Source organism: Typopeltis vanoorti, chromosome 25 (genome assembly GCF_054136105.1).
Source record: "Typopeltis vanoorti isolate ZY-2024b chromosome 25, IOZ_Tvanoo_1.0, whole genome shotgun sequence".
NCBI lineage: Eukaryota > Metazoa > Arthropoda > Arachnida > Uropygi > Thelyphonidae > Typopeltis > Typopeltis vanoorti.
The window spans coordinates 60,285,534-60,357,622 of record NC_143573.1 but is presented as its reverse complement, the minus strand read 5'-3'; positions in this window follow the sequence as shown (position 1 = coordinate 60,357,622).

The window sequence follows — 72,089 nt, the reverse complement described above, 5'->3', positions numbered from 1 at the left end:
ACTTTCCATAAAAATAGTATAAAAATAGTCACTGTGACATAGTGTGTTCACTGTATTTATTTAAACATTAAATACATAAAGAGTCGTAAAAATTATTAGTATTTGTACTCTTTTGCTCGTTAATGAGATAAGATGGGTGCTCATGTTATACTTAATACTAAAATTACAATATTCCTACAATAGTTTGCAATAAAATATTTATTTTTATTCTGATATTGCTATATTATAACGAATAAATTACATAATTATTACAAGAAAAAAATTAAACATGCATTATTCCTTTACTATTAATTTGCAGTACCATTCAGATATCAATTTGTCCGTTTTCGTGTGTTACTACATGCATTATAAAAAGTAAAAAACTTAAAAAGTGTAATAAAAGTTACGTTGACGAGGCACTTCTTTTGTGGTTTAAAGTGCAAAGAACCGCTGGCTTACCTATGACCGAAAAATTTACTGTTCAACTTGGTTATAGCGATTTTAAATGCAACAATGGATGGATTGATCGCTTTAAGAACAGAAACAATATTGTCTACGCAAAAGTAAGTGGCGAGGCGTTATCCATTGACAAAAACGTTGTTTCTGATTGGATCAAGAATGTATGGCCGGACATCAAACGAAGGTATGGATACAACAACATTTATAATGCCGATGAAGCAGGGGGGGTTTTATAATTTAACGCCCGATAAAACTTTTCAATTTAAAAACGAAAAGTGTATTGGCGGAAAACTTATCAAAAATAGACTCACAGTTTTAGTTTGTGCGCACATGACCGGTAGCGATAAAAGAAAGCTTCTTGGAATTGGAAAATCGGCAAAGCCTACATGATTTAAAAACATAAAGAAACTTCCCGTTGATTATACAGCGAATAAGAAGGCCTGGATGACATCTTCAATTTTCGAAAATGAAATTCGCAAGTGGGATAAAAATCTTCGTGAAAACCGGAAAATTTTGTTATTGATAAAGAACTGTCCTACCCATCCTGTAGTGGCTAATTTAACAAACATAAAACTTGTTTTTTTGCCACCGAATGTGACATCTGTCTTGCAACCACTTGATCAAGGCGTAATTAGATGTTTTAAATCCCATTTTCGTCGTCTGATAGTCTTGGAACTGATAGAACGCAGAGGAAAATCCACGGAAAATGCTTATGCTTACGACTCGAAGATCAGTGCACTTCACGCAATACATTTAATGAGTGATGCTTGGAATTTGGTGTCATCGACTATGATACAAAACTGTTTTCAGAAAGCCGGTCTTGAGGAATACGAGTGCGAATCTGAAGAGGATAACTTACCGTTATCAGCGTGGTTAAAAGCCAAAACTTGAACAATTTTGAAACGTGCGCAGAAATTGATAATTTTATAGACATTGATAATGGTGTCGCAACTTCGGGTATACCGACAGACGCTGACATCTTAAAACAAATCTCTCATACACCAGAAGAAGATAATAGTAGTAGTGACTCCGAGGAAGAAAATAGCAATGATGAGAAAATCATTACCTGGTGCAAAGCAGAAAGTGCTTTACATATTTTAACAAGATTTATGGAATCGCAATCTGTAAGTTCAGACGACACATTCAAGCATCTTAGTAGTATAAGGAACAATTTCAAACGTATGAAATATCCATCTTGTGCAAAGCAAAGCACGCTTGATGATTTTTTATCTAAAAATGTGAAGTTTTAAAAATAAATTTTTGTTCTTTATATATACAGTATATGTATGCACATATGCATTTATGTTACCCAATATACCTATGCTGATAAAAATCTGAAAACATTTTTAATTCGCTCATATTATGACCTTCTTGGATATAACGAATAACGGTTATTACGAACAAATATATGCGGTCCCGTGGAATTCGTTATAACCGAGTTCTACTGTATTTTATATCACATGACTATTATATACCGACATTTTCCTAAAAATCTGATATACATGGCTATTTTATTATACATACTTTAAAATTCGAAATATTGCGTCAGTAATATTTTATCTTAAGAAAACATATTAATGTGACAAATGCAAGACAACCTAAGATGCTCTATGTTTCAGCAGCTAGACCTCATAGCATCAGATTCGATATACAGTATTTCAAGTTGCACAAGAGCTCTTAACTGTCGGATTTAAAGGTTTATGAAACCTTACATCTGTTAGTTAGCAGTCTATATTTACCAAAATCTGTCTAGAATTGAAAAATCACTGCCTTATTTTCAATTATTTGTAATTACTTCTTACCACCGCTTCCGATTCGTCAAAACAAGCAATAAATCTCTTATGTAAGCAACAGCGTGGCTCGCTGATTTGTGTTTTCTGTGAAATGGGTCTCCTTGATTTACGTTTTACTAGATCCTAACAGATCGAATTGTCTGATAGTTGTTCATTCACCTTAATTTGCAGACAAGTTTCTCGTACATCTTAAAATAAAGAGTAGGTCTTTAAGGAGAATCTCAGAAATGAAAAAAAAAATTAATCTTCAGTCGAAACGCTCTGGTAAAGGTTAGTGATGATGTAGTTTCGTAACTAGTAATTGTGTTATTAATTTAATTGTTTGATTTTTAACTCGCCTCAAGAAATAGCATATCTGAAAATACTGGAGTTGAATGCGTTAAAAATGAAATTTGTATAAATAAATTATCATAGCTAAACAAATAATTTATCTGTTCATTAGTTGCCAAAATATAAAAGTTTACTAAGACATTTTCTCTGCATTCACATATGATGATTGATTTAATTATAGCTAAGACTGAAACATCTAATGCTATGAAGCCAGTGTATAATATTGGCCAATCTCATGTTCTTGCTGATGTCACGAGCACACTCGCGACATCACTACGGAGGTGCCATGTGAGAAAAGCTGTTAACAGTCACCGCTACTCAACATTTTTAAATGTTAATGGTATTATTTATTCTATGACCTGTAAATTAGGATAATAAGTTCTCCACTCTTTAGGAAACTGGTAAATATACACAGTGGCTTTTAATTCAATTTACATTTTGACTAAATTTATAATGTAGGTTCTAAATAACATTTATTGTTTGTGTTACACGCCAGTATAACAGAGTCATTATCTAGATGACCACTTCATATGGCATCTTCCCCTTGCTATGTTGTAAACTGTAGATAATGTGTTCTAACTCACGAGTTTCATGTCATATACGTTGCTATGCATACCGTGAATATTTTTCAGATAAAAATATTCAACAAGATGTTGTTACATGTATCATTGTTATTACATATATTATTACATCAACTGATGAAACAGGATGTATAGTCGTCAGTTAAATCTGTAACCGAGGACCGTTTGTATTGTTTCAATTTATGCTGGTTTGTAATGAAAGTTCTTGTAGTAGCATATTTCAGCGATATATTATAAAGCAGTTCCCATAACCCATATAATGTTCTTATTTGGGATTTATTTCAATAATCTCATTATTATCTCTACTATAAGAGAGTGAGTATTTAAATTGGCTTGAGGATATAATTTCCCCCGCTGACATCCAAAGATCTTTTATTCGCAGTTTCATTATATCTTCTGTAATCTGATAACTGTTTGTATAATATTCTAGACATTTCTTCACTTTTTCCCACGCCATACATAATATAGTCATACGACACGTTGTGTTCAGGATTGCCTTTTGGTTTATGTAACGGTTTGATAACATTGTTAATCGGCCATAGATATGCGTAAATGACTTTAAATAAAGCATTTATTTATTTATTAGTGTAGTCATCAATCTACACTATTCCATTTTGGAAATAAGATTTTCACGTTTACCGATAACTGTAGTAGGTTTAAACGTCTTTTTATTGGAGAAACAGCACTCTTTGAATTTTATCTTCCAGTATTAACAACAATAAAATAAAATAATACACTGCTTGGAAAGAAGTAAACGGACGCCATGATGTGAGGAACAAACAGCCATGGCGTCCACCTTAATAAGCTGTAGGACCTCCTTTTGCTGTGATAATTGCAGCAATCCTACGGGAGCATGCTTTCCACGAGCGTACAATAGCGATCAATGGGTCTGGATCATTCTTCCTGTAGGCATGTAATGAGGTCATGGACTGTTGTGGAGCGGACATCCCTTGATCTCACCCAATGCTGCAGTTCATCCGACAGATTGATCACTCCATAATACAACTTTCCAAGCTTCCGCTTCCCACGAGACACTCTCTTAGCATCATCTAAGATAACGCTGCATGTTGGTTCGGATAATGTGGAGCTTTCATATTGCGATCTTACCATAGAAACACATGTTGCGAGCCTCGGTTCTGAATGTTTTTGTGTAGAATCTTTCCAGGTGATGCCCGGAATTCAGCGTTCAACGTTCGGCTGACGAATGATGTTTATATATATATATATATATATATATATATATATATATATATATATATATATATATATATATATATATATATATATATATATATATATATATATATATATATATATATATATATATATATATATATATATATTATCCTTCGTAACACGTCAAGTTCGGTGAGTGTAGTAGTCCGCTAATGCGGTTAGCACTTGCAGTTGACTCCCTGCACTTCCATCTCAGTATGGTGTAATTGGATGACCCAATTTGTCAAAAAGGTAGTCCTGCAAAGTGGCATACGATCACCACTCCTCTCAAACTCGCGCTATAAACACGTCATTACATGGCACGATGTACCTTGCCCATGGGGATGTCCGTTGACTTGTTTCCAAGCAGTGCAGTTATGAACAATTTAAAATTCACAGAGAAACAGCAAAACGCTTCACGCACACACACACACACAGAGAGAGAGAGAGAGAGAGAGAGAGAGAAAAAAGCGCGCAACACATTGTAAACCAAATCCCCGAATTTTATTTTACTCATTTTTTGATTCATGGGAGCGTCATATCGCACTCGATCCTTCGTGTTGTCATGTTGCTGGTTTTTCAAATTCATGTTTCTTCCTAACCTTCCATAAATGGTATTTTAATTCAATAATTATAAAATCAAAATTCTCTTCCCATTATTGACAGGTTGTGGATACATCAAACAACAACCTGTTTTCTTGAAAGTAATGGAATGTCCAACAAATTATATACACTGTTCCAAATACGCAGAATCAAGAGGGCAGCTGTAGAATGCATGTTCTACTGTTTCCAATCGGTAACATGTCGCAGATTGGATCTCCGATGTTCAAGTATCTTCATTTGATGGTATTGACTGCAAGACGACCATATGCAATTCTCCAAGAAAGAACTTCTCTTTAGAGCATCGTTAACTTCAGTAAGTTATAAAACGATGTGTTGTTGTTGTACACAACCGTGGAAGTTCGTGGTGAAAGAGGTTAAAGATTTCTTTATGTCAAATTTTACTTTTTTTTTAATGAAACGAATGTCAATTCCAGAATGTTGTAGCAATCTTAGAGTTAATCAGATAATGTTGTAGTATTCAGGAACAATCTCAGCTTTTGGAATTGTATAATCATTTATTCCAAACATGGAAAGTTGTAAACCAGGTAGTACCGGAGAAGGTCTACACATGCATGATTGGACTGCAACCTTTTTATGGATTTTTATGGCTCCTTTAATAGCGGACAGTATCATTTTACCCACACTGATATGTGTTGGAGGATGTGAAACAGAAAGGGATGCTGGACATTATGAAATGCTTGAGTAAGGGCTAGTGATAGCACTGCTATTGGCTTCTTTTTCGTATTCGGAGTGGATCACATAGCAGAAACAGATTAAATTCTAGTGTTCGTCCTGGAACTCCATACACTTGTGTGCTTTTATGTATCTCATTCCTACTTTGAACCTGTTATTGATAATGTGGAAAAATATTTGTAGTCTGTAATAGAAAGAGAAATAGGTCTCCAGCTGTTGATTAAGGTGTGATTTCTATTAGGGTTTAAAATGGGGATGGTATGGCTTGCTGCAAATTCACTTGGTTTGTGTCCTGATGAGAGAAACGAATTAAAAAGTATAACTAGAAGAAGAAGAATAAAATCCCAGGCCTCGTAGTAAAGATCTATCCCTAGACCATCAAGTCTTGGGGTTTTTCTTTTCTGGTATTCTTTATAGGCTGTGGTAACTTCAGATGCTGTAATGGGGCTGTCAAGCCCATCTTGGATACGAACAGGAAAGTCATTAATGTTCAAAGAGTTATAATTTCTCACAGTACTATTATCTTCAAACAGATTTTATATAAGTATTTTTGAAAGTAGTCAAGAATGTCTTCAGTGGTGGTTGTCTTCAGGAGTTCGCTCAACCATCAACACCGGTTGAGCGAACTCCTTTCTTCGCGGCATTTAGTGAATTATAGTGATAGAACTAGAAATAATTACAAGGAGAAGTATTAATATAGTGATAGAACTAGAAATAATTACAAGGAGAAGTATTAATATAGTGATAGAACTAGAAATAATTACAAGGAGAAGTATTAATATAGTGATAGAACTAGAAATAATTACAAGGAGAAGTATTAATATAGTGATAGAACTAGAAATAATTACAAGGAGAAGTATTAATAATGTATTCTCGACGAATTATCTTTCCTTATCCTTATAAGGACTGGCTTAAAGGGGCGAAGCAAGAATGCTTTTCACATTCCCCGTTATCTGTAGTGTACAGTGTAGGGATAAGGTTATTGAGCTATTATTAAATTAAAGCTCTGATCATGGCAGGAGGGTAACAGCAATAGCCGAGCCTCAGTTAGAGCTTCCTTAGCTACAGCATTGCTATCCATTACCCTCCAAGGGTATTGGATTGAATGAATCAATCACCGCATCTCCTCTCGACGAATTAGTTCTTATAAGAACTGGGCGATGGACTGAGTCCTTGACTCTTTATCCCGTCATCTGAATGAAGTAAATCTGTGTGGATGGAGTGTTATTGAGCTAAAAAGCTCTAGTCATGGCTGGGTGACGGCAATAGCCGAGCCTCAGTTAAAACTTCATTTGCTACAGCATTGAAATTTGTTACCCTGGAAGTCCTAAAAAGGACTTTTCTCGATCACATGCCCCTCCCCTTCTCTCGACGAATTACTGAAAGGGCTGCAATTATATATATTTCACATATAAGAAATAAATTAGTGTGTCATCATATTAAAATACTCTCGAGCAAAAATAGTGTAAAAAGTAATTTGTTTCATTTAATTATGAAACACATTATAGTAAACAAGATATTATATTCTTATTTTAATTCTTTATTCAAAGAAAAGTAAAGAAATATGCGCGTGAAATATCTTCAGAACTACACTACATGTATATCGTTTCTTGTCAATTATGTGCTTTCTAACTAGGTTAAAGAACTTTTTATATTACAAGCTAATACTTAGTGATTGAAGCAGCTACCATTTAGGATATTTTACTTAGAAAAAGAAGCAATATGAATACACAAGTGTAATGGCATAGTTCTAAATTCAGTGTCATTCAGTTTTATCTGTATTTTGTCAAAATGTGATTGTCATAACTATCGAAGAATTTAAATAAAAAAAGCATTAGTAATAATATTTAAGTTAAAGGATATTACATCCCATATTGTTTCATAGCCGAATAAGAAACTCAAAGAGTTTGATGCCGAATATAGTAAATATTGAAGCCTTTGGCTCTTCATACAATTAATAATTAGTAATAATATTTTCTCTCTAATATCATATGCACGTATTCGGGATTGAATTTTATATGGAGAATTCTTGTTCACAAATGTACTAAATGTTCGCGATGTACACTCTAAGCGGAACTGTCAACCAATCGCATTGTGATAATTTATTTTGTTTATTTTATGAGGTTCATAGGTTCTCTATGAGTTCATCTTTCCGGATAGCTAAAGTACGAAAAATTGCAAGATGATGGTGCTTCTATGTGTTTTTCTTCGAGGTGGTGTCACGCACGTATGATAGGGAGGATATGCAGAGTGTTTCTCTAGGGGACAATTTCGTCAGACGTGCGTAGGAAACGAAACAACTTGCAGCAAATGGAAGAGAATAAACGAGGATATACATGAAGGGAGGAACCATCTAATAGCTAGATAAAAGTATCATTCATCCTTGTGATTAGAACACATGCGTCGGTCTCTTTCGATTTAGTCTTGTTCATTCATCTCTCAGGAAATTGCCAATGAGCATGGACTGTGACATGTCGTGAAGAATTATGTTTGGGATTCACGTAAACATTAATGATAAAGAAACGCGTAGGAATATATATACCAAGTTCTTATTAAGAATAAATGAACAAAACGAGATAAACGTGAAATAAAAATACAAACAGTTTGTCAAAAATTAAAATAAGTAGTTGAGTTACAGAAAGAGATAGACTCGAAGGATGCACATAAAAGAATTATATAGTTTTCAGACAGAGCTGCGCACTAAATGTCTTCTCCGATACTCCTCATAAAATTCCGGTACTCTCTCTCTCTCTCTCTCTCTCTCTCTCTCTCTCAAACGTATGACTTTTGTTGTGTCGATCGTATTACAACCAACCCCTATGTCGCATTTCGTAACATCTAATAAACCACTCCAATTCCATTCTCATTTATTTCGTTAAAATAAATGAGATGTTTCCTCTATTAAAAAAACGTCTTTCTTATGATTCTATCTGGACAGGTATGGTTGTTTATGGACAATAATAACTCTTTAGTTTTCTACCAACATATAGTGTAATCCATGCTGTTATTTTTAACCGTTGCAAACTTGTCGGAATAGACATTTCTACAATAACTCTTGTGTTCTCCTGCCTGCTATAAGATAGAATCGAATAACTGATGCTCTGAGTAATCATGAGATTTCAATATACATTGTTGATAGAAGATTGCAATCGTTTTATTGACATGTTGAAGAGTTTGGAAATATTTTGTCAATGAAACGTTAGTAATTGCAAAATTAACGAATTAAACAGTGTCTAGAGTCATTGGTCGTAATATTCCTTTTTCAGATAGTTGTATACAAAAATCTACAGTTGAACGGATAGGAAGTTTTCTCTTTAACTAGAAAATTCTGCATGTATTTTAAAAACGCAATTTTTGTTGACTCACTTTAAAATCTTTGCTCTTTGAGAAGCTTCCAAAATAACATTTATCAAATCGAATTTATTAATAGGATACACTGATAAATCTGTAGCGAAATACAAGTAAGATTTATTTTCATTATCCTTTTAGCCATTGTCAAGTGAACTAGAAACAATTAACGACGCGTAGAGAAGTCAGAAGCTGTTAATCGATCCAGAGGAAAACCTAAGAATGACAGTGTTCAGAGAGTGGAAATCGAAGCGATAGCTCTTCAAATCAGGCCTTGTTATCTTGGTCATATGAAGAAAAACGATTTCTTTGCGATGAAGATATTGATAAGATGTTTGTAAACCTCAGTGTGGAACATTCCGTGGGCTACAAACATTGAAGGAGTCTCATATATTATAAGACAGTGATAGTCATAGTTAATGGTCAATAATGATTGATAGTAAAGGATTTCTCTCTGAAACGATCTTTTCTTTGTATTAGACTAATTATACATCGGATAACACTAACATCTTATCCGATGAAATGCGGAGGCACTAATGGAATACTGGGGAAAAAACTTGTATGTGTTGACTTTCAAATGCTTATTATCTAATATGATATCGCCTTCATCACGTATATCTTGTTGCTATACAACCGCTGTGAAGGAGAAATTAATCAACAACAACATAAGAGCGAGGTGTTATTATAAGAGGAGTTCGAATTAGGCAAGTTTCCATTTAGTTGTAATTAGAATAACGTCTTGTCATCTAAAACCATGTTGTGAAGCAATGCGTCTCTTATATGGGTACGTTTTTCAAGCCCTCTGGTGTATTCAATAGCGAATTCTTTCTAAAACTTTACACAGACACATCAAACCAATAACTTCACTTAAAAACACAGTTGGCATATAAATCAAATTTCTTTAGAGATCAATAGATGAGTGAGTCTCTGCAGGTCTATCGCTGAAAAACTCGTTACTAATTTTGAATTAATGTAATATTGGAGAACTAACAAATGAAATACAAAACATATTTCATAAAATACACAACAAATCGAAGTTTAACTCAAAAATATCGGCGCTATTTCAAATGCGGTTTCTCAGTGTTTCAGGAAACGTGATTTCTGATAAAACAGAAAAGGAAAGGATCATTGGTGCTAACATTATTTATTACAGCGTGTCATAATACTGAATAATTTTAGTTGATATTTGAAATACAGGTGTAATTACAAACAGTTTTTAATTGCATTACCTATAAAACGTGAATTATATTTTAATATAAATTATTCCTGATTATAATCTGATAGTAAACTGATCAATAAAACTATTTCCTTTAAACATACATTCCCACGAGTAATTTTCTCTTCAGTTATTGTGACTCTACATAAATATCCCATCCTGATTAGCCGAGTGTAGCGTATCCACTTTCCAACTAATAGGTTGTGGATTCAAATCTCCCTATTTTGGATATGGATGTTTCTGAATATAAGTGAAAGTTGAATTTCATCATTCGGTGTGATAGTAAGTACTCTGCTAACTGGAGACCTGAAAAGGAATGAAAAAAAAAGCGTTCCGTTTTTTATATTCTGCCATGAAATCATGGAAATCAACTTTAATAGTCAATAACAAAGGATTCGGAGAAATCAACAATAAACATGGAATTTTCCAAGGTGATTCCTTGTAACTTTACTCGTGAACTTTTCTTCTTTGATAAGTTTGTCTATGATTTTGAAGAAAGCAAAATCTGGATATGAAATTCCTAAATATAATATTAAAATTTCCCATGTATATGGATGACTTGAAGTTATGTGGAAATCGGCACACAGCAAATAGACTCATTACTAAACGCGGTTCGCATTTTCATTCAGGATATCAAAATGGAATTTGGTTGGGATAAATGAGCAATCAATTTTATCTATTAAACGAGGAATAATTATTGACACCAGCAATATTAATTTTGATCAGGAGAGATATATGAAAGCAATTACAGCTAACGAACACTAGAAATACCTAGGAATATTAGTAGACAGACAGTGATATTCATCGCTGCAATACACAGTGATCCAACACACAGCTGACATAGTAGATTGGGCAAGAGATTTGAACAAACTGGACCACAAAACTCGAAAATTAATAACTATACATCATGTATTACAGTTGACTGGCTGCATCTACTAAGAAGAATAGGTGGATGGGTTCGCTGCAAGTGGGAGAAACTGTTGAAGAATAAATGAGTTTAAAAAAATAAATCGACAATAGCACTGAGCAGATGCTCCAAGTCATCAAATTATTGTTGGAATGATATCTTGTTTTGGCTGCGTTTCAATTGTGTGAATAAAATAATAAAATCTATAAGTATGCTAATTGTTTTGCAAAACTGGTGCAAGACTTGCCACTTATATACAATATTAAATTTGTAAATTAATATACAATATTAAAGCTTAAACGTTGCCAAGATTACAGGTGCCATACTTTTGGATGTATTCCACTAGAGTTTCACAAAAGTACGCTAGTAGGATATCCTATTCTACTAAGAACCTCCATCAACATTGACATCACTTTCTTCAACAAAGTTGAATGCGTTAGTCTCACTCTCAACCAACAGTTTAACTCTTTAAATTTTTCTTGGTTTATTCGTTAACCATATATTAATAAATGATATACACAAATTGTCAACAAGTTTCACCAGCTATTATGTCTGGCGTCTTCAGGACAAATATGACGGTACACAATAACATTTGCTAGTAAAAAAGAAGAATGGAGTAACACAGTCAAATAAATTAAAATTAAAACTGACGCGTAGCATCATAAGCATGATGCTACGCGTAGCATAGCATCATAAGCATGGAGCCTGGTGTCTCAGCCATTGTTTATTGAGCGCTTTGCATAATGTTAAGTGACAAAATACAAAACAATAATGAATAGTTTAACTCGCAGCTGAACAGTCTCTATAGAACTTTAATAGTGTTAACAACCTTTATATATAATATATATTATTATTATTATTATTATTATTATTATTATTACAGCAAAATCACAATGATATTTATTTTGCCAAAAGTTTGTTTTTCTGTTTTAAAGTTAGAATTAAAATTATATTTTAATATAATTTTAATTCTAACTTTAAAATTAAAAACATCATCATAACTTGGATGTTTTTCTTCTTTGCTTACAGGAAAGTATATTTTCCAGTCTAACGTTTACACGATACTTCAATCTATGCCCTATTTTCCCATAAAAAAAAGGATATCGTTCAACATGCTTTCATCCTTTAGTGAGAGATGTTGCACAACTAAAGTACTTCATCCCGCTGTGGGTTCTGGACCGTGTTGCTCAAAACTAAACTATTTTTATATATCAGTATGTAGAGCAAGAGAGTGGTTTACCTAATATTTATCTTGTATATTTTCGTTTTGTTTAGTCCCAAAATAGTGGCAAATCGAAAAAGTTTTCACCAACGCTCTACATATCTTTTTGAAGAGACTACTTTATGCAATAGTCTATATATCTTTGCTGCTTAAAATGAATTGGCAAATGGAAACGGATACAGTGATGGTTTCTCTGAGACCACTTTTGCTGTCTCATTGGTATTTGAAATATTTTGACTAGAAAATAAAGAGCTTTGAATAGATTGTTACACTAACAGAATTCTCCCTAAAGATAACAAGCAACGGAAATGATCGAAGATGGTCATATAATGTCGTTTATTATCCTACAAGCGAACCTATAGACGTTTTAGCTTATGTTCTGTAGAATATTTATTTATTGTAATTTTTACAGACTTGTGTGGCAACCTTTGCCACTAAAACAGTTCGACTTAAATGAAAATTGAGACCGTTTGATAAATTTTCCTAATGTTCTTGGATACTGTATTTCCATAAAAGTTCTCCAGATAGTCCGGTATTATTATATACTTATGGATTTAAAAGAAGAAATGTCAGAAACAGAAGTGTCATATGTTAACTACTTTCTTAGTGGTGATTACAATTGTAACATTGTTATTTTAAAAAATTACATATTTACTTTCGTCAGTCAAGGTTTTAATAAACAGTAGTTTGTTAGAATGTACTATCGAACTCGAATATAAATCTTGTAAGAGGAATGAATCTCTTTATTTACAAAAACAGAAGCTGTGTACGATTAACAAAGTTTAGCGATAAGTATCACCACAAAGCGAACTGGATGTGAGTTGCTTCGATCTTCCAAGAACTGATCAAAAACAACAGATTAAATGCACTCGTACTGCATCAAAGGTAACATCTACTGTGCAAGCCCACATATTTTATCTTCATGGTTTTTCATGGCAGATACTCTGATAGGAAGTAGAAGTTTTACTGACACATTCAAGGATCAATATTACTGTGAATATTTACGAAATTAGAATATCTGTACTAAATTTAAGTACAACTAGGAAACCGTGTTGTGCGGTTATAGTGCATCCAGTTCTTTCTACTAACAAAACACCAGAAGACACAAGCCAATATAATCGTATAACCAAATCATAAAGCAGAACTACTATAGAGCACATGGATCATCATCATTCCATCACCACCATCCTCACTCTATCTTTTTTCTACAACCACAAACTGAGAACTTGAATAAAAACATTGGGATCATCTATAATTAATGTCGAAACAGTTGAAGTCAACAAAGAGAAAGCAAATGAGTAAGTAAATACTGTATATCATATCTGTCAATTGTGTAGATATCAACTTCTGCTTAGTTTATCCATTTTGTAGGGAGGTATCCCACACCTTCTTTGAGAAAAGAGCTACCGAATTCTGTGTGAAACAAAGAATAGAAACCAAAGTTGAAAATAACATATCCGATCAGAACTAAGAAAAATCAAAAGAATAAACTCTTAAGTATTGGCTGAAAGTTGTTTTCGTATTGTTCAAAGATTTTGGATAACAATACTATATTATCAAAAACAAAAACTTGCGTTATATATTCCTTTTATAGCACCTTGTAATCCTAAATGTAGATCGAAAATAAAACAAATCGTTAGTTGTTGTTTTTTTTAAGTTAAAAGCCAAAAGCATTCTATGTCGCTTATGCTACCCTCGTCAGCTACAGCACCAACTAATAAAGATACATAAGACGTGACAAGATCTTAGTAGTCTGTGATTATTTACTTCGTTTTAACGTCAAACCTGAGTATGCAGCAGCTGAAGAGAAAGTGGAATATGTACGATCTGTCACCTCTACTGATATTTACAGTCGCCAAAAGTAGTAAAAGAATATTTAACAGGCCTATGGAACAGAAATAACAAATGCTGACAGACATCAGAAAAGACAGTTCGAGAAATATTGTCAGAGAACAGGGAGTATTGATTGTTCTCAAAAATAAAGAAGAAACAAGCAGTTGTTCGTAAAAAAAAATCCCTGAAAAAATATGCAGAAGTAAACTGACATCAAATTTTAACTTAATAATTCACGATAAACACAGTATAATGGTTTGAAGCATACAAAATATGAAATAATGTAAAAAACCTGTCAGTTCTAATAATTTGTTTCATCCATTTCTAAATAGACTGTCGCCTACTTGTAAAGTCGATAGAATTGACTTTACATGATTTTTAAATGTTTCCATTAAAATTCACGTTCATGCGATAATTCGTGTGCGAAGCATGATGAAGACGATTAGTAAGGTCGGACTCTTGGAAAAATCAACAAGTGAGCTAGAGAACGCTAAAGTATGTTGTTTACGTTTATTCTTTGTGGTATGTACTTCATAATGTTACAGACAGGAACGAATATTTGTGGACATTTGACAATAGCAATTAAATTTGGGTTGCAAAAATATCAGTCAGTCGGCATGCAATATTTATCTTCTAAATAACAGTAAACTAATTACTGATTTTAGGAAATTTGTTGCGTGTGAAATATAATGGACCTAATGAAGCAATAGCGTCAAAATCAACAATTTTTCTTATCTTCACAAAGTGAAAAAATAAAACTTGGAAGTAGTATCAGAGAAACATCGATTCTAATAAGGAATTTCCGTTGTCAAGTATTGATAATAAGAATCAGTGTTTTGTATTGAATTCACTACATAACGTTACTAAATTTAAAAACCGGTACTTTAAGTATCATCATTTTCTGTTATGTATTATAATTAATATTAGACAAACATTACTTTATTAGAAAATAATTTTAAAATTTCATTCAGTATTAGCTTAAATATCAATATAACAAAAGATGCAAAAAAAAAGAAAAAATAAATGGTTTGGTCCATCAAACACAGATAATCTTCACAACTATTCTCCAAAATTAAACTTTAAAGATACTTTTCGTATTATAAATAATCTTTTCATGCGTAGTAATTCGCTGTTCCCAGAAATCTGACAAAAACTTAACTTGGGAATCCTCTCCAGAGAGATCCTGTTTTTTAAGCCATCACAGATTTTAGATGAACTAAGATGTTTAAGGGGTGGGAGAACACTTTCTTAAATATAAGAGTGCTGGAAGGGTAGTGAATCGGATCTTTATGATAAAAGCTAGATCTCACAATGTGTATGAACTCAGATCGGATTGTATCGCAAGGAAGAAATTTTCAAATTAGACTACGAAAGTTGTTCTCCTATCCGTGTGACCATCCAATTCACTTCATTTGAAACCGCTTACAAATGTTTATCTCTAATGCGAAATTTGAATCCAACTCTTTCGTAACGATGGATATCTTTGCTACCGAAGCGCTATAATTAGAAAGCAATTAACAGTCAAGTAAAAATAAGCAAAATAACTATAGAGCTAGGCGGTTTTGATCGCCAATGTTTGAATTTCATTTGAAATCAGTCATCTCAAGAGGACAAGCATTCAGCAACACCTACTCCGAATCATTTAGCATGAAGTTTGAAATTTCAGAATCCGGTTGATTTGTTACTCTTGTTACATGTTCCCTCTAAAGAGAAGATCTCTTATACAGGTAATCATAATAACGCTAAAATTAACATTTCTCAAATTTCAACATCCAAACCAGTATCTAATTAACTGGCAAATAGTGTTGATTTATTGTACATTATTTTCTCTTCTCCTTTAAACGAGTGTAAAAGTATCTATAACCTCCACTCGGTGGATGACTGTATTAAATATATACTACGAAAGTACATACTACGAAAGTACACCAGAAGTTCAGTAGCGAAGAAATGTCTGATGGGAGACCCAGTAGAGACGTTATAATTCATGATTTTGTATAACGTTTATCTCTATTCCATAGGATAATTGTTTGGACAAAGAACGCTTCAGTTTAATTTGTAACAATGCATTTTGAGAGCCTCCGTAGCTCAATGGGTATAGACGAAGCCTTTTGGTCGGAAAGACCTGGGTTCGATTCCCGTCAGTGAATGTAAGGAACCTTTATCTGGTCACTTTCGACGAAAGGTGAGTTAGTCTCATACTGAGTTATGAGTTTTTCCACCTGGAAACTCGGGTTTTTCGTCCCCTAGAGCAGGCAAACAGGACCCCATGAACACGCATCTACAGGCATAGGGATAACGATCTTAAACTCGAGACGGTCGCGGTTGCTAAGTCCACAGCTACGAACTTTAATGGTTCGTGAAAGCTTAAGACAAGAAAGCTTAAGACCTTTCATTTCTGTTTGTCCCCTGTATATGTTACTTCTTTGCATAACTTTACGAACAATCAGAGAAGTGTCAAAACATCTTCAATATTTAAATATTCGTTACTCAATTGAAATATGTAATATCAAGTAAACTTATTCTTGAATTTTATCGCAGATCACATTCCGTTGATTTAGAATATTGTAAAAGAGGAATTAGAATTGGTATTAAACATTTACTTAAAAATCTACGCTTAAAATGCTTTAAAATAATCTTGTTGTGTGTGTGTGTGTGTGTGTGTGTGTGTGTGTGTGTGTGTGTGTGTGTGTGTGTGGTCAAAATTTCATTCATCCCCCATAGTTAACCTTTTGCTAGTAAACATATTCTTTACTGTATTCCCAGACACAATAGACGAAAGTGTTAAGGTCAGTAGGTCTAGTTAGCCAAGACTAAGAATGTCCTTGACAGATCTAGCTGTTGTCGATAAAGTAAAATACTGTATTGAAATCGCGGCGTGGCATACCTCAACAGTAACTCTTGCGTTGCCGTTACATACTTCATAAACGAAGTGGTCGTCTGTGTACCCTATGTTCGATAACTTTGCCAACATCTTTCAGTAAGTTCTACATACACATTTAATAATACGTATATTCAATTACATTTTTAGATATTTCCATAGCTGTTGAAATAAAGTAATTTAGGATATATTTATGTAAGATAGTTTAGGATTTCGGATAATGTTTGCATATATGTCGAATCATTTTTATAATTTTGAAAGCTTATTTAGTTTAATTAAAAATCCATGCCTTTCGGAAAAAAAATTAATCAAGATTCTAAAATGAAAACATTGCACCAAATTGTTAGTAGCTAAACTGACTTTATATGTTTATATGCTTGCACATAGATTTATGGATACTCGAGCAAAGAGATGCCTAGGGGATTAAGCTGCTTTTCCATTGTTTTTAAACGAATATTTCCGATATTCTTATCTATATCATTATTCATAATATTAACATGTTTTATTTTTAATTAATTGTATCAAAGCTCATAATAATTTTTAAAACAGTAGCAATAATAACTGGAAATATCTATGGATAAAATCTTTAATTTAGTTGTAATTGATTGATTTTTATCTCTTTGAAGCAGCTAAAAGTGGTGGGAATATACTATGTGTGGTTTATAAAGCTGATTTTCGGATCATCTAACTATTTGCTCACCGACGCTATTAAATATGTCATAGACTTATAACCTTCGTCCTAAGTACTATAAAGATAAAGAAAGAACGAATTTCAATCCGGTAAGCAATGATTAAAATAGGTCGCATAAAATTAATTTTGGATTATTCAACAACAAGTTTATGCATCGCATTGTAATAAGGAATCAGGATTGTAAATAGTGAATGCGATGTTTTCATCTACCAAAAAAAGAGTATCGAAATAATGAATAGATATGATTAAGAATTTATTGAACTTAAATTTTAGATTAAAATAACTGTCAAAGAAAAATACTTGAATATGTAATAGTCTAAAAGTTTGCGACGTAATTAAAATAGTTTGAAACCTCGCATTTCGTTTAACTCATAATAAAAAAGAAACAAAAAGCTATCAATAAATAATCAATTACTTGAATAAATAGTTGAGTACTTCCATTCTTTAACCAACACAAATAAATCAGTACACAGTAGTTTTATTAAAACATCTGAAATATATTGTACAAGCTAGTTTTTAGTAGACATCTTTTCAAACCTGGGTTTAAATAAATCATTTAAAATATGATGCTTATTCCGGACTTTTAAGATTTGATTTTAAAAATTTATATCAGTCCCCCTATTTTAATTAATGGTTTATGAGATAGGCCTGATTAATGTCCTCTGATTTCAAATTGCTTTAGTTGCAATTATGACATTAAATGCAACTAAGGCCACTATATTATACCCTTAGTTGTAATTTCTGGAATGCTTATCTGTTTTGTTGAATGAAATCCGAGTTCCATATTTTCCTATCAGAGCGGCTAACTCCTCTTGAAATGAAAATCGCTCAAGTATGTTTTCCTGTGTTCTAGACTGGATCATGTGAAGTAATCTAGTTTAGTGCACTGGATTCATGAAGTAATCCTACAAAGACACTCTCCAATTCAGAGTAAATTACTTCTACATATTATCAAGAATGAAAACTATAAGTTGATTGAAACTTCAACTCAGAAAGAATATAGAAATAATACTTACGTTGATAGTGGAAAATTCGTCAGTCACGTTATCTCCATGACTGCTTTCAAGGATTTTAGGACACACTTACCAACTAATAACTATGAAAGATAGTGAAAATGTGGATTAAAAAGTTGCCAAATATGATTACATTATTACGAAACACTATATCTTTTGCATGCCCTCTCCGTAAGTCATACAACGTACATACGCTTTCAGGTTATCAACAAAATATGGAAACAAAATGAGTTTATAAAAACAAAAAAAAAACAGAAGCGGTTTTGTCTAAACCGCATTTGTTTAAAACTGTCTAAAACTGCTTCTTCTCATACTGCATTTCCTATTCTGTTTGAAATTTCGTGTAGAAATAATTTCCAGACAAGTATATAATGACTCCAGCATGTCATACGAACTGTGACCTTTTGGAAGTTACATCTACATAGTAAACAGTTAAGACAAGAGTTCCGTATTAATTTTTAATTCGAGATAAATTCGAGGTCCCTGAACTTTTCAGGGACAGACACGGCACGCAGAAATCCACCGCAAAAAGGAAGACAAATATATTATTTTAAGGTCTCCCACTACAATAATATCGGAGAAGTCAGCAAACTGGGTTACATCTACACACACACACACACACACACACACATACGTAATTCAATTTACATCATCACTGTTTACTCTTATAGGCAAGTTCGTCTCAGAGTTTACAAAGCATTTAACAGAGTTGCGTCGGATAACTGTGAGTGAAGTAGTGGTTATTAAGTAAAAGAGACAAATTAGTACTGTAGAAAAGTAGACAATTCATATTAGAATACGAACTAATCCATTTAATTATTACATTTGTTGTTCAGCAACAGTTTCTTAATATAATGACGAATAAATATGTTAACGGTTTGTTGAAACTTATGATGACTTTCTCAAAGAGAAAAATATAAAATACAGAACCTAATGAAAATGCATTTAGGGTAAGAAGACGTGGTAGATATAATTAGCAGATTCGTGCCACTTATTTATATCCGTTAGAGAAGCTGGGCATGCTTGTCCTAAGGGTGCAAGTGAAATCTATTCGAGATTGGTTCACCTTAATGTCTCCTAAAATTTGAAAGGTATTTTGATATTTATTACTCGTAGATATTTAATGGTATATATCAGTCAAATCTTCACCGCCAATGGCGTCATTTTAATTAGATTCTCTATGCAAAGTTATAAGCTTATGTAGAAGAACACGTCCATTTCAATCTCACCATGATAGTCCACTAAGAATCCTACAGCTGGAGTTCGAAACCTCCATGAAGAAGAGAACTTCTTGATATTATTTCTCAACCGAACACTTGATTATCTTCTAAATATTTCGTGAATTAAGTGAACAATTATTCGATTCATTTACCCTGACACATATCAAATTCCGTTTTTGCCTCATCTCCTAATCTTTCACAAGTATTTTTGTGGCCCTTTTGTATAAGTTTACACTCGTCAACATACGTTAAAACTAGATTAACGGGAAATCATTATCAATCTGTAATTGAACTCCTGATTAACCCATAATAATTCCTTATCCATTTCATTTTTCGATGACGTCAGCACACTTTAAAAAAGTAATAACCATTTTCATTCTATCAAGATGAAAGACGAAAACCCCAGTACTTCGATAATAACAGGAGTTTAATAAACAAAAGATCCTCAGTTAGAAAATAATTGAAGAATATTTCTCCCTAATAATTATTGGTATGCATGAGTAACATAATCCCTGCATCACTTAAACATACACCAATGGGCTCTCGTTTCCATTAGAATTACAATCTACCCTTTATAGTGATGCACAAATTCTTGAATGTGTACAATTTTAGGAAGCACTTTACTTTCATAGCAATCAGACCGATGAACCTAAGAACTCCGTGAATTCAGGATTTGTAGGTCTAAATGTAGACTCCGTGACGTTTTGACTATTCTTATTATTCGTTTAAAATCAGGTGTTAAGGGATGCTTCATTTCTGGGTATCAAAACTATCCTAACTACTCGTTTAACTGCTCGTATATATTTTAATAAAATATTAAAATATATTTTAATATATTTTAACGTCCTTACATACTTAATTTCCTCTAAACACGTGACAAATGTACCTCAAAACATTGCTAAACAACAAAAATTCATTTCCGGTTTCACTATTTTTTTTCCTTTTTTGAAAAAGGCGTACCTGCCTCATTCATTAATTGTCATCTCCGATTGAAACGTTGGTTGATATGATTCTTCACTTTTCTTGTAAATATAAAGACATCGATGGTGATTTTGCCTATCTGTTGTTCCATGAGATTGGGCTATCGATGTCTTCCTCTTTTCTCTTATACTATTACCACAAAATTCATTTTCTTCGAGCCAATTTCATTTATTAAACATTTTTGTTTGTTCTTTCCTGGTATTTCTTATTTATCCGTCAAGGGTATACATTAATATCATTGCTCATAATGTTCAAGTGCTCAAGTACTTAAAATTTCTGAAGTTACAGGATTGAATAGTTTATCAGCAGAAGGAAAAAAAATAACTCGCAAAGTCACTCATTAATACATTAACTTTCTAGCCTATGCACATTTATGGTACTATGGGTCAGTTATCGGACACCGAAAACCGTGTTCATCGGAACTTCTAAGATACTTAAGTCCTCCAGAAGCAGGTGATGATTTTGAGCAGGGCGATGAGAGTCATCTACTTCCTCTGGTTTGGTTTCTATCAATTCTTTTGGCTCGCTACTTTGTGACAATATTTCTTGTCGAAAGAATACATTAGGTGTTAAGTTAATCGAATTGATATTTTTCTATATTAATTCTTCTTCTCGAAGCAAAATAGAATTCTAGTATTTGTTACTTTTAACTTTCTCCTTAGGCTATCATAACACAAGAAAAATACTTTCAAAGTGTTACAATAGGTGCATATCAGAATAAGTAATTTCTGTGAACATTTACAATGCATACAAGAAAATTTTCTCTAAAGGTATAGTTGACCACTGCCATATTATTCGGTTTCTTCTCGCCCAGCATTACGACCAATCAGTGTTAGCAGTTTGATTTGCTTTTAGTTACAATACTCTATAAATCATCATTCATCTATTGTTGTCACTTTAGATAATAAAAACATTAGATGCGATGCTCAACTTTACAGTTCACTTGAGTTCTTTGAAGTGGAAGTACTACTGGAGTATTCCTCTTGTAGACGGTTGTTTTCTTTTATGTTTAATAGTACACCCCCTTATATTTCCCAAGTAGTAATCACAAACTCAGTGCGACAATAGCAACATGTACAGGAACTGAATGAAATAGACGGGATTGATGAAAAGCAACTGAACTATTGAAAACCTTGCCGAATTCGCACCTGACGGAATCGCTCGCAATAAGATGACAAGCATTCGTATCATCGTCTCGCTTCCAAGTTACAGTAAACAAGACAGAGTGTGTGTGTGGGGGGGGGAATCTGGTTGCCATCGTAATATAAGAATAATAGAACAGAATAAAAATGAGAAATATCTATAGGGGAAGCAATATAAGAAGACGATGTAAGGATTGTAGTTGAGATATAAATAGGTACACGTTTTTGAAAAAAAATAGTAAAAAAGGCAGACTACAGTTGCTAACAAAATTAGGTTCTATGAATAATCTGCCTTTTTCCGTTCTCAATACCTGTGAAGGAAATATATACAAAAACTAATTAGACAATTTCAGTTGTTTGAATTTTTTTTCTGTTAATCTACTTACAAAAATGTTTAATAAAGTACGTAAACGTAATAATGCAAATGAATAAATAAACTTAAGTCAATAATATTTGAATAAATGCAGATGTATATAAAAAGTGATCAAATTATATGTGATCAAAAACACAATTGTTTTTATAATTAGATCCGATAAGCGTCGTGTAACTTTTGAATGTTATATCTATGCGCATGTTCATGATATTATAGTACTTCGAATTACTATTCAGTTATTTAAGCAAGCGCTTTATAAAAAAAAAAACATAATTCGCTATACTTCTTAAAGAGAATTAATATTTGAAAATAATTACATCGTGTAAAATAGTCGAACTTTTTAAAGGATAAGTTAAAGTAGAAAATCTTTTACAAACCAAACTTCTCACATACAATTGATATTTATGTGTGCAAAGTTTTCTTTCATACGAAAATAAAAATTTTATTAACACTTACCACGTATTCCAGATCCACAAAAGTAATCTTCTATTGCAGACAATCGTGGATCGTTCCTCTGGAAAAATAGCGCAACAGCTGAAAGTCACAGACAGAAGTGTTTGAGAGCAGTCGAACCATTGGAAGAAATGTGGTATATATAACCGGAGTAGGCCTACACGCTGTTCAACTTGGGACCTGCGCGCGCGCACGAGGGGCCCGTAAGCGCGCGCGCGCGCTCGCTTTTCGACGGACGATATTCTCCGAACGTTCACAACTTTTCAGAATTCGACGTTATTGGTTCAGGCGTTTTCACGTGCACGCACACGGGTTACAACTAAATATAGAGTAACGTAAACCCCGAGGAGTGGGTTGGTCACCACTCCTACGCTTATTCTTCTAAAAAGATGATTAAAACAACGAGAAAATTGCGTCTAAATGAACCAAAATTACTCTTTTCCGGTTGAACGATGTTCTTCTTTATATTTACATAGCAAACAGATGTGTTCTGAGTGCGATATGTCTACGGAAATATACTGTGGAATCTTTTTTTTAAGAAAAATGGCTTTTATATAGATCATATACAAATTTCGTAACTTTTTTAGTTATGTGTAATCCAACTATTGATGCTCTTATAGTGATTGTAGCATTCTCCCTCTCTCTCTCTCTCAACTATATTCACTGTCGTAATAGAGAAAAACACTCAATTGTCACACGCTGACAATGTTAACAATCCTGTGAATTAGCCAAGGTGTTAAATGCTTAAATTTACACACTTTTCAAGGACTTAATAAGTATCATAATTTAGTTTCACGTAGCTGCTTTGTTTTTCAGAGGAATGCGAACTGTTTGTTTAAAAACAAAGCTTTCCACAAACAGAATAACATCATTTTAATCACCAGAGTATATTATCATTTCTAAAGGACATGATTAATTAAAAGGTGTGACAAATATTGTGTTCCATCGGCAAGATGGTGGAAATCAATCCAGCATGTTACCAACAGCATATTACGTTACACGGAGGTTAAAGTTATCATTTATCTGCAACTATTATGGGATATTAGCCCAAACCAATTACTTATAAATCTGATTTTGATTGCAACAGAGGACACGTAGAGCAACAGCGTTATTCTCCATATTTTTGGTTCTGCATAATGCCCTCAATCAGCAGAATACAAAAGGGAGGAGTTCTCTTTAAAATCACAAAAATGACAGAAGAGACAATTGCATCAAGGACTTCGATTTTAGTAACTCAGCATGGTCGAAAATCCCTAGAGGAGGTCGAAAATCTCGACAGGAGAGTAATTCTCCTCTCGTAAGTATTTTCAATGGTGACAAACTCACAACGTTACAATGCAGAAATGAGCAAGAATTCCGCGAAATATTTACTGTTCTTGTTTCGTGATTATGTTCTCTAGTACAGCCAAGGATCGCTGGTTTTATTTTTATTTATTTTTTATGGAGAGAATGACTCTCTCTCTCTCTCTCTCTCTCTCTCTCTCTCTCTCTCTCTCTCTCTATCTATCTATCTATCTATCTATCTATCTATCTATCTCTATCTATCTATCTATCTATCTCTCGTATCTTGCAGTTTTTTGTAGTCCAGTGTATTCAAATTCAAAACATATAAGAAATAATAAAATCACATTAACAGAAATAGTAGGCAATTCAGAACTAAACATAAAGATCATAATAACCTCATCATTTACCATGAAAATTCCAGTTATCAACATTTCTGTAACTTCGATAAAAGATATCTTATTCATGCAAATCAATTATGTCAAGTGTACATTGCGTGCATAACAAAGATAAATCATCAAATTGGCAAAATTGGTTGTTATATTGTAAAATAACCATACCAAGATTTTATTGATGGCTCATTGAGGTTTCCAAACCTGACTTCCCAGAATAGAATATAAAAGTAAACATCATTTTATGTGAATGCCACTCAAAAGAGTGTAAATTTCATATTCATCATCATCATCATGCATATCAAGGATTTAGGCCTAGCATGGCCTGTTCCGGCCTTAGAAGTCATCGTTGAATCGTTTAAGAGGACGTCCTGGTTTACTTTTTCCTAATGGCTTGTACTTTAAGGCTTGTTTTGGTAATCTTTCTGTTTTCATTCTTTGAACGTGTTCCATCCATTTATGTTTATATTTTTTTATTTTTTCTATTACTGGTTCTTGGTTTAATTCTTTCAGAATTTCTTCGTTTCTTTTGTGTTCAAATAGGGTATACTTTGCAGTTTTTCTCATAAACTTCATTTTTGCTGTTATTAATCTTTGTTTGTCTTTTTGTTTTATTGTCTAGATTTCGCTTCCATACAATAAGACTGGTAGGGCTAATGTATTGTATACTTTTAGTGTGGTTTGTTTTTGAACTAGGTTTGGTTTAAATATAGAGTTAATTACACCTGCTATTTTTAATTATTTTGCAATTTTTACGTTTATATCTTTTTCATTTTCATATGTGATCATACATCCTAGGTAGTTAAATGAATTCACCTGTTCTAAGATCTTGTTATCTATTACTGTTTTAGTTCTTGCTGGATCTTGTCCTTTGAAGGCCATAGTTTTTGATTTTTCTGTTGATATTATCATACCATAACCTTTGGATATCTCATTTAGATCTAAAATAGCTTTCTGTAAGTTATCTTCAGAATTTGTAATTATTATTTGGTCGTCGGCAAAGAGGAGAGTGTTTAAGTTAACTGTAGGTGAAAGTTTAATTCCTTGATGTAAATTTTTATTCCATTTTATTATTATTTCATTTAAGTTCATTTAAGTAGATATTAAAAAGAGTTGCTGAGAGGGGAAATTCCTGTAGGACCCCTTGGTTTATCTCTCTCGTATATGATAGCTCCTGATTTAATCTTATTTTTATTTGATTATTTTCATATATACTTGTGATAGCTTTTAGGATATTATTTGATATTTGTCTTTCTTTTAATATGTTAAATAATGTTTCTTTTAACTTTGTCAAATGCTTTTTCAAAGTCAATAAATGCAATATATGTTTCTAAATTATATTCTCTTCTTTTCTCTATTATTGATTTTAGGCAAAAGTCTGGGTCTATACATGAGCGTCCTTTTCTAAATCCATTCTGTACCTCTAGAATAAAGTTTTCGGAATATTGCATTAGTTTGCTATTTAAGATTCTGCTATATATTTTGTAACAGGAATTTAGTATACTGATACCTCTATAGTTTTTAGGGTCATCTCTATTACCTTTCTTAAAGATAGGAATCACAATTACTTTTTTCCATTCTATTGGGGGGATACCAGTTGAATAAATTTTATTTATAAATAATAAGAGTCTTTCTTTGAATCTAGTTCCTGCATATTAATATAGTGTTCTGAACCTAGTTTATCTTCTCCAGGTGATTTTCCGTTTCTTGTTTCTTTTAGGCTGAATTCTAATTCTTCTTCAGTTATTTCCTTTTCATTTTCGTTAATTGTTTGCCAGTTGTCTTTTTTAAAACATTTGTCTATCTACAATTCTGTGTAGTAATTTAGAAATTCTTTTAATTTCAATTTAGTGTTTAATTTTATGTTTTCATTGGTATCTGCATTTAAGTGTTTCAAAATCTTATATACACATTGGGTCTTATTTTATATAAATCATGTTCTAAATTAGAAATAGATTTGTTCCATGATTTTCTGTGTCTTTTTCTGACTTCTCTTTTAGCTATGGCTCTTATTCTTTTATATTCTATTTATAAATATTTATTTATAAAAAGAAAATTTCATATTATTATTATTATTCCATGCTCTCCGTCTCCACCAACTACAACGAACCGCAACTAACATCATCATCTACACCAACGCCATCTACCGCCCGCCATCAAGGTGGTGGGCTGTAGATGGTGCAGTAATAGTGTTAGCATTATAAATGTTAATACTATGATTTAGGACTAAATTAGAGGTAGTAGGGCTTCAGCACTTTCTTCACATAAACGTTCATATTTATATGAAGATCTGTGTAAAAGTTTCGACTTTTCCCAATGGATTCTATGGTTTGGATTTTCAATTCCGTTTTGGGAGAGACCAGATTTCTGTGGTTTCTGTGGTTTGAAAAGATGAATGTGGTCTTGATGTTCCGAGATGCGTTTCTGAACAGATCTACCTGTCTGTCCAAAGTAAGACAATTTGCAGGAGCATGGGATCTCCTAAATCTGGCCTCACTCAACACGGAGTTGAAAATCCAAACCATAGGATCCATTGGAAGAAGTCGAAACTTTTACACAGATCTTTATATAAATATGAACGTTTATATAAAGAAAGTGCTGAAGCCCTACTACACAGACCAAATTTAAACCGCAACGACGTTCTTACTCTTCCTAAAGTATGGGAAATTGTCATACAAAATTGTATAAAATAGTCTCTTTATATATGTTATTATTTTTTTATTTTATTTTTTTATTTTATTATTTTTTTGTTCAGTTATATTTTAATTTACTTCTATAACACATTACTGCACGCATATTAAGATTCCATTGTAATTATGCGCCCTAACTGTATGTTGTTCCAAGTATTGTTTGAAAGAGGTGATAATGCAGCCGGTAATAATATTTGGATCAATTCCTTGAGTTGCTTGAAGGAACATATGCGAGAACCTTATAAGAGATTAGGAGGGGGGAGAATGGATCTTGAAATTCATAATAACATCAGAGAAATTAGTGTTCGACCATATCAATGATTGTAAACTCTTTGTCACAGCGATCACTTGACCTTGAAAGGAGAATTAATACTATGGAAAAGTGACAATTAGAGCTCGCCAAGGATAGAAGTTCAGAAAACGGCAAGTGAGTTAAGAGAATGCCAAAGAATACTGTGGAACATCTTGCGTGATTACATTTGTCCTTCAGAATAAATTTGTTAATAATCATTCAGCTATCTGATTAAATAATGATCAAGTTCTTAAAGAAATATAAGAAAATAGCTATAGAAAGCGTATTGATCTGAAGACTATTAAGTATGATATATTAGCAAAAATTAACATTATTAATTCTTAATCAAATACACTGTAATGCACAATTTGAATTACAACTATAAATGTTAAGATTAAGCCTAAAGAGGTTTTATAGATACATATAAAAGATGATAAGGAGAAATAGAAACGATAACGACAAATTAAACATAACCAGTTTACCTGGAACAGTTTTGAATGGTTATCTACGATTGCAAAAGAATTCAATAAGTATTTTGAAAGTGTGTATGTGTGAATACTAGTCAAGTAAGAAGTCTGAAGAACAAGACTTACTGATAGAGGAGAAAGAAATATTTGATATCTTAAATCACTTGACCATTGATAAGACTGGAGGTAGGCATGATATCCCTCTCTTATTAAAAAGACGTATGTCAGTGTTCTTAGTGTTATTACCGAATTAATGATAAAATTAATTCTGAACTGTGTTCAGGATACTTTTTCACAGGAATCGAATGTTGAACATGGCACATCATGGTTTCGTTATGAGGAGATCAGTTACGAAACCTGATTGTATACCTTTCATAAAAAGGTTCATCAAGGAAATACACCAGGGTAATGGATGTAATGCGACTGGATTGTAGCAAGGTTTTAATACAGCTTTAACACATAAGTCTGCTGGCTGTAATGCACTAAACAAATGATGATCATCTGATTATATGGATGGGAAACTAGTTGACAGACGACTCAAACTAGTATTCAGAGGAAAGTCTTCAATGTCAGGACTAAAATTGTCTTTTAAGATGTAAGATGAACAAATATACCTTGTTCATCTTACTGTTCTGACAGAAAATGTGGAATAGCCTTCATCAATGGGTTGTAGAAACGGTGAATTTATGTACCTAGAAGACAGAATTATAGAATTCTTATGACTCGATATCAGGTCAATTATAATTTAAGTATAATTTATTATTTAATTTGGCATAGAACATGTCGATATTGCAATAGATCAATGTACATGTACATAAATATGTGTGAGAATTATTTTAAAAAATAGAAAAGTAAAAATATATATAAATAAATAAAATCAAGGTGATAGAGTGAATGAGAAGAAGAGAATAAACTGAGTGAATTTGCACAAGCCATTCTGTCTGTCTGATCTGAAATTTCTGTTACATGTATCGGTTTGGCCACAGCGGTGATTAATTTCTTTCTCCAGTATTGAGCTAGTCGTTCTCAAACTGGGACTTTAATGTTGGTTTCCCTCCGCGTGCTCCTGTTTTCTCCTCGCAAACATAAAACCGACCTTGAATACATTTTGGTGTAAGAAAAATGTATAAATATGAATTTAGATATTTCGTGGAGCCTATCAGAAGATTTCTGATAGATAGAATTTTTTCAGGTCTCTTTACTGTTGTTATTTATCCAGCAATTAGAGTGGTGTTGGTCTCGTCCAGACAAATTCTTCTAACCGAAAGGAATTTAACATTTATTTATATCTGCCCGAGCACGTAAACACACGTTTTCCATGCAATAACTTGCATTATTGCAAGAAAACTTGTTCCAAGCAACAGCTCATGAATATCATGAGGCAAAATATTTTTCTTTACCCAACATGAATAAGTTAAAATATTTTTAGATGGCACGTTATGGCACCATAGAAACGGCAGATTCTGCTCGCGCATCAGGTATTAGTATAATGAGTAAATGTTTCATCTGTCATAAACAAAATATCATCCCGTAGTTGTTAGATTCATCACAAAGAATAAAATAAACCATATTAGCGATATTAGAATTCTAGCGAATAGAAAACCTACTCATAAGCGTATGTGTTCTGACCAACACAAACAGATACGTAAGCGATGCAGCGAAAAAGCAAGTGAATGAGATGCTTTAGGTCAACTGAAGCTTTTTATTAGAATCATAGATTCAACAACCTCTGAGATGAAAAACAAAACATTAAAATTTTGCTTTTCTATCTTTTATTTAGTCGCCTTCGGGAATGTACATGGCATTATACCACAGCTAAACAACTTACGTGTGCATCGTACTACTATAAGCTACATAATGTCGAAAATTATCTTGCGTGAAAGAGTTAATTCATTAGCAAATAAAATAAATGACAACAATCTTCATCCTCACATTGCCCAGAGCAGTATTTTTCAATGTGGTCAACGGCCCTCTAGTAGTCTACGAGAGAGAATTTTATATGCAAAGAAATAGTTTTTTAATCTTAATTTGTAAATTTTCATCTAGTGTTAAGAATTAAAATCATATTAAGCAATAAAGGCTTTTTTTAATCCTGTACGTTTAATATAATAATGTGGATAATAATTTACCACACCGTGTAAAAGTGTGTGCTGAAAAATTGTGATAATCACCATGAGAAATTGAAGTGGAACCATGTGACTTACACATTCTTCTACATATTCTCCAGGAAGTGTTATACACTTGTTACGATACTGCTGCATCATTTGCTATCCTCTGAGAAAAAAGTCTTTCCCTTGTTGCATAAACCAGTCCTCAGCTACAGATATAACTTCATTTTGTATAAGTGTATTTTTCAAATAGTGTGTATGTATAGTGGTTCCTATATCAGCCAATGTGTCGCCACCTTAGGCTCGGAAATGAGGGGTTTGCCTAGCATAACTTGCAGACCTTGAGTTATGCGAAATTATGAGAGAAATTCATATTCTGCCTCTTTGTAACATCGTGCTTGAATTTCTAACTCTCCTTTATCTGAAAAAAAAAAAGGGGGGGGGGAAACAAATCAACTATACGCGGAGCCCGATGCAAGACAAACTCAAGCTTGATCAAGGCATAAGTTTAATGGTGTCCGAAAGAAAGCAGTGGTTTTCGTGGTTTTTATATAAACGTAATTCCTCGAATGCTTGAACTTTAATGATAAATACTTGATAGGTTTCTCTCTTGTTTGGTATAATTCTTATTCTAATTTCCCTCCAACTTATTTTCGACTGAATTATATGTAGTTTGTTTATGTTATGTGAACTACTTCCCAAGTGCACATTTAGGGAAGGCATATAAAGGCACACTTGTGGTAGTAAAATACGATCTATCAGTAAAGGGTGGAGTAATGGGGCATCAGTGTACCGCTGAGTTATAAGTTTTATCCAAGAGCAAAGAGATCAGAAAAATACCACACTGCGGTAACAGTAATCTGTAGAAAACAAAATCATGAAGATCACATCAACTATTGACGCCTATGACGTAGACAAGATAACTTCAATAAAGAAAGGTCACATGACATTTTAAGACTCTAGGCTAAATACTTTAAATGCAGGTTATTTAAAGAATTAGTAGGACTAAGCTAGCTGAGAATTAGATAATCTCTAATCCTTTAGATAAAATTTCTCATAATTGTTCTTCATGATCTAAATCTATAAATAACACGCGAGAAATTTTATCGAATACACAGTACACCATATTATAAATGTCGTATGCTATGTATCTGTATATTTATAAATAGCCTTATAAATTATACGGTTAATTATTCATAGTTAATAATTAGCCTTATCGAAATGTATTTTTAAAATTTCGTAGCACAGATTCCATAAGTTTCTAGTCGACAATCTAATCAAGGAAGCGGTTTTAAAATATTATCCGTAATGATATCAAATTTCGAAGTAATGGGTAAAATTGAATTTTATTTAGACAGCCTGTCTATTTAAATATGTTGACTTTTTATTTCAAAAATATTGGAAAGAACCCCGAATATTTAATAATGATTTTATTTTGTACCAGAGCTAAGTGTAAAAATAACTATTCTATATTAAGGAACTTACTCGTTTCCATAGCAACTGTTGCCGTTAATGTTTCTGAGTTATTGAGGAGCTAACCATAATGAAAGCCATCTTTGATAAAAAAAAAACCAACGACACCTGTAAATATTGTTATTATCTCTCCAAATTGTTTTCCTTTAGTTGTCTTTGGGTGGAGACATAAAAGACAGTCATACTTCATTATAGTTATGTAGTCTCTGACGTAATGCCTATAAATTATAATATCAGTACGGGGGGGGTGTACACACACACGCATATGCATGCAGAGATAGATTGTAACACCATTTATTCCTAAAACGATAGACAGGAACATTCAGGAACAGGAACAGTAGCCCCAAAAAAGAGTAATTTTAAAAACATTAATGGAATGTTATTTTAGTTAATTTTTTACTATTGTTAAGAAGAAAGCTGATGAATAGTTTGATTGGAGTGAACTTTAGTTCTAATTAACTTCATTTACTTCTTAAATGAGTCAAATAACTTCTTCAATCAGCAAATAAATTCCCATTAATCGCACTGCAACCTTGTGAGAAAAGCGAAGCTCAGTCATAGCATCTTGGGCTTTACTTGCATCTCATCTCGCTTCCTTCCTCATATTGAATTTCGAATGTATAATGAACATGTATTTGCAACGTGGGACAGTTGAATAAGACCTCAGTAAGATAGGAATCATAATAAAAGAAAGCAAAGAGACAGTAGTAATTGTTCTGATGAGAAACTGAAAGAAAATGATGTACTCAATGTACTGTGAATACAGAAAACATTTAATAGGCAGGAAATGCAAGTAGGCGTTTATAACATGATACGGAAGTAATTTGTTACTTTTTCTTTGTTTCCTATGTCTCACGTTCCAAAGAGTAAACTGTAATTTGGAAACTACTGCCAGAAAGTCAAGAATTTTGCCTTCTCATGCAAGAAAGGTGATGATAAATGACTTATGGTTTTTATGAGCCCAAGTCTTTGAAATTAATAACTTAAAAATTAATTCAGGTCAATTTTACATGCAGACTCTTTCTGCAGCAAAAGCAACTGTAGAAGTGGTTACGTAGGATTAGATCAAGCAACGTTTTCGACCTCTCCCCTCTCTCCCCCCCCCCTCTCTCTCTCTCTCTCACACACACACACCCACACACACAAAATTTCTTATTTAATCAAGTTGAAGGACTATCTTACCACAAAGAAGGTACTCTAATATACAGGCAGTCTGTATACCCACTCGAAAGGGTAGAAATTATTTTGCACAAACTACATATGAATGTGGGAAATTCAGTTTGAATTATCAAATTCGGTAGCATTTTTGAGTTCTGTTTATGTGTTTATTAAGAATAAGAAATGCTTCTGTTATAAATATGAAATAGAATAATTGATAATATAAATAGTGATAATAGCCCAGTTTTGCTAAAACTCTATCATTTTTAACTTTTAACTTATTCAGTTATTTTCTTCGTAGGAACGCAGTAGTGTAAAACAAAATTGTTTTTCGAATCGTTTATATTCGCAAAATTCAATACATCTTTTCACTACAGACAATAATTTGAGATACCGCTCAAAAGTATATTCTCAAAATGAAAGAAAAAAGAATAGACTAGTTAAAAGGGTAGATTGTTTCATTCAGTTCTGATAAACAAACAAACACGGGAATTTGGGTTTATTTGTGTATTAATAAAGGCAGGGGATCCTAGTGAAGTTGGCGATGTTGCTGACGCATTTAACCGGCGTTTTAACTCAACATGCTTCTGACATGATATTAGAATTATGCTTCGTACACTTTACTGTTTATCAAATATTTAAAGGAGCATTCGACCGATATGCTCATGCAGTTGGGTAATTATGGCAAAAGAGCAATCTTATAAAGAAAGACGAAAGGTAAAGATAATACACCTCCGAATCAAAATATTAAAATAATCAAAGAAAATGTGTTGAATGGTTTGCAATTCTAATTTATTATATAGAAGATAATTATTATCATATATGAATGAGCATCATCTAAATCTACGTACTTTAGATTATATAACCATGTAAACACATAAAAATGTAATATGAATAAAAAGAAATCTGTTATTTGAAAACATTCACAAAATTAGAATAATTTTTAACGTGGTTCAACATATTGGAATATTCCAAATTTTTCCGATTGGTTTTGAAGAGAGCATAGAACTGGAATACAGCTGCGGAAGTGGCTCGTGTGTGAGGAATCGTTTGCGCGAGGATTTCAGTTAATCATCTGCTAAACATGGGTCGAACGAGTGACATATCGGAAGCTAGGACGTTTCGTATGGTGTCTCTACACAAAGAAGGCCAAACTCAGCAGTTTATAGCTAAGGAATTGAAATGTTATAAAGCAAGCGTGAGTACAGTATTCTAATAACAGGAGTTTTCAAATTAATCGCTGCAATAGCGGTCGAAATATCGTGAAAAAAAAAACCGCTTTCGAAATGTAAAGTATTTTCACAGGAGATGGAAAGAACTAGGTGTAAATGTGTCTAAATCGACGACGTTTCAGACGACTTCTCAAATTGGGTTTTAAATCACGTGTGCCTAAGTTGAAGCCGCTTATGACTTCCAAGTAAAAGACAGCTAGAGTGGGATGGTGTAAGCAAAGACTGTTGTGGGGTCAACAGGACTGGAAAAGGGTACTTACTTTTAGCGATGAAAGTATGTTTTGTGTGTCCCATGGGCATCAAGGGATAAGGGTTTGGTGTATTAAGCAAGAACTGCAAGAAATTATAATGTCACAAGTGTCTCTCAAGAGTCAATTCCAAAGTGTACCAAGAAATTCTTGAGCACTTTGTTAGCGGCATTGGAAGATTTATGTGATGGTGATTTCCTTTTTCGGCAAGATTCAGCTTGCCACACTTCCAAGATCCCTGCTAGATGGCTCAAGAGAAAGGCAAGTCAATGTAATTCCTTGGTGGGCGAACTCACCAGATTTAAACCCCATTGAGAATTTGTGGAAATTATAAATTAACGTCTTCAAGAAGTTGCCCCAAAGGACAACAATGAACTGTGTCTAGTCTGCAGACCATATGGACATATTTGGATAACAAAGACTGAACCGCTAGTAAATGATATCCCCAACCGTTTGCGAACGGTCATAAAAGCAAAGGAGGATGCACCAAAGTACTAATTACCATGTTGTTTCCCTTTGGCTGCAATTTGTGCATTTATTTTCACATCATTCTATTATTCTGAACCAAATTAAAAGTATTTTAATTTTGTGAATGTTTTCAAACGTTTCTTGTAATTTCTATTATATTTTTATGTGTTTACAGGGTTATTATAATCTACAAATTACGTAGATTTAGATGATACTAATTCATATTTGATAATAATTATTTTCTGTGCAATAAATTAGAATTATAAATCATTCAACGCATTTTTTTGATTTTCTAAGTTTTTATATATACTATAAAGAAAATTACATCAGTGCAAAATACAATAAGTAATTACAGCAGAAGACTATAAATACACTGTGTTATATCTGTCGATTGTTTGTTTTCTTCGGCGGTTAGCTTGCTTTGCTGATAACAAAAATCATAGTTCCCGAGGTAAAAACCTTTCTACCTTCATATGAGACTAGTTAGTTTACATTTCAATTAATTTACCATTAGGTGAAAAGTGTATCCTGTTGTACGCGTCCATCATATGTAATCTAAATAGTCAATATGAAAAGGTATAGCTTGTTTGAATCGCTCTTCAGGTCCTTCTCCTCTGTTAGTATCAAAGAGTGTTAAAAATTGCCTGAGTATGATGAATTTTCCAGACCAAGAATGATGGATCGAGAGCATTTTGCTTTTATCGCTACGACCTTCCTTCTTTCTGTCCGCATGAAACAACAGGATTCAACAAAAGCAGGATTCACTTCTTTACCAGAGGTCTGGATAAAATTTTCTTCGCTTGTGTTTCTTTGTTCACCCCTTTGTGTCAGGAAAACATAATAACTTTAATGCTTGTCTGCTGGTATACCCAATTCGAGACAATGTATCACACATTGTGTTCTAAATACACTCATCTGCAGTCGACGGCTCTACCAAGAAATCATCAGTATATAGAAGAATATATTTTCTATGCATACTATTACTATTCTCTCTCTCTCTCTCTCTCTCTCTCTCTCTCTCTCTCTCTCTGCGAAGGAAATGGTAATACAGTCATGCATTATACATCCAGGAATTTCCGTTTTGATACACACGATGTTGTTCTGGTGAAAGGCAAAGTTATCACCTCCGTGTTGCATACGAGTAGAAAGATGTTTTGTCAATATTCTCACCAATTGATATAAATTGGTGAGAATACCATGAATAAAGTAAGTAAATCATGTTTCTGAATTGCTCCAATGAAGAACTTATAACTGACAAGTTTTATTTATGGGCTAAAACATAAAACTCTTCCTATATTTTATCTCACGTACTGCACTTATCTGCTATAAGATGTTCTTGAGTATACATGAAATTACTTTTGACTGTTGAACGTTTAAAACTAGAAGATGAAGAAAACGTGAAGCGAGGTGAGATGTTGAAATATTCCACATTATAGAAGTAATGAAATTAAACGAAAAGATAACTTGGTTGGATGAATTAGAAGTTGAATTTATGGCTATCAATCGGCGGTCGCAGGTATGTTTTTAATTTAATAAGATGGCAAGGAAAGTATTAGCAAACTTTGTTATGGCTCGACAAAGCATTGCAGGTAAATTGTTTCCCCAACAGAAATGCAAATACCCACCTACTCAGAACAAGTAACACAACGTTTACGAAAGACGAACTATGCTTGTAGATTATCGTGTAGAAAGATTACAATGCTTGCAACCACGAACAAAATCAAATAGGAAAATAATAACAAATCTAAAATGTCCTTTAATATGGTGAGACAACGTGCAGAGAGTTTAGTATATTTCCAAACGTAGTGTATCACGTGCACTACACTGTGACATGATGGAAAATCATTCCCTTCTCTGAATACCAAAAATGGAATCCATCAGTCATTTGAGTTGGGAGGGAGGTTATCCTCATCTTAGAAGGCTTGTAAGTGATGTTCGCCTGCACTCAACTTAGCAACTCCCATCGGAAAGATTGCTTTGGTTCATTATCGCTGATAGGAAAGAGCTGTATAGCACTTTCCCTGTTAGTATTCAGAGAAAGAGATAAACACCATTCATATCCTCTTATTACAATTTTGATAGTATGCGGTGGTTGTCTGGATTAATATTGAAAGTGGGGTTACACTTTGGTATTACATTCCAAATAGCAATGCTCATTAGTAAATGGCAATTGTAAGATATACCTTAAAATAGCACTACTTAGAAAACACCATGCATACTTACGTACTCATTACGATACGTAGAGACTATTTGTCGTGCTAAATTCCACTTTCCCAATTCTATTCGTCATCGATCAATAATAAACTAGTGCTCGCTCTTCTTCCTAATGCAATCATATATTACATTTTTAAAGATAATACAAGAAAATATTATATTAATGATTTTTTTTAGTTATTGATATACATTCTTGTTGCTGAGTAGGATTACAAAAAAGTATTATTTCGTGTAGTAATTAGCTTATGGAAATTTCTCGAAACAAAAAGAAAGAAAGTGAATGTAAACAGGTTTCATTAAAGTAGACAGTTTGCTATAATGTTAAAGGTACGTTACTCTATCACTTTCACCTTATAGGGAAAAAACTGTAGATGGAAAATTTTAAACCGATGCTTGAAACACTTCAGCTGTTTCTATACATTAGCATGTCTGGGGAATTCCACCAAACTTAATTCCCTGAGTGATTTCATGCAGACAGAGAGAGAGAGAGAGAGAGAGAGAGAGAGAGAGAGAGAGAGAGAGAGAGAGAGTGTGTGTGTGTGTGTGTGTGTGTGCGTGCGTGCGTGATACAATACAATTACACAGATAGCATGTAATTCTATTGTTCGTTTTATTGATCTGCATCAACTTCTGCGAGAGAAACATTGGTGAAAGTTCAAATGAACATGATTCGGGTAGTATTATTTTGAAATACAAAGCACCGCTGGAAAAGATATTCAGCGAATATTAGCAGTCCGCACTATTTGCAAGAAGACCAACACCACCACACGCGTGCATCTTTTTTTTTTTTTTTTTTTGTCATTGGTTACTTTCAAATCCTGATGTGCGCACGTCCATTTTATTCATTGAGCAAGCAAATTTCACTAGGGGCCTGGTGTTCTGATATTTGTAATGATCATTTATCGGCTGTGCCAATTCACATGCAAAGATGAAATGAATATTTTCAGTAGGTTAAATTTAGGAAAAATAAATAGACCTTATTTATTTTTTTTAACTTCTTTTATTTGTTTATTGATAAGATAGTGCATGTAATGTCATCATGACGGAGTTCCACCGCATATTTCTCTCAACAAGCGATTGTAAATATTCATCAGTTAACATTCATATTAATTATTGAAAACATGTTTTGAAGAAACATGAAATTTCTCAAACATTCGCACAAAACTGTGAAATATTCAAACTGGTTAGTCCTTATAAGGACTGGCTTAAAGGGGCGAAGCAAGAATGCTTTTTATCTTCTCCGTTATCTGTAGAGGACAGTGTAGGGATAAGGTGGTATTGAGCTATTAAAGCTCTGGTCATGGCAGGAGGGTAACAGCAATAGCCGATCCTCAGTTAGAACTTCACTGGCTACAGCATTGCCATCCATTACCCTCCAAGGATATTGGATTGAATATTGAATGAATCAATCACCGCATCTCACGGCCGATTCACATTCAATCCAAATTCTCAAGCTGGTTAATACATCTTGGTTTTTATAGTAAAAGAGTTATGTTTATAATTAAAAGGTGTATTAACAAATTTCACCGATTTGTTTTTAAACTTTAAATTCTAAAAATAAAAAATAGATTTGATTTACTACTTATATATTTTATAAATATATATATGAAAATTATATTATTTTTTTCATAATAGAACAAATTAATATTTCACAGTTATACAGAATGTTAGTGATATTATTCTCATCCAAGATTCTAAATAAAACCACAGAGGCAACACATGAAAAATTTATTTTTCTTTCTATAATTAATTGCTTCTTTCGTTAACATTTTTTTCTTAATTAGACTCATACAATAAACGTGAATTAAATTCGATTATAATCAGAAGTAGTTGAGTAGAATAATAAATAAGAATTAACTTAGGGTACGCTAACCTGGAGGATTACAACCTAAAGAGCGTCCGTCTTGGAGTCCTATAGGGTCCCTCTTGGTGACGGATGGAGGGAGACCTCTGACATGGAACTTGTTTCCTGTTAGGGCTGTTCCGAATATTCTGATTAATGGGCCGCGAACCAAGTAGATCCACTGCCTTGAGGAGTATAGGGTTATAGGTGAGTCACTCTATTTCTGAAAGATATGCATACAGAGATCTGGTCTCCTAGGTGGGAGAAGAAGCAATGAGTTGAACAATCAAAGCATTTTTTTAATTTATGGATTATAAAAAAGATATGGAAAAAATGATTTGTTCTGTAAACCGAAGATTGTGTGCATCATTTTTGTATTAAAGGCAATCTTGCCTTTAATACAAAACATCATACATCCCCTTCTTGGAGATGTGTTTTGGCATTAAGGGTAAATATTAAGATTAGTGATCGGAGCTTGTTCCACCTTTGCCACGAGTTGCCCTGGTCCTGCAGTACCTGTGGGATCAGTTAGACTTGCATCAATTGCAGGCGCAAACTTGACTTTTAGTCTGTTTGCTTACATGGGAAATGGAGTAAAACCAGGTTTAAAATTGCTTGGTATCTTTAACATATTTATACCCAAGGTAAAAATACTTTCTACATATACATACATATATATATATATTTATACCCAAGGTAAAAATACTTTCTACATATATATATATATATATATATATATATATATATATATATATATATATATATATATATATATATATATATATATATATATATATATATATATATATATATATATATATATATATATATATAGGGTGTTCGGGATAAATTTGACATATTTATAATTAATTATATTTTTCCGTAAGTTACATGTATTAACACACACTTCTCTTCATTTAAAAGTTTGGACCCTTCTTCATTCATATACAAGATGTCAGAAAGGATGGATAGCTGGAACCCACCTGAATCATGGAAGAGAATAACTTGTATCATGATGATTCGTGCCCGCCATCAAAATAAGGATATTACGACTGCTGCCCAATGCTCCCTGAATACAGTAAAAACAATCAGGCATGAACTAGAGACTTGCAATGGTGACTACGAGGATGTAGCAAGAAGAAAGATCCCTAGCAGACGATCTGATTGCGTTCGTACAGCAGAATTCCTCGCAAATCTGCAGGAACAGGTGTTGAAGAACCCTGGCATTGGAATTCGGGCTTTGTTCGTGGAGTTGCTAACTGTAGTCAAGCCCTGGATAACAAGGGTAGGCAATGGTAGGCCGTATGTATGGCAGCAGGATTCGGCCCCTTGCCACACCTCTGGGAAAAGTCAAAAATGGTTGTCTGAAAATTTCTACGACTTCACCAGTCCAAATGTTTGGCCTCCAAACTCCCCAGACCTTAACCCCATGGATTATTTTGTATGGGGCGCAGTTGAAAAAGACACCAATCGCACTTCCAGTAATACAAAAGCCCAGTTAATGGATAAAATTAAAACAGTTTTTGCGGCCCTTCCCAGGGAGACTGTAGCATCAGCTTGTTCGAGGTTCCGAAGCAGAATTGAAGCTGTGATCGATGCTAATGGTGGTTATTTTGAGTAAATCTTGTTGATAGTATTGTAATTAACTCTGCCTGTAATGTTTTTTTGTCAATTCATTAAATTTAATAGATACAAAGAAGATTTTCTTTTTCCTTACGAAACTGTCAAATTTATCCCGAACACCCTGTATATATATATATATATATATATATATATATATATATACTGTATATATATATATATATAGAGAGAGAGAGAGAGAGAGAGAGAGATACACAATTTCTTGCAAGTGATAAAATTGTATTAACTACATTACAAGATGATCCCTGAACATAAAACCAATAAACTATTATATAAATAATTATAAACAAAAATGGTTAGAACATATCTAAATCGAATGGACAATGTCAGACTGCCAAAAATACTATTTGGATATAAAATAAATGAAAAAAGATGTTTTATAAGACCAAGAAAGCGATACTATTTGATCGGAAAATGTCACTTAGCATAAAATCCATGAGAGGAAGAAGTAGTGAAGAAAAAGAATTGGAACAACACTAAATTTTATATAAATTAAATTAAAACCAATTTTCAAAAGAAGGAAAATATAAAGAAATGAAACAAGAGGCAGATAAAATCTGTTGAAAGAAAGCCAACAAGACCTTAATGATACGATATGCACAAAAAGAACAAGAAAGAAAGAACAATGATTATCTTAGATAAGCCTAAAACATAACTAAACTAATTAAAGCAAATCAGCTCGGACTAGATATATGCAGAGATAGACAATGAAACAATAATAAACAAAGAATAAATTTAAAAAAAACAGATGAAGATTATATTTCGATGACAAACAATAGGAACTTTTACAACTCAAAATTGTATACCAACTGAAGATTAATATGTACAGCTACTATCAAGGCAAGAACTTGCCGATATGATACATTCATTCAGGAACAACAAATCCACAGGAATAGAAAACTTCCCGCAGAATTGCTTAAATTAGGAGGACAGAACTGAACACAAAATACACTCATTGGAAAGATTGTAACGTACACCTTACCCATGGAGGTGTCCGTTGCCATGTGATGAGTTATGTGTTGGTGGCCGGTGTAAATTGGAGGAATATGATTCTCCCAAGTTCGTGCAACTGTGTCCGGGTGAAATGGCTCTCTTTCAAACTCCATCAGAAGGGAACTGATGGAGTTTGAAAGAGACGTTGTGATATGATCCATGTTGTAGGCCCATCTCGTCGGCAAATTGTTGACAAATTAGGCCATCCCAGGGCAACAGTCAGGGATTCCATATTATACCATACTGAGATGGAAGGATTGGTCGACATTGAATGCGGAGTTCTGGAACATCGACTGGAACACAAATCTGCACAAACACATTCAGAACCGAAGCTCACAACATGAGTTTCCATGGTAGGACTGCAAATCCTCATATTACCCGAACGAAAAATGCAGAGTGGTCTTCAGTGGTGCAAAAAGCGTGGGACGTGGAAGCTTGGAAAGTTGCTAGCGGGATAACAGAGACGAATCACACTACAACCGCTACTGAGTAGATGGACGGGTGTGGCGTTATCCTAACTAAGAAATTCGGAGGTGGCGGTGTAATGGTATGATTCCTGGTTTGGCCTTGGACCTCTGTTTCAAGCAGTTCAAGAAAAAGTTGTGAAACAATCAACATTGACAGGTATGTTTTCAGCAGCATCCAAAGTAGATGATGATGGATTGCGCGCTTCTTACAACATTTCTTTACTGATTGCTAAATCGGGAAAACCGCATACTGTTGGTGAAGAACTAATCCTATCAGCTGTTAACGAGGTCAAGTTTGTTCGCTTAAAACTCGAGAACTGCTGATTCAATTTTCATACGATTTTCTTTTATCTGTATCAGGTAGAGCTGGTCAAGTCTTAGAAAGTAGTTTCCAAGGGAAGGGGCGAATAAATGTTTTTTGGAAAAGCTAAATATATTTGGGAACCACTTTTAAATAATCGAAAGTTAACATTACTACAAAAAATTAAAATTAAACTTTGAATCTCCGATTGATTTTTTTATACACTGGTTACGGGAGATAATGCAATTGGTTTATTTACACTGTTTTCTGTTGAATTTGTTTATGAGAATTCAATCCCTTCTCATATAGAGAAAGCGTTCGAAGAGGTTGAAATGCTGAAACGATTGTAATGCAGAGCGGTTGAAGTAGATGAATGGTTGGGATCTCGAATTGTTACATTTATACTGATTGCTTACCAACCTTGCAATCTCTTTGCCAGTAAACATTGTAAACATTGGAAAATTATACGATGTTTCTCAGAAATGACTTTTGAGCTCATTACTTAATTTCAAAATGCTTCCACAACAACACTATTGTGATAAATATAATTTGCAGCCAAACCGTAGTTTAAATATAATCACGAGTATTTTACGGATAACTGGAAATAAATCAGCATCAATGACAATGTAGCGAATGGACAAAATGGTATCGTAAATTTTTCTACAGTAAATCTGAAACCTCCTTCGTTTTGAATTAAATTCGACTTCGATTTCTCAGAGTGATGTAGAAATTTTCAGCGTCGTATTGCAGATGACCTCATACTAATGGGAATAAGCATTAATAAGTGAACCGTAAACTTTTCGTGAAAGAAGATTAGATGGAAAGCACTTGTTAATTATTGGAAACATTTTGCAAGAATGTTCATCTATTTAAATAGTCTGTGAGTTCAAAGCACTCTCTCACAGGCATCACATGTCATATCAAGTGAGGATAAGCATCACGATGAGATAGCTTTAAGAAAAAGACATATTTTGTAATGTTGACTAATTACTGAATAATAATAGTAATAATAATAATAATAATAGTGAACTAAAAAAAGGCCTGTTTTCCTTTTAGTATCATGTTAGAAATAAAAAAATTAAAAACATAAATAAAGAGTATAACTTTTTACCTTTTGTATGATTACATAACTTTGATTTTAAAAACATTTTAAGATTTTATTTACTGTAAGAAACAAATTATCTGGGCGTGATTCTCGACAAAAAGCTATCTTTCAACCAACATATCAAGTCTGCATGCGCAAAAGCATCTAAAGCCATAGCTCAGATCTACCCGCTAATTAATAGAAATAGCAAACTCAGCAACAGCAAAAAAAGCAGCAAACTGCAGCTATACCAGATGATGATTCGTCCTATAATCACCTATGCCTCTCCGGCCTGGAGCCACACCTCTAATACTAACATTATCAAAATACAGCGAGTGCAGAACAAGTGCTTGAGAATGATTCTGAACGCCCCGTGGTATGTTAGAAACAGCCAACTCCACAGAGACACAAATATTCCCTATATTCTCTCTTATCTACAATCCTTAGCTTCCAAGTTTTTTCTAAAGACGTCCACACATCCCAACGATTTGGTTCAACAAGCTGCAGCATACGAGCCAACGGACATATTCAAATATAGAAGACCAAAAACTATATTAGCCGCCTATAGCGATACATAATCCCCATGCCCGTTCAGGGCGAGCAAACTGCTCGTAAATTTTACCCTCACTGTAACCACAACAGATAGCGGGGAATATGAAAAGCATTTTGCTTCACCCCTAAAGACATAAATGTCAATTGTCAATTGTCATATTTACAGTAATTCACACATCTGAGCTTTGCTTGTATGTCATAGCTCTCCGTATAGATGTGCGTGTTTTTTTTTATTTGTCATGTGATTTTCATCTATGAAAGATTGATCAACTACAGTGGGTAGAGAGAAAAAGCAAACAAAATATTTTCAATCCACTTCAGTTCTTTTACCGGACAAAAATCTTCATTTTATTTAGCATGTGAGAAACACTTGTAAGGGATATTTTGCAGGTGAAAATATCCCTTCAGCTCATATACGGAGGTAGTAGTTTTTCTTCCTTGCAAGACAGGCAATCCAACAGAAAACCACATGTAATCTACTGGCATCCTAGACGCTCTTCGGTACCCAAGTTGTCTCCTCATAAAAATCCCAACTCTAATATTGCAATTACATTAATAAAAAGGAGCCAGTAAGTCATTTGGCTTCCTTGCGCTTTTTATTTGCTTGTAATCATTTATCATTTTACACATTTAGTTTTCTTTCTTAAAAATATAATCTGGACTCACTAAGATTTTGAGTTATCAAGTCTTGATAATTTGTTATTGCTAAATTAATTTATCATTTATGTTTTCGAAATATTTTGGTCAATATCATGATTTGTTGTGTGAGGTTATGATTTCTTGTCGATCTTGATGGATAAAGTTATCTGGTTTCAAATTTTGTAGGAATTAAATTACTTCTATCGTTTTTCTGGTTTATTCGCTTCGTTATTTTCAAAGAATACTTCAACGTTCGGTCTCATTTTAGTTTCCTGCTTGAAGGTGGATTAATTTTCTTCGACTGTTATTAATCCGTAAGCAATAAATCAGACACTATCAATTTCGTTCATATTGTTCACTTTTCTCTTCTGTTATTCTCTGATCTTCTTTCATTACACTTTAATTTATCTGTTCCATCTTTTGTGTATTTTCTTGCTTCGTTCAATTATCATTATGCCACTTGGTTTTCTTTTCTATAGAAATCCCACCAATGAACGGTTGAAATGCTATACTATGCTGTAAGGTAGGTGAACAAACTCTAGGCAAGAAAAAGTTACATATATTCGTTTTGCAAAAGCAATTAAAAAAAAAAAGAAAGCTAGTTGTGTGTATAAACGATTCTCATGGCCATCAAATACGGTAGAAATCAACAGGTGTAAATGTGCCTTCTCACTTTCAGGTATTCATTGTGAGTCATAAAAAAATTAAGTTAAAATATGTCATCTCTACAGTTCTTAGTAGACTTCTTTGATCAGAAAATAAATAAACATTTTAAGGGTTCAAGAAAGAGGTCAGAAAAATATGGACATAAAATATATTTAAGAGAAAATGTACACATGCTGTAAGAGATTTAAAAGTGGCAGAAGTGGATTGCTCTGTCTGCCCTCATTGAGTTGATGTAACCATGGTAGCATTTCAGAAATTATAAATTCAAAATTCTTCTTATCTGCTCTACAATGCGGACTTCGCACTAAGTGACTTTTTTGGTCTTAGAAACACAAATTGTGTGAACGAAGACCCGATACATAGCGACTGTAAGAACCGCTCAAAGCAATATTATTATTATTATTACGGGAAGCTCCAAGGAGTCCTTAGACTCATCGAGGGAAGCCTAACATCATGTCAAGAACAACTGCTCAACATTCACAAAGTATCTATCATACTTCACCTTGAACTCATTTACAAGCATGGCACCCACAACAGACTCTGGCAGCTTATTCCACTCATTTACCACTCTCCAAGTAAAAAACCTAGCTCTAACACCCTTGCTAACCACACTCTTACCAAGTTTCCATAGATGGCCCCTAGTCCTCCCACTACCAGTCCTATTCTCAAAAATATCTTCTGAATTAAACTTATCGAAACCCTTCAGTAATTTGAATGTCTCAATCATATCATCACTTTTCCGCCTATCAACCAATTTTTGCAGCCCGCAAATCTTCAACCTATTCTCATAAGGTTCATTCCATAGTCCTGCTATTATCTTGGTCACTCGTCTCTGGATCCACTCCACCTCCTCCCTCATCGAGAAGAAATCCTGGCGCCCATATCCGGACACAGTAGTCTAGATGGGGTCTATCAAGGCTCGATACAGAGGAACAATAACCTGTTTGTCTCTGCTCGTTAAAGTGTTTTTCAGCAACCAAGTGATTTGATGAGCTAATTTTGCCACTTTTGCGATGTGTCCCTTAAATTTCAACTCCCTATCCACTAACACTCCAAAATTCCTGGCCTCGTCAATCTCCTGGAGTACAGTTCCACCAATGTGATATACTGCTGCTAATCTTTTCACCCCAAAATGCAAAACCTTACATTTTTCCACATTAAATTGACATCCATTCTCCTTAGCCCAGTCCTCCAAACTGTCCAAATCATCCTGCAAAATTGTGACATCCTGAGCATTCACTATTGCTCTACCTAACTTTGCATCATCCTCAAACAGATGCACAGTTCCTCTCAGATCCTTTCCTATATCGTTAATGAACAATATGGGTAATACAGTTTGTAAAACAACTACTGTAGCTGATGACAATTCCAGGGTATTTAATAGTAATGCCATCAAGGGTGCACATCAGATTTCCATCTTAGGTCTGCCTTCAATCCATCGAAATTGGATCACCAATTTCAATAGAGTTTAATGGTGGATGATGTGTACTCCTCTTCAGATCTTCATACTAATTCAGGCATTCCTCGGATCTCTGTTATGTTACCATCTCTCTTTCTCATATATACGCTATCTTCTCTCGCTGACCTCAAACCCTATACATTGTTTTACCGATGTTAGCACCCCATTCCTCCTACCCATACGACAAGCATTGCAGTTTTCTAGGGTGATAACTACCTAGTCAGCTTCGATGCGTCCAAAACACATTTAGTTTGCAAAAAGGTAGTTCAAATTTTGTGGTAGTTCAAATTCAATAGAAGGAGAATTCAGCTAAATGAAGCCTTTTATCTCTCTGTCTCTTTCTCTCCAATCTTTATCTCAGAAACGGTCGGTTTCCGCACTGTCGTTTCCATACATATTTCCATAAGTACTTTTCAGCAGAAGTGGCATTCATCCTGCTCCCCATTTCTCTAAACCTTCAATAAACCAGCTAGAGCTCTCCAACATTCAACATCATTGAAATACTAACCTCCAGAATATGCTTAGCCCATCCTTCATTCCATCAATCTCTGTTCTGTAGAATCTAACTAGAGAAGCTCTCTTTATATGAGTAGCGCGAGAATAATTGTTTATCGTAAAGGTTGATAGTTAATCACCTTACAAATCTAATGTGGATATCACATAAATCTATATTTAATAGTATATCGTTATAATAATAAGCAACGATAGTGATACACCACACTTTGCACATACTACTGTAATATATACGAAGTGGATCCTTAGTCCTCATATGTGTGCTTCAATGATCGGACATCACTGTAACCTATGATCTGTCTGACTACGTTTCCTCCATCACGGTTTATCAGATTCAAAAAGACTAGAAGAATATCATAAGCGTGTAGCGTGATTCGTATCTCCAGAACACGGGCTTTCCAAGCTTCCACTTTACACGCTCTTCGCACCACTTAAGATGATATAGCGGATAGCACTTGCGGTTGAATTCTGGCGCTTCCATCTTAGTGTGGTATCATCACTGATTGTTGACCAGGGATGGCATAATTTGGCAACACTTTTCCGAACAGATGGGCCTGCAATGTGGCATCCTATCATAACGCCTCTTTCAAACTCCGTCAGTTCCGCAGTGCGCATTTCAATTTAAAAGGCCTAAATTTTTCTAATTATCGTTTCATTAGAGGCAGTTGCATTATTCAACACCACCTTCGGCACTTGTTCATCTTTTAAGTAATCTACGCTCCCTTTAGTATGTTCATATTATCCTTTTCCATTCCGAAATCAAACATTTTGAATTTGGATTACGTTTATGCTATAGGTTAAGGTTTTTCTATCTAGTTTCTATCTATCTTTTGATATCACCCCTTATGAAGTATGCTTGCAAAAATATCATAAGAACGGCCTCTTCCTCTTAGTAACTTACATGATAATCTCGTCCTAGTTTCCTTTCCTTAGGAAAGACTTTTAAACTAGAACATGTTCTGTCCTAACAATACTAATATTAAAAAAACATTCAGCTTACCAAAGCTGATTAGAGAAAATAAAGCAAACAAAAAAAAAAAATCTAGGCCTAACACAGCCAATACTACAGATCGCAATTGCTGCTAAAATTGTAAATAAAAAAAATGATGAATAAACCACACATCTATGAAAGGGCGAACAAAAGATTTCCCCTTAACATCTTTCTTACAAAGCTCTCGTGTGTACAGGCTCATTAAATATTTCGTGTGTGGATTTGATATTTTAAAAATGGCAGTGAGTAGTGGAGAAGCAACTTTTGCCCGTCCTCTCTCATATGCAGACGGTACTACTGTAATATCACTTAAAACTCACATCATAGCATCAACACGTGCATTTGATAAGTAAGTCTCCTTCTGCAGTGGTAAGTCAAAATCTTTTCCCACTGTACTAAGACCTATAAGTAGCTCACCACATATCTTTCGTTTTTTTTCCTGTAGAATGAATAGATTGGATACTATCAATTCCTTTGTATTTCCCCAGTTGTTCTTAAAACTTACATCGGGATTAAAACCTGTACATTATTTTCAATACTCGTTTTCAGTCTTACTGTATTAATTCCTCCTCCACTCCAAAAAAGGATCAGTCATCAGTCTATCGTTCCATAGTCCTCACTAAGAGACAACTTCGTAACTAAAGAGCTCTAAATACTCCCCCCTCCTTAGAGTATTGTTCTCACATGGGGGAGCGTATAGTGCATCAAAGCCTCTTTAAAATGTTTCTTAATACTATCCAGAGGAATTCTGCATGCGTTCAAGAACAAGTGGAAGAGATTAATGTATCCATGAGTTATGATACAAATTGATACCGTATCGACCTTCTGCTAATGCCATGCTATAAAGTCATACCTAAGATTGCACAGTAAGTTATGTAAAAACTCATTTGCTTTAACGGGAAATGACCAATTGACTCCTCCCACAGTGAGTGTCATATGCAAGTTCGTAGTTTATATGGCCGTGGGTGGGGTAACATGAAATCTAAAAGAAGAAAACATTAAATCAGCAATGTAAACATGTGATCTCTCAAAATTGCCATCATTGCTTCCATAAGTGGAAACAACACACACACACACACACACGCACGCACGCACAACATGACTCGTAACATTCCACACTGGTTGTCGGATCGAGTTCTCTCCTTAATAAGGACGCTTTGCATGTTTCATTAAATGCTAATGTCTTTTCCCTTCTATAATATTAATTTGCATGCTTACCATAATAAGCACGTTTCCTGGAATGGGAAATATCTTCGGTAGAAAATATGACTACTTTTAATTTAAAAGAACACATTTCATTATTGAAGTGATCGATATACATCGTGTAACACTGCCAGAGCCCGTATCTGATTAATAACTCGCTCAGATCACACTATAAAGTTACCTCATATGCTAGCTTAATGTATAGATTAAGTCTCGCCAATGGAGTCTCGCTAATGTAGACTTATGAAAAAATTTCATATTTTATATTAAAAAAATCTAACAATCCAAAAATGCATTCTTCATACAATTATGTAAATTACCTTCAACGTTTAAAAATTAAAAATATAATTTTTCCACCATTAGTTTTAATGAATTATTTATTACTTATTGCAATTTATATAATGTCACACGTTACTGAGTGCCATTTGCTACTGATAATTATAGTCGTTAATTAGGCAAATTAAGTAGTTAATTACATACAACCGAGCTTAATTAATCAGCTGCTTTTAAGTATCAATTATATCCGCGTTTCAGAGTAGGTGTGTGTGTGTGTGTGTGTAAAACTCTCCGAGAAATTAATATAATCTTCCTTAACGAATACGGCACATCTAAAATTATCACAGCCGTTGTATTTTCTTTGATTAGTTAGGAATTTATAATTTTCAACTAGAGTTGAAATATCTGAATTAATACCAAGAAAAGGAAATACTTTGATTTGTTATGCATAGCACTTTAATTTTTTTTAAGTATTGTTTGTTTTTTCCTAACTGATGAGAGGTAGAGAATTTACTTTATTTCATCATTTATTATTCCAGTTAAAGATATAATGGAATTTATGTAGAACGTGAATTCCATTTTCACTTTATCTTTTAGTGTAATATGTGCATTCCAGCTTTGTCCAGAAATCTTTACTTGTATTCTGATATGATTATTTTTTCTTTTGAAATTTTAATCCTGCTTTGGATACTGTTCTGGTTGCATATAGCTAATTTTTTCCTAGCTGGATCTCTTACACAGAACTGTGAGAAAGAAAGATGATATAAATGGAAGCTATGAGAGAGAAGTTGTATCTCATGTCTACTTAATCAATTAACGCAAAGGAATTTTTTTTTTAATTTTTAGTTTAATCTTCATTCATTATTAATGAGTAACAGGCCCTGTCAAATATATGTAATGGTTCTGATGAAGAAATCAATCCGTTTGGCCTCCAGAACTTAATTCTGAACTTACATAAGTTTTGACAGAACCATCTTCATTTAAATATCTTCCTTTTTCCCTTTCAAATTCGGTAAAAATGAACGCGCCAAGCTACCGGTAATTAGGATATCTCATGAAGACGTGACAGTGCGCATAGAAAGAAGATGAGGATTAAAGAGCCCTTAGGCCAAAAGCGGAGATGTCATCAATATAAATACTTCCAATCAGGAACTAGAGAGAAGAAATTTTATAAATCCTAAGCAATCTATCAAGCATTTGTATTCGTAAAATGTTTCCTAATCGGTTCTCAAGGGCTTCAATAAGAATGAGGTAGGAAATCGATATGACACGGTATGTGTTGACAGAAGTAACAGTCATAAATATATTCATAAGAAAATAAAAGCCTAATAGGCATAAATATATCTGAGGTGATATCCAAGGCAATACACGAAGTAGAATTCAACACTGTTTTATTCTGTTAGTAATGTATTTGAAAATCTCAAAAAAAAAAAAAAAAAAAAAAAAAAACACTTCGACACCATTTGAAAAGTCAGCAGTACATTATTCTTAATAGGATCGTAGAAATGTAGTTTCATAGTACAAATGTAACACCACACAAAGAGTGATTATGTGGATTCTGTAGTCAAGAGGTAGGGGGGGAGGATGCTGGGATCGTTCCCCCGAACCTGCAATTCTGCTTATCAACGAAACCACTTAGCTCAAAATAAGCTTTGTCCTTTATTAGTTTTGATTTAAAAAAAAAAAAAAAAAACTTCGATTTCGTCATCAATAATTGCGAGCTCTCGTAGCGGCAAATAAGGCGTACTTTAGCATCTCGACGTATTAATTCTTCAACTATCTCTATGCTGTAAAGTTGCAAGTTGATATGCGATATCCGTTACTGAGTTGTTCATATTCGCAACTAAGCGGAACTACGGATATTTCTGGAACTTCTCGCATATTTTCTTCGCACGCTCAGTGATTTTCATAGTTTGAACTGTGAACTGATGGGTTTTTGGTAATATAAATATTGCCAAAAACCCATCAAAAGTGTTACAAAACTTCAGACGGTGTTACAATGAAAATATGGCTGTTAATTGTGTTCTTGTGACTTGTTTGCAGGCTGAAAAACACAACTTTCCAGGAGAATAATTCCGGTCACCTCCGTATAAGACTGGCTAACTCCTGCTGTGGATAAAGGAGCAAATAGACATATTTACATAGCTCGTATTCCATTCCCTGAGAGCGTTCGCAAACTTTATTTCCTTCTTCAGGAGAATGCCCCTACACGTTTTTGCATATCACTGAGCTGGCTGCATTTCTGGAACTCTACGAACAAAGCTTTTTGTTCAGCAAGACAATCAACACAAGGCATAGTTTAGTATGGTTTCATTAGATGATGACAACTTACGTGTAATGAGGTGGTTTGCTTTGATCTACACTCAACTGACCACTTAGGAGATAGAAGGGAATGACGTATACGAAGTACGATTCGTCCCTTCTCACCAACCACTGACAATCCTGTGTGATCAATGGACGTTAATTTCGCTTTGTATTTGTTAGAAATATATGAGCAGTTCACCAAGATAAAAAGGTAACAATTTGATCTTTGTATGTATTTCTGCCGTGTTGCAATATTTTTGGCATGTTGTTGCATGTATTTTCAATGTTATTGCATGCATTGCATGTTGACTAAATATACGTTTTTATTATTCCTTGTGTAAGCTATTGTAGAGTTTTACAAACCTGTCTATTTTTAACTCGATTCTAACTTTCATCAACCGGCACTTAAACGCTCATAACCTTCCAACTACTCTTGGACTTCGCAATCGTAACTCGAGGATAAGGTGGTTAGCCCTATGCCTCCCGATGTGTCCTATGCCTGTAGATGAGTGTGTTCAACGGACCGGTTTGGCTGTTCTGGGGGGGGGGCGAAAAACCCGAGTTTCCGGGTGAGAAAATAGCCCTATCTCCGTATGTGACCGACTAACTCACCTTTCGTCAAAAGAGACCATATAAAACCTCACGTCACTGACGTGAATCGAACCCAGGTCTTTCGATTCAAAGAATTCGTCTATATCGACTGAGATAAGGAGGCTCCGATCCTAACTTTCAATAAATGCTAATTGGCTCTCAAGGTCTCTTCGAGTTAACGAATTTAAATAATAAATAACCATTATTTATTTCTTTTAATTGATCAGTATTTCAGTAGAAATTATGCTTCCTAACGTAGCAAAAAAAATCCTTTTTACCTATCAACATTTTACGATGTCAATGGATATTTATTAACCCATTTTTATTTTAGTTCTATATATGACATTTCGGCACTTATTACTTTGTTAGCACCCACCTACAATATGCTGCAAAACGTATACACACATCTGAGCATTTCACAAACTCCGATACAAAACCTGTTCACCTTGAAGGTACATTGAAGGTTCAAACAACATTCAAACATTCCTAAAGATACTTTATAAGGTTCAGATAGAGACTGGCCAGTCTATCCTTTGCATATCCATTTCTTACATAAGAAAATCACTCTGGTAAGTAAGATTTTCCGGACATCACACATATCCAAACAAATCAATTTAATTTTGTTATTTATTACTCCACAATACAACTTTCCAAAAGTCTTCTATCTCCCAAAAATTCCTGGTTGGAAAAAATCCATGGCAAGGTTCTTCATCCTACAAAACAGACAAACCGGCTATTAAACAAGTGGTTAAGTTCAGTTGGGGACCGGGCTCGGAACTTTTTTATACATCGGGTCCGGACCCGAAACATTTTTCTGTTTCGCGACTTTTCTTCCTTTAAGGTAATTATACCTACATTATTGTGTTATAATTCAACAATGTTTTGTACATTGGTTTTGAATGTGTATATAAAGACAATACCAAAAGTCGCCTGATTACGAACGCGTGATGAAAGGGACCGGGAAGTTTGGAGCTTCCTGTAATGCGTTATCTTGCAGCGATTAACAAGCAAACATTAGTGCAGCGTAGTTTAGCGGAAGTTTGACAGACTCGTAGCGATATTTTGTCTTTTCTGGTTGGCATCACTGTCAGCAACAGTCAATAACCAACAGTAGAACCAGCAGATGTTTATCAGAGCTCGTGATTGTCAGAAGCACAAAGAAAATCGTGTAATATTTTTGTGTTTATGTAGGCCTACTATATCAACTATGGATACGTACATAACCTTCTTTAAACGAAAAAAAATAGCTCGGATGACAGTGATAATACAAAACGGGTTTGTAATGTGTAGTTTCTGAAGAGAAAGAGATCTGTAACGAATTCACAGAAACACAGGATTCCCATCCTCTCTGGTTAGCCGTATGCCTTCAGAGAGGATGAGATTAGAGAGGATAAATAGAATAATACGTATTAAAGTGGAAGGGTGCCAACAAAAGCAACTCAGAAAGAAAATTTACGAACATAGAGATACCAAATCTCACAAAAGTGTAGAAGCAATTATTAGAAGTAAAAGTGGGAATTCATCGCGACACATTGAAGAAGAACAGGACTCTTTATCTCACGAAATCACGTGCCGTGTGTTTCGCACTGCTTATCAATATTGCAAACACATAATCGTCCTTTTGTAGATCATCCAAAATTAATTGATCTTCAGATTCTTAATGGGCTAGATGTGGGGCGTGCTTTACATAGTAATGTGACATGCACTGAGATAGTGAATCATATTTCAAAACAAAATGAAACACAAAATTTCGGACAGTAATATTAAACCATATAACCAAAATTTCTACTATTCTGGATGCTGCTTCACATTTATGATCTTACTTAAAGGGCCCCAGAGCTTATTCGGTATTTAACCATTGCATTAGGCCACACACATTTACCAGACGTAAGACACTGGTCTCATAGACTGAGTTGCATCTGTCCTAAATCCAAATCAATCAAATCAAACCTCGTCCACGAGTCATATAACCGGTCTCTTGACTATATCTTCGATTACGTTTCATCATCATCTTTATCTGTTGCTGTCCTCGTTAATAACAAACTGCTCTGATACTGCTCTGCAAATCTCCCGATTTGCAGAGCATGTCGGTACCACAATTCCAGTATTGCTGCAACTGCACGAAGTTAGTACTGATACCGATCTGCAAGTCGGCAGATCTACAATTACGCATCACATACCGTTACACAATTATAATAATTTCATTTAGAATGTATTAGTATAGCTGGTGTTCCACATGGATTTTCATGTGTGCCTCGTCCTCCAATTTCGTTCTGTCTAATACTCTGGTTTGGAACAGGCTTTCTCACTCTTTCCTTTAAAGGCTATGACTGTATATTTTTCAAATATCTAACAAAGGACGTTTTATATATATATGTTTTGTGGCAAAATTTCCACAAAAACGTCTTGGAAAGTACTACGCATAAGCCTTTAGAAGTTACCAGTAGTGTTCTCTTGTTGATCAATGTTCTCTGAAGGAGAAAAAGTTTCATATTAGTCACTCAGTATACTAAGGAAGAGGAAAAAATCCTGACCAGGTTGTTACAACGTCTCATGAACTACATAAGAATTCTGTTCACAGCCTATCTTCGATCCTTCATTCAGACTTCTGCCACTCTGGAAGAGCAAGGTGTGTATATGATTATACACAGGTGTTGTTCAAATGATATTCTGCTGATTATAGCGATGCAGGTATTGTCCTTTGTACATATAATAACATAAAACCTTGAAGATGAGTTATACAGTTTTATTATTTCATGATTACTTAAGTAAAGCATCGCCACACTTCACCGTAACCTGTTTCGTATGAAATTATAGAGCTCCCTATTATTCGAATTCGAACTCCCTATAGAGCATTGTAGTTAAATCAAAAGATCGAAGAATATAACAGCATTCTACATTTCCATTTTGTTCGAAAATATCTCCGGAGATCGTTGAATATAAACTATTGCCTAACACGACTTCCCTTCGAAGTACACACATACAATGCAACAGTTTCACAACTTCTGTGTAGCGTCGAAGAATGCTAAGTCCCCATTTATCTGAATAGAAAGGTTGATCCTTGAACCTTTATCTTTCTATGTAATGGAATAAAAGTAACGGATAACATGATATACGCTGACAAACAGAAATCTTCCTTTACAACAGCAAATACAATTGGTTCTATAATACTATCAGTCGTACTGGAACAAATAACTCATGTTTCAGCTAAATAGCTGTCATACTTCTCTTTAATTCGAACAAAAATACGTATTCATTCAAAATTATACCGTGTTCAGACATTTGATATTACTCGTGAATGTATACCAAAAATACGTAAATGAAAACAGCATTTGGAGAATGAATTGTAATCTATAATAGTCTCGGAATCCAATAATTTTCTTTTTCCGGGTGAGATCACCTTATTCAACCCCCGTCTACTTCATTTAGAAATTCTTGAAATATCTACCTGGTCATTTACAGTTCTCAGAAATCCTATAATACATATGAACACTATATAAAACTCCTACCCAGACTAAAACTGATCATAGAATAACACGCAACCAGGAAGCACGTGCCGAAAATCTGCATGAAATAAACGACAAAGAAAAAAAAAAAAAAAAAAAAAAAAAGAATCATTTGGTAATTTTATGTACACGTTATTATATCGTTAGACAAGTTTAAATGAAATCACTGTCGTTTCATTCACTGCTTAGTTAATTATGTAGGTTTTATAGCTAAGAAATCTATGCAGGGAATGCTGTTCTCTGATTGTTGTTAATTAGGATTATAATACATCAATTAATAAAATTAATGAGGCCAACAGGTTCATAATTTATCCTTAGACAGTAATGAGTGGGTAGATTATACACAAAACGGCGTTTGTTCCAAATATAAAAACGGTAATGCAATTTACATAATTGTAAAAATTTTATTAGAAAAAAATAACAGCAATGCTTCGACTTGCGCGCGCTAAATATTGCATATTTTATTCATTTCCTCGTGAAACATACCTGTAACATTACACGCGAACGTAGAATATGAAATATCGGCCAGTTATCATAAGTAGATGAGAAAAATATAATTATTTTTGTCATCTATACATCGATAAAATTTATCTACATTCACTCAGCACTTTCCCATAATTTTTTTTTCCTCAACAGGCAAAGCATAAAAGCCAAAAGTACTCTATTGCAGTCATCTTAAAAGAAAAAAAAAAACGTCGCTCATATCTCTATGGAAACCATCAAAATTCAATAAATGAACCTTTTCCACGATTACGCACTCTTCACACATCTTACGATCCACTTACCTAATTTAGTAGAAAACTCATATTCAGGTTTTCTATTATCTTCAGATATAATTCCGGCAAAATTCATAAAAGACCATCAAAGTATATTACGAGGCCATTAAATGAACAACACATTGCACGTTCAGTAATACACATTATCCTCATTGCCCTTGGACGACCGCAACAATAAAGCTACTCTGGTATGTAGTGTTTTAATAAACAAAATGACAGAAGTCGACATGGGACATCACTCAGTAATTTGGCAAATTGGAACTGTCTTTTAATACGTAACTCATTAAGCTTCTCTTCTTAGTATAAAAACTAAACAATCATTTTGATCGTATTTTTTGTGTCCATACTTTATATAAATTAGTTGTGTGTAATCCATCTATTTATTTTTTCACTTAAGGCGGTAAAGGCTGTCAAAGTAAATAAAATGGGTTCCAAATATTCCACTCCAAGCATGAAAATGAAATTAACGTTTTTATAACCTATTATAAGCTGTCAAATATTATTAAAATAATGAAAAGCAAAACCAAGAGAAGAAAAAAAGGGCTTCACTTCACTAAAATCTGCACTTCGCCCTTTAGGGACATAGTGTTCCCTCCAGCTTGGCTATGGCAGCATAGCAAGTAGCAATATATAGTTATTTATTTACTACATATCATTATCTATATGTTTAGGCCAATATTCGTCACGAGTAGAGCTTTTACTACAATATAAATGATGCATTCTGTGAGGTCTAAGACCACAATTTTAACTACGAGAATTATAAGCTAGGGTTACAAGTAATATTGCTTGTTATTCTAAGCAATATTACCTTAAATTTGGAGGATAATATACATAATTTAATTTAACTGCGTGTATTCTTCTGTACCCAAAACCGCAGAAAACAATAACCATCAAATTAACTGTCACTTTGCTAGTTAAACATCAGAAATAAAATTGCACTAACAGGTACATCTGTATGACTAATATCATCATATGGACAATAAACTGACATCCAACTTGCAGTAACACAATAAGAATAAGGTAATAATTAGTCATAACACTAACAACTATAAATGCTTACACACCAAGTGTCTCCTTATAAATCTAAGCCTCTAAATTGAGTGTTATTATACACCGGAAGAGGGCGCAAAGACATAAAAATGAAACTGAGCATGCTGCTAATGATATATCTCATATTCAACGCATCTTATGACGACAGAGTACTAGTTAGTCTTGACTATATTCACACCTCAAGGAAGTGAGTATCGATGCTTTTCTTAGTTTTTCATATTGGGAAGAACACTTCAACATAAGACATCGTAAGCATCAAAGACGAATATTCAGAAACACCTGTGTACACAGAAGTTCACTGTTTTCACGTGAAAACAACAAAAAAAAAGATATATACATCCAATGATTATTTAACTTCAACTCTTCCATCCTACGAGGGGTTGAGTTCCCTAATTAGGAATTATTGGCATTTAATGCTTGCCATTTGTATTCAGTATCCTCCAACCAAGTTTGTTAATTATTTTTATGGTCAATTCGCCAGGTAAAAAAAACCAGGAGTTCCCTGGGAGGGAATATCACGTTACCTCCGTACAATACAGGTCAATTTATCTTCAACTGCTGAGCTTTTGAAGGTACAAATTGTTGGACGTATCCAATACATCCGAGAGTCTCAATCTTAAGTTACTGATGTCAAATGTGAATTAGCCATCGAAATTACACTAAAATAAAACCTTTCGAGTTTCTTAAAAGGTATAAGCATTTATCTGTTACTTCAATTTAATTCAGAAATTGTAAAAACTACCATTGCCCAATGAAATACGATGTTGCAAGTTTTCTTTGCCCTTACGGATATATGATGCGTGAGAAGCAAGCAAGCGACACTCGTGGGTACTATAGCAATGACAGCCCAGAATGATCTATCTTAATTTGGAACATTCCGCGTATATATATATATATATATATATATATAGTATCCCTACCCTTTCTAAAGATTTGTACGCATTACATTACAGCTTGCTTGCTTTTCTTCGAAATGCAAAGCTTGACGTGACGTTCAGCGAACAGCTATTAGGGAAGTACTTTTTCTTTCTACACACGAAACAGAAAAACAGACTCGTGAAATGTTGTAAGGCATTTTTCTTATTTGATACTTGGAAGTCACTCCGGCAATCTATTATAAAATGTGATCATTCTTTCTTTTCGGGTACATAGCGAAGAATGACTAGAGGATTACAAAAAAAAGGTGTTTAGGAATAAATGGGGGATGTTTTGCTCAATATATAAATACTTGAAATGTCTGACAGAGTAAGTAATAAATAAAAATTGCCAGGTAAGAAAATGTGGTCTTTTTCACTGAGCAAACGATGACGGATATGATAAACAACGCAAGAGATTATGTAGACGTAAGTTCTATAAGTTATTTGAGGCGTGTGTTACGTAGTACAAATGGTAAATATGTAGATATTATAAATTGAAAACAAACATATACGATTATATTAACTTTCTAAAAATGAATTGCCCAAACCCTATACATGTAATTCACATAAAAACTAAATGTTTGTATCTCGCTTCAAAAAAATCATCGGAAATGTTAAATAAAACACACACACACACACATTAATGTAACAAGAATCAAAATATGATGCAACAATAGACCGTGTTGCATCACAAAATATGGCATCCATTTGTAGTACTGATAACGTTACATTGATGGCTTCAAAAACTTACTTAATGTAATATCAGTTTAGTTTTTTTCTTATTTCTCCCTCCTGAAGAAGTGTAATATCCATCATATTACACTTCTTCAGGAGGGAGAAGTGTAACATGATGCATACGAAACAACAGGATTAAAACATTACTATTTTGTAAGAACGGTCAATAAAATACTTAAAAAAGCATAGAGAAGTATATTATTACAAGGGTGAAACCATAATATCTCCTCCACTCAGGGAAGATGATTGAAGACTCAAATCTATTCAAGTTCTGATCAAGTAATACGTTTTCGCAACCTTCCTAATGAAGAAGTACCATAAGGAGTCTGCTCTTATGTAGGAGTTCTGTTTGCTTCCACAAGTCTCAAAGCACTCCTTAAGGTCGTCCTGATAGTCTTAGTATTTTGCCTATGATGATATTAAATGGCATGGATATTGTAGAGGTTGTCATCCAGTTAGCGAAGAATCAATAAATTCCGAAAGTTGTGGTGATTTTTTTCCTCCGCTAAAATGAGCTAAATCTAGGAAGAAACACATTTAGAGATGAAAAATTCTAAATCCAATAGACAACCACCCCACATGTCGTTTACATAAGGTCGATTGCTTTATGTAGGATACTTAATAATCTGCTAACAATAGGATTAGACAAGAAGGGAAGTAGAAAAATCACGAAAATTCCTCAAGTATGCTTTCCTATTCATTTATAAGATAGTTAAGCTTTAATTTGAAAAACAAATAATGAGTCTGAAGTAGGCATTTTTGCTCTACAACATCGTGACAAACTCTCAACGAATTTTTGGCACTCTCAGAGACTCATACAAATACAAGATGCAAAAGTCCATTACTGGGAAGTTCTAGGAAAAACAGCACAGTCATGACCTTGAGCAGATACTGAATGAAATTTTAGCCTGAGTGAGCGCATGGCCAGATATATTAATAACTAATTTATCGAAGAGATTAGCAATACCAGAAGATAGAATCCTAGAATGGAACTGCTGAAAAAGTGAATTCAACTGTTTGAGAACGTTCGGAGTTACCTTAGAACACATTTTCAAGAATCCGATGAAATTTTGAGATTTCGTTTTAAAAATTCTTCGTAGACACATGTAGACACATAGAAAGGAGAGAGAGAGAGAGTGAGAGAGTAAAAGGAATTGATTTCAGTATAGTTTCAACTATGTTGAAGTAATTAAATTGTATTCTACCAAAAAAGTAAGAGAAAAAGAAAGAGTTCGAACTAAAGTCGATAACCTTCCGAATTCAGTGAGAAATACGAGAAAAATGTCCGATTTAATTTGCTGTAACGTTATAAATTAGTCTCTGCTACGAGTGAAGAATTCCATTACTTTCAGTTGTGCTAAGTCTACACCATTATTGAAAAATATCCTGAGTATTGCTTACTAGCAGCTCGATTATTTACTCAGCGCCGGTTTCAGATTACATCCAGTAATAAGGTATAAAATCTTGTTTTTGATAAGCACCTCTCTTTCAGCGACAAGGAGTTATATTTCCCCTCGATCGCTAATCGAATGTATTCTAATAATAAATTCGAAATAAGACGAAAATAAAATACTCATTCTGAGTAACTTAAGAATTCTGACGACTTCATTGCATGCTGAACCTCCTGATTAAAAGGACTCGGGTCATTTGAGAAGCAGAGACTCTAAGATTACACGAGATGATCACTTACTAATAGATAGGAGATGATTTTCTAATTGTAGTTCCTACGTTTATTACTATAATTTTGTGTAAGATTGTTAAAAATGAACATTGAACACTGAACTCAATGTTCAGAAAAATTCCTGAACATTGAACACTGAACTCAATGCTCAGAAAAATTCCTGAACATTGAGTTCAGGAATTTTTCTGTTTTCCTGAATAATTATACAACTCAAACGCCTTACTTTGCTTCGTGTAAAGTCGTTTTGGCATAAGCTCAAGTTTCCATAACCAAAACTAGGAATCACAATAAGCCATGATTACTTAATCTGGGATTACCAGATCCGAAGAGAATCTGGATTAAACCTTCTCTTCTTTAAAAGAGATTGTAAAGTTGTCTTGTGTCTCTTACAAATATGTCGACAAAGAACGCATCGTTTAAATTCTCTGTGATAAAAATAACATTCATTTCATTTATTTATGGTAAACCAAGAATATTTAAACCAGTCTTTATCTTGTAATGTAAAACGGAACTCAAACATTAAGTTCAAAGTGAAGGTCTAATTTCACAGAAAAATGTAATGACTTTTCTTCTAGAATGATCTTTAAAAACTCAATAGAATTATGAGTACAACCGATTCTGAGAAAGAGTTAACGAGGTCATTATTGATCTTCTATGTGGAAGACATGAGTCTCATTAACATCTCTTATTAATGCCTTTTAAAGATCGATTTTCTACAGGGTCAACAAATTGCATTAAACTCTGATCTCTAAAAAAAACAGTGTATTTTCTTCTTAATGAGATGTTCTTGGTAGTAACGACCTCTATGTATTCAGTAATGGAATATACTGGTGACCATTACATCGTTCATTCTTTAACAAGTTTACATTCAAAAAATAAACGCTGCACTTCGCCATATTGATTTTTAACAATTCAAAATCATCTACGATAGGAAATATTGAGTTAGATGTTTGTGTTTTCATAAAATTATTTTATTAAAATAAAATTATCATAATCATATCTCAAAAGACACATTAAGAGCCCAAGAAAGATCTGGTGTATAGTAGTTTCCAATACACAGAGAGATTTTTTTTTTTTTTCAATTTTAAATTCCAAAACCTTTGCGCCTGAAGTATCTTCAGGACTGAGGCAACTGGTAGTAAAGGTGGATCAAGCTCATCACTTGTTTTAGTATCTCCCATAATGCAAAGCAGATCTCCTTGCGGACATGTATACTGCTATGCATTAAGGGAAGGGCCACTGTCCAGACCGGTTTCGACCTTCATTGTGGTCTCATCAGTGGGATCCAGACCCAGAGGTGGTGATACTAAGGTTCAAGCACAAACTTTGTTTGCTTACACTTGGATAAAGGATTAAACTAAATTTATTATAGTCTAACCAAGTGGAAAATAAACTTTCAACGTCTTTCTCTAAATCCAGAGTAATTTAATAATAAGGTGAGACAACTTTTGGCAACTCGTATAGATAAATATGACTTCTCCATTGCTTCCACCTTAGTACCCCTCTGGGTCTGGCTATCACTGACGAGACCTCAATAAAGGTCGAAACCGGTTGGAAGCTTGGGTTATGAATGACAATGCTGCAGCCCATGAAGTTAACCCGAGGCACAGCTATTGCTGTTACCCCTCAGTGACACATGAGCAAATCAGCGGCTTTGCTCTGTGGTGGGGTGAACCTGCCATGGGTAGAGTCAACGCTGAGGGTTCTTCTCAGTGGCAGGGTGAGCCTGTTACTGAGGGGAACAACGCTGAGTTTTTGGAGTTTGACCTGTTCTTGAACATTCAATAAAGGTCGAAAGCAGTCTGGGTAGTGGCTCTTCCCTTAATTCATAGCATTATACATGTCTGCAAGGAGATGTGCTTTGCATCATGGGAGATACTAAGACAAGGGGTGATGAGAGCTTGGTCCACCTTTACTACGAGTTGCCTCACTCTTGAAGATACTTCAGGCGCAAACTTTGTTTGCTTACATTTGGATAAAGGATTAAACTAAAATTCACGTTTATTTAAATAATATTGTATTTTCAAAACGACTACCCTTTTCGAGACACTGCAGCATATACGCGAAATTCGTATTCATTTGGGAAATTAAAACTTTTCCCGGAAATTTAGTTCCTGATTAAGAATAGAATTACATACCGAAATTGCTTAAAGTTACTCATTTATGATCAGGGAATATAGTCTAACCAAGTGGAAAATAGATCTATGTAGGAAATAGAAAGATGATCTATGTATTCGAAGGAGATCTGGTGATTATTGAAGCTATGGATTTCATGAAGACAACAGTGCACTGGCTATTAAAAGCTCTAATTGCTATTAACGCGAAACATTTCCACCAAATCCACAAAACTTAATTTATATCAATTTGGGGTGAACGGGTATTTACGGCTGTTAACTGCATGTGCTTACCAGCTGGTTTGTTAGGTTTGTGGAGGGGGGGGGGATAAAAACCTTCAGATCAGATCAGCTTTTCTGATCACCGCCTGGATCAACGGCAGTATATTTTGAGCCCTCCCCCCTCCCTAGTTCTCTTCCGGTGTGTCAAAGTTTATTTTTAGAACCAAAATAAAACGTAAAAGCTTATTTCCTCTTAGTTTATGTCACCATTGTTTTTATCCCTACATTACATTTTAATCAATTATATTTTAATGCATTCAATGCATAACTGATCCACTCAAAAAAATTAAATAAATGCCCACAAAAAATGAACTCGCGTGCTATTTTTCACCAGTAGTATTGATTTTAAGATGATCCCATTTAGTAATATCTTCACAAAAGGAAGAATAGCAAGCTATTATTAGTTTGCAAATTCATAACGAAATTAGTTTCATCGTATACATACATTTTCATCTTTTGAAAACCAATCTAGTTAATCTATGTCCAGAGTTAGGATACGAAACATTGCAATTACTACAAATCTGTTTGGAATTGGAAATAAAAAATAAAGCAATATCACTTTAAAAATTGTGTTTTCTACTTTTAGCGTGATTTCCTTTTAGCTAGACCGTTCTAAGCCCGAGGGCTCGTTCTCGGATACATTCACACAATACAGCACCCTGTAGATGAAACTACACGAGACTATATTGTGATTTTTTTTTGTTTATATTAATCTCACACACGAGCCGATTCAGAAACTATAACATATTAGTCCCGCACGTGTGCATATGCCATACGTTTGGTTACTAAGCGTTCCATTTTATAATAATATTAAAATGCAGTATTCTTGCGTTTTTTCGTACAATATTTAAATATATTAGAAAAAGCAACTTACAGCACAGCTACAGTTTACACTTAGAAGTAAAATTAGGGATGATCGGTTTCCAAATTTTAATCCGTTTCACGGATAGCATAAGAACAAACACTGTCTTGAGACCATACAATATCACATAAGTAGAAAGAAACCATACTTCGTCTCTGCCAAGTGTGTTTTGTAGCCTCTATTTCGTTCCTCCTTATGGTTCTTATAACTCTATATTAGTATTATTGAAATGAAAGACACCAGATGCTGTTATGTAGATTACTACAAATGCAATAAACATGAGAAAAATTTAAAAAAATAAAATAACTAGCAGATAAACAATCAGACGACAGAAAAATTCACATCACTAAAAATACATTGTTGGTGATGTGTTATTGTTAAGTTTCCATTATTAAATAATAGTATGTTTTAAATATTGTTTTATTTAAAATTAGAATAACTCTTACAACGACCAGTCTATTCTTTTGAGCAATTTTCATCTCCAATTTATAGCAAGGGCAACAGTCTCAACAAAAATGCCGATGTGTTTCCGCTGACCCCTAAGTGCTTGGTTATAGAGCTTGCAGCATTCGTTTCTTAAATTATTATAAAAAAAATCAAAGAAGCATATTTCATAGGTTGCTTTTTAAATCTTCCAGTTTTAAATGAAAACATAAAATAATAATGATGATAAATTTAAATAAATTGAAGTCTTTCTAAGCTTAGGTGTATCAGCCTCATTATCTTCGTATATTGTACTAGGCCTCGTTGCCTCACTGTAGGTTAGGTAATATCCAAGGTATTTGAAAGTGTTAACTTGTTCAATAATTGTATTAAACTTCCCTTAAAGCCAAGTACTTTTGTCTTCTCTTTTGAAATTTCTATATTAATTTTTTTACTGTTAGATTAAGATGATGGATAGAGTATAGCAGATCAATTTCAGAGGGTGCAAATATATCCTGAGCAAACAGTATTGTATCTATATTAATGCATTTGTTAATTGGGAGATAACCATGTACTGTGAGTCTCCAATATCTTACTATAGAATTCACGTCGATTGTGAAGAGAATGGGTGATAGACTACAGCCTTGCCTTACTCCCCTGTTTATAGGTTCCTAGTCAGAGATTCTTCGTTAACTTTTACTGCAATCATGATGTCTGTATATGTATCATGGATCGCTTTAATTAGATGATAAGGAACTATCATTTATTTATCTCAAAACGTTTATTGTGGCTAACTTTGTCAAATGCCTTAGAATAATCAATAAAAGCAATATGGATTTCCACGTTGAATTCTTTATGCTTTTCCAATAAAACTTTTAAGGTAAAGTATCCATTTGCACAAGAGCGGCCTCTCCTGAATCCATTCTGCTCATCTCCTATCTTATCTTCATACAGGGTGTCCCAAAATTCACGCAAGAAGTAATTTTGATAGAAAACACAGGTTTTTAATTTCTTATTGATTCATAAAGTATACAGTATAGGGTTATGCATGGAATAGCATATCGGGTAAATGGCCTCCACGGCTTTGCTGGCACATACGCACACTTTTGTCGATTTCCATGATCGTTTTGCATAAATGTGGCTGAATTTCGTTGATACAGCGCTCAATTTCCTCCTTCAAGGCGTGGGTGGTCGTGGGCTTGTTGGCATAAACCTTAGACTTCAAAAAACTCCAAAGAAAAAAGTCACGGCGTTAAGTCACATGATCTGGGCGGCCAATTCTGATCACCAAAACGGGAAATTACACGACCAGGAAATGACTCATGCAGTAATTGAATTGTTTCTCGGGATGTGGCACCGTCTTGTTGAAACCACATGTCGTCCACATCCATATCTTGCAACTTAGGTACAAAACACTGGATTATCATTTAGCGATAGCGAGCACCATTAACTGTTATTGCCTTACCAGCCGCATTTTCGAAGAAGAATGGACCGATGATGACTCCAGCCCAAAATCCGCACCAAACAGTGACATGTTGTGGATGCATTTGTTTCTCAACAATCACTCGTGGATTTTCTGAACCCCAAATGCGACAATTTTGTCGATTAACGAAGCCATCAAGATGAAAATGAGCCTCATCGCTGAAGATGATTTTGTTCGAAAAATAAGCATCCACTTGTTGTTGTTCCATAATCCATTCAACGACCTCTCTTCGCTGTGTGTGGTCATTTTAAATAACCCTGAACTGTTAGCTGTCACGCTGTCTTTTTTTTTCTCGTTGGCAACAGTTTACCGCACAAATGGCGCTAAATTTAAATCTTGCGTGAATTTTGGGACACCCTGTAGAATTGGGACAGTCGTTTTGTTTTCAGAATTTACTATAGATTTTATACCCAGAGTTTAGGAGACTAATTCCTCTATCATTTTCACAGATATTAATATCTCCCGTCTTGTGTATAGGAAGAACTGTTGCCTTTTGCCAGTCTTTTGGTGGTGACCCACCATTCCATATTTTGTTTATTGGTTTAAGGAAATGCTAAAGTCATTTAAAAAGCCAATCTAAAAAAAAAAGAGATGTCTCCAATTCTGGCATTAAAGTCTTCAAGATATGTAATCATTTTTATCTACTTTGTTCCAGACATCTTGTAGCATATCACAGGATTCATTACTTTCTTCTTCATTGCTTTCAATAGGGACATAAACTGCAATTATTGTTAGGTGTTTTTGATTTTGATTCGAGCCTGTAATATTCTTGTGATATAATATAATTTTGTATATTGTTTTTAAGGAACTATTGGAACATAAACATTATTCCACAGAGGATTCTTTCTTCTCTAGACACCAGAGTAGATTTGAAGGCAGTCTGGTGTAAGTTTGGTTCATTTTTGCTTCCTCTTAGCTTCTGTTATAGAAGTTTTTATCTTTTTTTATGATAGGATTTGGTCCAATTGACTATCCTTGTATCAAATACTCTATATGTTCTAAATGGCCGTTTTAACGAAATGAACTTAATGTCTGTTTTTGCGAAACCAAAAAGTCCAAGTTGTTTTCTTAAGAGAGTGGCGAACTAATGGCAGACACCCTCGAATAATAGACGTCTGTAGACAGCGTCCGTTTGCGGTAGCAAATTTTCTCTTTAAAATATATCAAACAACGATATAAAGGCCTTTGGATCTGATGTATCAAATCATAAAATAATTAGCGTAAGTAATTAGCGGCTTGAAAAAAGTTCCATTGGTTTTAAAATGAATATACAAAATAAATAAAAGCACAAACTCATTAGCCTTCCTGTACTGTTGTAGTAAAGGTTTATACTTTTTTTTGGTGGGTGGGAGATTATTATTATCTTGTATAGGTTATTGCGAATTTAAAGTTTTCTGTTGTAGTTATTACATATATTCAGATTACAGATGCTCTTTTATAGTCACATGACATTAAAAATATTCACAAATGTTGAGATGAGCAAACACTAAAGATACAGGCTACTCGATGTTTTAGGTTGTTTTTTTTTTACTTATGTCTTTCATTGTCTTAAGACAAATGGTATTTTATTTGAAAAAGACGTAGAGATAAAGCGAATGTGCATTTTCCTCAGAAATGTATCAATTATATCTTAATAAAACTCAAAAGATACAGTAATACAAGTAAATATTTTTAAGATTAATGATATTTGCCAAAAAACGTCACTAAATACATCAGAAATCCTTGTGTATTACAGTTCACAGATAAAACATGCAATATATCATGAAGACCCAAAACGAGGAAAATGTGTGTGTGTGTGTGTGTGTGTGTGTGTGTGTGTGTGTGTGTGTGTGTGTGTGTGTGTGTGTGTGTGTGTGTGTGTGTGTGTGTGTGTGTGTGTGTGTGTGTGTGTGTGTGTGTGTGTGTGTGTGTGTGTGTGTGTGTGTGTGTGTGTGTGTGTGTTATTGGGTAATAAGCAGAACCACCTTTGTGTTCCCTTTTCAGTTTTATCGATTGCATTTACGACTTCTCTGTTTTCACACACTGATTATAAACAGCTTTATCTCGTTCTGATAAATAGGTGCGTAAGGATAACACTATTTCGACTATTACAACACACCCACTATTCGAAGTGCTGATGCTTTAAGAGTACCCACGATACAACAATATCAGAAAAAGAGCAAAAGAAACATTGTTGCCTTACCTAAAAAAAAAACAAACAAACAAATGCTCGAGAAACCTTGGAAATTAATTCGAAGCAAACGGTTCGTGGAGAAAAACAGATTAAACATTGTTGGTAAAAGGAAGATACAAACTTGATCCGTTGCACGTTTAAGTTTTAAATGGTCTTTGCCATAAGATCAACTTCCACGAAATAATTGAATTCTAGCGACTGCGATGCCTTCATAAATTGGATAATATTCTATCGTTTTAAATGAATACATACATTAACATACAGGTATTTCTTTTATTTTAAAGTGTTTTTATATTATCATTTACAATCTACAGTACTTTAATATTACTGCCCTAATTTTATTTCTTATTCAGATAACTTGTTTCTTGTGTTTCGTTGGTTATTCGTTATCTAACTTTGGTTTACGAGGAGTTCAAATTTCCTCATTCTTTTTATTTTTTTTTTGTTCAATGGCGAAATGAAATTCCTATCAAATTTCATCGTTCTTTCAAACCAATAATAAATATCTTCTTTGTCGTGCACCGCTAGGAATTGAGCAATTCGTATTACAATGACAATGCTTGTCGGTTTACAAAACGAAATTCCATTTCTTCATGTTTGGTTCGTCGAAATTGAATATTTCATTTTTGACCACGTGATCTCTGTGTTGAACTGACGCGATGAACAAAGTTTATAAAACGAGCTTATGCACCAACCAAAATTCTTCCTCTTTCGTAATTGGCATTTCAGTGACTGTTAACAGAACGAGACATAATTTGGTGATGAAAGATATTGACCTTTTAACATTTAGAAGAATAGCGCAAATTGTCTTCTAAAGTTAACAGCAAAATATCATTTCTAAAAAAATAATTTAAGTATACTTATTCTGATAATTACGTATGGTAAATACTTTATGATAAATACTTTATATTAATCCCATGCATAAGATATTGTAGGATCTAAATACATTGTCAGGCATGGCCAAGCAGCTATGATAACAGAAGGAACTTATTGTCGTTTTTATTGAACAGCTGGAGGATGAGGAAATCTGTTCCTGAGGACAGAGATAAATGGACTGAAAGAGGGGAAATTACAGGCCGTTCCAAAGGCTTAATATTGAGGGTTTAAATGGATTTTGATCAGTTGTTCGTATTTAGTGGATTTAAGAGAAATGATGGGACAGGACAACAATAGAACAGCATCCATGAAAATGAGTAAAGAAAAAAGTATGACGTAAAAATGGCATATCGCTGATCCGGTGATTAAAATGAGCCTGTAATAAAGACGTCAATAATTTACTGGATTCCATTTGTTAGGTAGGATCAAATACGAGAAAATATTCTAACGTTTGGGATTTATACTGTGTTATCAGTTGATCGAGTTCGAGATGTTGTCTTCAATGGGAAAAAATATTTTTTCTTACTAAGAAAAGAGAACACAATTGCGTTTTGAACATTTTAACGTAATCGCCTAAATCACTTCCAACAGAAAAAATAATTAGAAAAAATTTAACTTTTTCCTGACAGGATTCGAACCCAGATTTTTTACACCGGGTTGCATATTGTAATTGCAGAACGAGCAATCTACAGTACGAGCGTGCGAGTTTTGTACGATAGTCAGGTAGTGTATTTCGTTTTTTTTTTCGGGCGTTTTATTCGATTTTTTGGCTTTTAGCAAGTTTAGTACTCTTAGAGAAGATTTTTAATCGATTAAAAATACGATTTTTCGAATAATCGAAATTACGCTTAGTCGATTTTTAATACGGAATAGCAAACATGCAGTCAACTCTTCTATCTCCTCCACTTGCAATTTTTTACTTGATTAAGTACCTATAAGACTTTAATCATTCGTTAGATATATCGAGGAGTTCAATGAAGAGAATTTGCCGGGGGGGGTCTAAGTTACGTTGCACCGGATAAGCCAAAAAAAAAAAAACAACAACTTCAGGCTCTTTTTAGGACCCTTGATAATCGACACATAATGAAGAAGATTACAGATTAGCTATTCATTTAGGGACGAAAACTATTCTCAGATAAACTATTCTGCTCGAGACAATTTTACAATAAATTTGCCATCCTATTAATAGCACACAAGGGGGGGAGAGAGATTTATTTTACTTTATGCATTGAACTGCTCAATTATATTTTTAAGAAAATTGTACTACTGTATCACATAAGGGTTTGACAGATATTTTTAGAAAATAGGACTCGCCTTACTAAAAATGGCAAGCACAACAAAAACATTTAAATAAACATCAAGTTCTTCAATCTTTGTGTCTTCCCTCAATATCCACAGGATTTCAAATAAGGTAACGATACATCGCACGTGGGAACACATTTCGCAGTGGTCGGTTGAAATAGGCGCAGAGAATGTCGGTTTTGTTTTTGTTTTTTTCTCAAAAGATCAACCACAAGATGGCATTGCAAAGCAACCATTACGTGCGATTATACCCTGCCAAGGCATGATTATTTTTCAGTTTTTATTATTTTTTTTAGAGTATTTATTTCTCAAAGTATTTGTATGCACTTTGCAGAACCCCAGTACATGAAGATGGGCCAAGATTTCAAATAGTTTATTATTATTTTTTTTAACTAAATATATGCATAGCCGAAGCTATCCATCTACAGATTTAACTCAAACTAAAATATCACCATCATCAATGAAAATTGCCATAGGCGTTCGATGAAAGTATTACGTCACAGTGCATTCGCTAAACGAACAATTGAAAATGATAACAATAGTCAAACAGCACACTTTATTAAGTTTTTACTTTAGTGAACTATGAATTCGGCCTGATTGTTACAAGACAATGTAATAATTGTTGTATAATATGAAATATACGGAGGTTAACAGGGGAAACAATCGAGGGATATTGTTTCAGTATTTCGTTAGTAATTGGATGAATTTTAATAGAATTTCGTAGTTGAAATCTTTATTTTATTGATGCATTTCAAATTTGATTTAAAATGATGTTATAATAATGTGTTTAATAATAAAAATGAAATTTAAAAAAAAATGGAAACTTTAAGTCCCTTTAAATTATTAACTATTGTCATTTTTCAAAACAGTGTTGCTTTCGTAAATAATATATAATGTTTTTCATTACAAAAAAAAGTTGTGTATTTTATCAATATGGCTATTTTATTGTTACAAAAACTCATTTAGAAAACGTGTTTGTCAATAATAAGAGTTTTGTATTGTTGATTTCTCCATTGATGATTAGGTTACTCGATTGTCAGTCAATTTGTGGCGCCATCTATTGGTAACCTTGTTAAGCACTGGCCTAGAGTTATGAATCGTTTGTATACTTTTTCAATTTGGGCAAATAAAAATAAATCTGGTCTCGTGTAAATCAATGATTATTGTGGAAAAAAGTGGTGATATTTCCTTTAGAACATTTTTAAAAAATGCGTATAGTCTAATAAAATTAAGACATTTATCGTAAGAACTCAAATTTTATAAATTCAATTTGTATATACATTTTTCAGAGGTCTCATACAAATACAGCTTTTGAGCAAACTGTAACTACACTTCATAATTTAGTGACATGCGTTTACTATGACCTTAAAAAAAAAAAAAAAAAAGTCAACACCTCAACACAGACGTCTTTTGACTGAAATATATGTGATGCA